Source organism: Sinohyriopsis cumingii, chromosome 4, assembly GCF_028554795.1.
Source record: "Sinohyriopsis cumingii isolate HCF-2022 chromosome 4, ASM2855479v2, whole genome shotgun sequence".
In the NCBI taxonomy this organism is placed as follows: Eukaryota; Metazoa; Mollusca; class Bivalvia; order Unionida; family Unionidae; genus Sinohyriopsis; species Sinohyriopsis cumingii.
Window position 1 is genome coordinate 24,740,226 of NC_142964.1, and position 72,089 is coordinate 24,812,314.

Here is a 72,089-nt window from a genome sequence, read left to right on the forward strand (position 1 = left end):
TCAGTACTTACCACCCAAATGGCCTTAAATGGTCACGAAAGACTCCTTTTGCTCAAAGCCTTGCGTTTTCATCTGGATACTTCTCGACCTCTACCGGAAAAAAAAGATTCGTCAACTTTTAGCTACCCAAGACGTGTATCACGATGTGTGTGTAGCTTGTGACTTACACCCCCAATGGACAGATGTCCGTGCCTGGAAAGAATGGGATCTTGAGGCTTGGACCCAAGAAGTGGCCCAGTATGCACGAGAGTTGTTCAAGGAAAAACGTTACTTTTCAACCTGTGTTAGTGACAGTACCAGAAGAACCCGTCACCCAGGACAGGACTGTCGTGGACATTCCTGAAAGACCCTTTCGGGAGGACACTTATGTGACCTTACCCCCTATAGAACTGGTGAGAACATTACCCAAAACATGTTGTACAGACACTTGTTTTTATTCCACGTTAGTGGTAATCATGTGCCTTTTATCGTTGTACTTAAGCCTTTGGCTTTTATGTATTTTGTCTTTCGTGTTCATGTTTAAAGCATTCAATAAACGTGTTCTCAAAAAAGTATATAAACTCTTGTCTTGTCTGTTTTCGTGTCACAAGTGACATTCCTAACACTCTGGCTACGTCTGCTGTCTCTGCTCACTCTTCATCCACTGTCAAAGTCATCGACGAACATTTAGATCGTGCCAACTGGCCGATCCTCGCATCGACACTCAAACCAAAAAACAAATCATTTTGAAACCTGGAGGGAGCGGTACTCTTGGAGGGGTCATCATTCGCTCTCTCTTAAGATGGGATCCTAATGCTCCCAAACTTCTCCCCAAGATAAAAGTCAAACGAAGCGCCAAGAAGAAGAAAAAGAGCCACGGTGCCAAGGCCAAGTCCCCAAGGAGACCCGTGTCTCCAAGAACTTCTCCAGTGGCGGGACCCTCCTCTTATCAGTCACCACCCCGGAAAAAGAAAAGCCCCCAGAAAAAGAAACAGAGAAAAAGTCCCCAGAAAAAGAAAAGTCCACAGAAAAAAACTAGTCGCAAGAGAGGCACTTCAGCCAGGACGCAACCTTACACTCGCAAACCACGACCTGCAAAGGCGGTGACCGCGTCTCCGGTAGCCTCCGGTTCATTCACTTCTCCGTTGATGACACCAAGAACTGAAGAGTACTTGGATACGTTGATTACACCAAGAACTTCTCCGTTGATGACCCCAAGAACTTCCCCAGTGGCAGGACCCTCCAATTTAGTGGCAGTGGCCGCTGCTCACAAAGTACCTTCTCCCAAAATCAAAGTTCAAGAAAGATCGGGCATGTTACAAAGTTTACTGGATTTGTCCAAGCAAGAACTGGCTCGATTTAGTCCATTACGTACCTCTGCACGACGTGTCATGCCTGTCCTGAAGTTGATACGCCGTAAAGACAACCAGTGGCGACACGTTCCAGTATTAAAAAGGCCTGTGACCGAGAAGGGGTATCAGTGTTTTTGGTGCTGAAGACTCAAAGATGTCACCCTCCAGAAAACATCCTTCTTCTAAACAACCCCAAGGAAAGAAAAGGAAAGGACTGCCTCCTCGTTTAGTCAAACATGGGGACATGTTATCTGTCCTGTCCAAAGCTTCTCCACCCCTGCGAAAAGAAACTCATTCAATCAGCCTCCAAAGAGGTCATCGATACCGTGTGCGAATGTTGTTTGAACGTGTTGAAAGGCACGATCCCTTTGTCCAAACACCAGAAACAATGCTTAGGCAAACATCGTCACGTTCTTCGCCAAATGGTTCAAAAGAAAATTCCCATTCGTCAAAAGAAGAAGATGTTGGTCCAACGTAGAGGCATTTTACCCCTCTTGTAGGCCCATTGCTGAAAGGAGTCTTGGGAACCATGTTGGGAGGACCGGTGGGAGCAAGATAAAAAGGCCCTCTGAAGTCCCAAGATCTCAGAATCGACCCCTAACAACCCCATGGAAGGACGAAAACTAGCTTTAGTGCCTTACAAACGATGGATGGAATACCATCGTTGGCAAGAACAACGCACCCCGCATTGACCTCCCAATCCCAATTTGAGCGAGATGTCCCTGTTACAACACGAATTGCAGTCCTTGATGGATCGCCAAGATTTGTCCGAAACAGAAAAATCCCAAAGGTACGATCAACTCTTGCAACGACTGCAACTCTTTCACCAGAAAGCTTTAGACGAAACAGCTCTACCCACTCTGAAAGATTTTAAGACCTTGATGAAAAGTCCAGCACCATCATCACTACCACCACCACCACTACTACCATCCCCAGGGGTCACCAGAGATGCTACCCCACGAAGACCTGAGGAAGAAGAGATACGAGAAGTGTTTCAAACACCGTCAGCAGCTCCCATTTCAAGTAAGATTGCTGCATCCTTGTTGACCCCGTCCCCCACACCCCAACGAGAAGAAATGAAAGCTTGGGTAAAAAAGATGATGTCCACTCCTCCTTCGACAGAATTGAAAAAGAAAGAAGGGAAACCAGAAGTGAAAAATGAAAAGAAGACCAAAGCCATTCCATTGCCACCTCCACCACCACTACGTTCGACTTCTACTCCCATAGCCCATCGGACACGTAAATCCGTTTCCAAACCACCCTTTCGACCCACCCAAAGTAGCATCCTCGAAGAGTGGGTGCCTTATTAACACACAAACCAACAAATGGAAAAAGTCTTAGCCAGCATTTACTACGATCCCTCCCATCCTGCAGGTTACGCAGGAGTTCAAAAATTGTATCGTGCTGCCAAAACGCGACTGAAAAGTCTCCGTTTACCTCAAGTGCAACGATGGTTACAAGAACAAGCTACCTACACTTTGCACAAACCCATTCGACGCAAGTTTTCCAGAAGTCGCACCCGAGTGGAAGGCATCGATCATCAATGGCAAGCCGATTTAGCCGATGTCTCTCATTTGGCCAACTACAATCGTGGCTACAAATATTTGTTTTGTGTCATCGACGTCTTTTCCAAAATTGCCTGGGTCGTACCCTTGACTTCCAAATCGAGCAGCGAGTTAGTGCGAGCCCTGCAACGAGTGTTGAAACAAAACGGACACAAGTATCGAATTTCTGAACCAAGCTTTCCAAAAAGAATTAAAGAAACGTGACATTCATTTTTTTACCACCGAGAATCCCGAAACCAAAGCCAGTATCGTGGAACGTTTCCAACGCACTTTGAAAGAACGCATGTGGAAATATTTTACGCATCACCACACTCTGAAGTACATCGACATCTTACCACACCTGGTGCAATTATACAACCAGTCTTACCATCGAAGCATCGGACGTGCCCCGCAAGAAGTGACTCCCGACAACGAAGTGTTGTTGTTTGAGCGCCTGTTTGGTACGTCCCCGACGAGGGCTGACCCCAAGAAAAGTGGAGTGTTGGCCGTAGGAGATTGGGTACGCATTGGCAAAACCAAACGCACTTTCGACAAAGATTACTTACCTACCTGGACGACCGAATTGTTTCGTGTCACTGGACGAGTGCATGGGCGTCATCCTGCCTTCTATAAACTGGAAGACATGAACGGAGAAGTGCTCAAAGGAACGTTTTACTTACCCGAGTTTCAACGTGTCACCAAAAAAGAAGACGACGTGTACGACATCGAAAGTATTCTCGAACGCAGAACCCGTAAAGTGGGCAAACGACGTGTCAAAGAAGTCAAAGTACGTTGGAAAGGATATCCACCCAGTTTCGATTCTTGGATCGACGCTTCACAAGTCATCGACTATAAAAAGAAGTGACCATCATGCCCTTTCACACAGACGCAACTACGTCGACCACTCCTTCACCCAGTTCTTCTCTGCAAGATTTACAGAAACAACCCTTGTGAGTGTGGTGTGGAGAGCGTGTGCCTAAAACGCAAATCGTCTTTTTCTGCCAAATCTTCGTGGTGTATTGTGTCATCGGAGCAGCCATTGCCAATTTGAGTTTGCAACAAGGAGACAAACAATTGCGGACCATTTTATTGAACAGTTGCATCGGGTACCTGCTTCCTAATCCCTCCCTGAAATTCACCTCGAACGGGAACAATGTGAACCTTGTGTCCAGTGTCAGTGCCAGTCACCACTCCAATAACAACAATAACCCCATTTTGGGAGGAGACACGCCTCTGACGTCCAGTAACCCCTAGGACAGCCACAGAACTTTGGAATTATGAGCAATAACAACCAATTTTACTTAACCTTACCCAGTGACACTTCCATGGAGGTGTTTCCCAAGAACACGTTGTGCTGTTACACGGCCAAATTACCTCAGGCAATCCCATTAGATCACCAAGCCCATTGGGATGTGGCTTTAGTGGAAATGATTCACCCGACCCAAGTCCTCAATGTCCTTCCCAATCAAAATTTTTTTTACGGTGGAAGTTCATGACGATCCAATGCAACAGTACTTGAATACCCATGTCAAATATGATCACAAAACCTATGATGACAAAACTCAAAAGTGGTCCTACCACTTGTTCATTCCCGCAGGCCATTATTTTAGTGGTCAACATTTGGTCAGCACCATTACCTCCAGATTTAATGTCTTGTTTCTGAAAGCTTTTGAAAGTGTCAAAAAAGTGTCACCATGGAGTACCACAAAGCAGCTCGTCGCTTCTTGATGAAATTTGACGGGGGTAAAATCGTGTCCATTTTATTTTGTCCTGAATTGTTTGACATGTTGGGCGGAGACATGGACATGAGAATGGTCATGATCCAGAAAAACGAATTACCAATCATTTACGACAACGAGTCTTTTAGCAAGTTATTTCGTTCCCCGGTAGAACTGAACCAAGGACTGAATTTGATGTTTGTGTACTCCGATGTGGTGGAGTATAACGTGGTGGGACACACCTCCGTGCCGTTACTGCGCGTCATTCCTTTCAAAGTGGATTCTGCCACGGCCACTGACGAGAAAGGTGGAAACACTTATCACGTTCACCGCGAATTTGTACATCCTCACTATTTGCCCGTCAGCAAGACTTATTTGGACACGGTCAACATTGCTATAAAAGGAGATCTGGGACAAAATATTCCATTCACCAAAGGGAAAGTCACGGTGAAACTCCATTTTCGAAATCGGTTCTCTCACGACTCGTAAGTCATGTATCCAGTGTACCGAGGGGTTACTCGACAGCGAGGACACGGTTTAGGAGATATGTTAAAATCGGCTTTTCGTTCGGTGGCTCCGGTGTTGAAACCGATGGTGACACGCGGATTGCACGCCTTGAAAGATGCGGCACTGACACAAGGCAAAGAATTTGTCCAAAATGTCATCATCGACAAAACCCCAAAGAAGCTTTCTTGAGGACAGGCAAAATTGTCTTGCTGAAAACTGGTAAAGACCTTTTGGGTCGACGAGAAACACCTATAAATGCCCTGCACGTTACCGAATCAGACATTCAGCAAGGACAAGGCAGAAAGAGACGACGAAGAAAACACCCTTTCACCAGACTTCACACTTCTAAAGCTAGAAAGACAAAGAAAAGAAGAACCGTTCGAGACTTAGACGTTTTCGATTATTGAAACACAGAGAAAAAATGATGCACCGAGAGTCTTGCGCTTGTTCCAAGTCGGAACTAGATCTGTTTGCCATGCCACCCACCATGATGACGATGCAAGAATCCCAATGGGTGGAATTTCATCCCGTCTCCTCTTTGACGGATTCTGCTCCCATCGAGTTTGACATCAAAGGTCAGCCCGAAGATTACATTGATCTGAATAGCAGTTACCTGTATTTGAAAGTCAGAGTGATCAAAACGGACAACACCAATCCTGGAGCCAATGATAATTTAGCGCCCGTCAACAATTTCATGCATTCCTTGTTCAGCGAAGTGGACTTGTACTTGAATAACAAACTGGTCAGCAGCAGCATGGATACTTACCCGTATCGTGCCTACCTGGAAAATCTCTTGACGTACGGAAAAGAAGCCAAGAATACTCATCTGGATGCTTGCGTGGTATGGAAACCTGACACAGCGGGTGATAACACGTTTAACGATACAGCCCTCACAGCAGATGACGATCCTCACAATGTGGGGTTTAATACACGTAGAAATAAAATTCTGCAAGGACGTAGTTTAGAACTGATGGATCGTTTGCATTTGGACATGTGGTTACAAGAAAAGTATTTACTGAACGGAGTGGATATTCGCCTGAGACTGAATCGTAGCAGTACCGCTTTCCATTTGTTGGCCCATGCTAACGAGTACAAAACCATTTTTCAAGAAGCCAGGCTCTACGTGCGACGCGTGAAAGTGTTACCCAAAGTGGGAAACGACATCAGTCAAACGTTGAGCAGAACGACTGCCAAGTATCCCATACGACGCGTGGAAGTAAAAACGTTCACCATTCCTGCTGGACAGCGATCCATGATCGAAGATCATCTGTTCCAAGGCCAGTTACCCAAGCGTTTGATCCTTGGTATCGTCAAGAATTCAGCCTTCAACGGAGTCCACAACGAAAATCCTTTCCTGTTTCATCATTACAACGTAGCCAAGATCGAAGTCAGTCGCGATGGCAAGACACTGTGTACCCGACCGTTTGAGCCTAAGTTTGGTGACAGGAATTACTTGACGTCGTACTTGTCCCTGTACGAAGCCACCGGTCAGTTAGAAACCAACACCAGTCACGTCATATCGTACGAGGATTATACAGGAAGCTACGGTTTGTGGGCGTTTGATTTCACTCCAGACCAAGGCATCGGCGAGGGACATTTCCACCCTATAAAAGCCGGCCAGATTCGTGTGGAACTTCAGTTTACTAATCATCTACCTGACACAGTGAACGTCCTCCTGTATGCAGAATTTGACAATAACATAGAAATCAACAGTTTAAGAGAAGTCATTCTAGATTATTAGAAGCCATGGAAGACTGTTATCCCTCTTTACCTAGTGGAGAAACTTTGAAGATGGAATGTGAGGAGACCATGGAAGAAGAAGAAGAAGAAGAAGAAGAAGAAGAAGAAGAAGAATCCCAAGACGAAGAAGTTATCATGATGAAGTCAAGATGGCCAGAACAAGAAGCCCATTTAGTCTCCTGTTTTGCTACATTCCTGACAGATGTAATGAACGAATTGATCAATGAAGAGTGCTATGGATGTCACAACGATCATCCCAGTCAAATTCAACACGACAAATGTCTGATGTTGAGCCAAGAAGAAAAATTGGACGAATATCTGGACAAAGCTTGGGGTGTCATCGAGATAGAATTCGTGTTGAACGAGTGGTATAAAGACTTGGATAAACATTCTTCTCCTCCATTAACGTCTCTGGAGCGCCGTCGCATCAAATCTCTCTTTGACCAGAATAAGAAGTCGGAGCTAAACGCCTTTTACTTGTCAGACATTTTCAAGCAAAAGGTCAGGATCGAATTGATCACTTATCATTACCTGTGAAGAAGCAGAAGAAGAAGAAAAAACCACACAAATCATGGATACCTGGGAACTTTATTACCTTTTGAACCACAGTTCGTACACTGCTTCTTGGAATCCTGTCGTCTGTGCTAAAGACGAACTCCCTCATCGCAAACCTCAAGACCATCAAGTTTATGTGATCAACACGGACGACAGTCATCTCCCAGAAACCCACTGGGTAGCCGTCTACTTTCCTCAAGAATGATGTGTGGAATATTTCGATTCCTACGGATTGCCTCCTTTGGAAGACGATATCATTGACTTTATGAGAAGAAATGCTCAGACCACCCGATTCAATAATGTGAAATTACTAGGCACAGATTCCTTGGCGTGTGGACAATATTGTGTGTATTTTCTGCATCATCGCAGCCTGGGCTATTCCTTAGAACATTTAGTAACTCATTTTGATCCTCGTTCTTCTTCTAGAAACGATGTGAAAGTAGATCGATGGTTTTGTGACCATTATGCTTATCTTTTGTCTCAAGCTAGGAAACGTAGTGTCCATCAATGGCCTAATGACTTCCAACAGTGGAAATCACAGTTTTATTCACAACGTTGTCAACCCTGTTTAAAGTAGAGTGATAATTGAAAAAATGTTTGGTATTAGAAAAAAATGTTTGATGTTATATTGTTGAATTATTATTATTAAAAATGTTATAGTTGTTTGTTAGTATTAAGTGATTTTGAATAAAAAATGTTGTGTTTAGAAAAAAATGCCTTTGTCTTTTGTTTGGCTATAAGAATTTTGATTCATGCTCTTTGACTTCTTACTATCCCTCTCATGGCACTCAATGAACGTTCCGGCTCGAAAACCGTAGAGGGATGTTTTCCTTCACGTCCGCGCTTTGACTTTAAATCCGGGGTAGCCTCCAGTCTAACCATCCATTGTCGACTCATCCTCCTACGAAGATGTGCTCCAAACTAGCTAAGCTAAACGAAGCCTATGTGAATTTGCATAGGGTCAGACACAGTCTGATACTGAAGCCAGAAGAGATAGAGAATGTGAGAATGCTAAAAGTCACTGACGACCTGATAGAAGAGCTCTTCAGAGAAGAAGTGAACAGGGAGAAAGAAGAATGGACAGAGAAGTACAGACTTCAGAAACAGCAGAGAGAGCAGCAACAGCAGCAACAGCAGCAGCAACCTGAACCTGACAGAGGCTTTGTCGATTGTCGTATCGACACCAAAGAGTTCTTCTTTTCTTTCCGAAGAAGCAGACCTATCGTCAGAAAGTCTATCGTCAGAGGACATCGCATTCTTAGAAACTTAAAGATTGCCATAGCAAACAAAAAAAAAAAAAAAAAAAAACAAAAAAAAAACCAAAAAAAAACAGCCCTTTTCAGGGCTACCCAATACTCTAGAAAAGAAATAACAATTGATTTTGCCAATGTGTGTATGTAGAGTAGTGTGAATATAAACACTGACTCTTTTTTATAGTGTGAGTGTATGTGTTTGTGTATATGATTGTGTGTTTGTAAGTGCTCACGTAAGTTTGTGTGGATAGTAGATCATGATCATGTTTTTTTTTTTTGCTGTTTGACGTGTGGGGAGAGTAGATTTGGGGTTTGACTGCTTTGCGTATGTGGATAGTATATTGAAGTGACTAATGAAAATTTTTAAATTAGTAATGGGTAGTATAAAAAAGTGAGTGAGTGTTTCTTTTAGGTCGGCGCGTTGTTTGGTCATGATCTAGGTAATATCAATTTTATTTTAGGGATGTTTTCCTTCACGTCCGCGCTTTTAGTATAAATTGAAAATCGCTGGGCAGTCTAGCTACCCTGTTCATTCGTTAACAAGACAATGAATACCAGAATTGTAAAGCTTCTAGAACTCCAGATGCACCTGGAATATGCCAGGCGCATACTAAATGAACTGGCCGCGGAGGCCATTGTCGAAGAGGGAAGGATGAAAGAGGAGGAGGAAAGAAGAAAAAAAGAAAAGGAGAGAGGAAATTTCAGAATCCCAGAGACAGAAAATTGGGATTCTGAAGCCACTTATCCCACCTCTGCTCTCCCCCAAAAAAGAGTGAAAAGAGACTGGGGAAAAAGATGTGTGTGTGGTGCCAGGCCTGGAAGGTGCCATCATTAACCAGGTGCCATGGAGTTCAAAAACAAACAGCCCTTTTCAGGGCTATCCAAGCCTTTAGAAAAGAAATAGTAATCGATTTGCCAATGTGTGTGCATGTAGAGTAGTGTGAATATAAACACTGACTCTTTTTTATCTATGTGTGTGTGTGTGTGTGTGTGTGTGTGTGTAAGCGATCACGTACGTTTGTGTGGATAGTAGATTATTGGGTTACGTAAGAGCTTAAGTTGGTTTGTGTGTTTGTAGATTAGGATTTCATTTTAATGCTTTGCGTGTGTGGATAGTAGATTTGGGGTTAGTTTATTGCTGCTTCACGTATGTGGATAGTAGATAATATGAAATGAAAAAAGTAGGGGATGTTTTCCTTCACGTCCGCGCTTTAACTATAAAACTAACAGTGTTTGACATTGGAGCCCATTCCACGGAATAAGCAAACAAGAAGATACCAGCAGCTTCAGCTTTGTATAACAACCTTATTGGAAGTTGGTATTGGATGGTGGATGGATTGAATGTAGCAGAAAGGCTTGAACAGGAATGGAGGCATGCACTGACAAAAGACTTGGTCTCAAGACAAATAACCAGCATCCACTTAGCCATAGATATTGTGAAAGAAATGATAGAGGATGAGGAGAAGAGAATCAGAGGTTTCATTAACCCACCTGATGTGAAAGTGGGAAAGTTGAAAGAAGCCATAGTTTATGTGACGAGTGTAAGGTGTTTATTAGAAGACATTGTAGAATGGACAGATTGGTCTTTTGTGAAGTGGGGCTTAGACAAGCTTAAGAAAGCGGAAGAAGTAATGAGGAAAGTGCTGACCGAAGAGGTCAAGAACATCAAAGAAAAGTGGTCTAAGAAAAGAAAAGAAGAAGAAAATAGAAAGAGAACAGAAAACTTAGACAAACTCAACCATAACTGGATACGAATACAGGAGAAATTCAGAGCGCTAGGCCATCCTGACTGGATGCCAGAGACGAAGGATAAGAAGAAAGGAATTTTAGGAAAGATAAGGGGATGGTGGAAAAAGTAGAGGAGTTAGAAGAAGAAGAAGAAACGAAGTTTCATCATCCATTATTGATACTAGCAATAAATTAGTAACACACACACACACACACACACACACACACACACACACACACACACACATCACTCTGTTTCACTGCGTATGGACCATGGGCCACATGATCCACATGGCCTAGAATCTACATGCATCACCTCAGCGTTCAGATGGTCCAGGGCTCTTATACGTTTGACCATGAATTCCAATAGTTCACATAGTCCAAGAACCTCCTACGTTGGATGTACCCCCTCACCCCCCCCCCCCCCCCCCGAGACCCAATAGTAGTTAGAATCTACATGCATCACCTCAGCGTTCAGATGGTCCAGACTCTTATACGTTTGACCTATAATTCCAATAGTTCACATAGTCCAAGAACCTCCTACGTTGGATGTACACCCCCCCCCCCCCCGAGACCCAATAGTAGTTAAAGAGGATACTTTGGAAATCCCGGTCAAAAAGATCTTGGGAACATATTGTTTTTTTAAGAACATTTGAACCACAACTTACGCCCTGTGGAACACCAACACTACGCTCTCTCTGACAGCTGTCACATATGGAAGGAAATTCCAAAAGACTTCATGTATAAAGCTGAAATATGTATGGCATGCAAATATAAATGTTTGACTAAAATTGGCCATATAAAATTGTGCCTGTTAGGAATCAGGTCACAATTAATAGTTCCAGTTCAGAACCCACAAATGTAGTCCCAGTCTATTTTTAGAGCATTTTTTCCTGTCTCCTTTTGGTGGTGATACAAGAGTTAGATTTAGGCATTACTGGTATGTATTTAAAGGCAATTATTTATTCTTTAGAATATGAGCTTATGGTGTGTTTGTCTGTGTGTTTTGGAAGTGAAAGCAGTGTTCCATTGCACGCTGGTTTGTTTACAGTCCAGCCTTTCAAAAAATGACAGTGAACCTTTGACAAGAACTTCACCGTGAAGTCATCTTTGAAGGTAGTTTAGATTAACATATGATTTGTTTTGATTGTCACATATGATTTGTATTGATTATCACACAGTGGAAAGTTCAGTGCTGAGAAAAAAAAGTAGATAATAAATAATTAAATTAATTGTATTCTATGTCCACTTTTTATTAGCCTGATTTCAGGTACATGTGTATCTGTCCACGGCGGAACATAGCTTGGCAGTTTCCCTCAAAACTGTGAAATCATTCTTGAGTGAAATTCGTCGCCATTGAGAACTATTTAGGAAATATTTTTGTTCATGTGGAATACTGTTGGAACAAAAAGGATATTAAATCGTAATCAGAACAACCTCGGCCTTCGCTATTGTAAAATATATAATGTACTCAGTCAGAGGTTAGTCATCAAACACATAAATTATTCCTATAGTGGGCTCCAACTCACACCCGGACCACAAGGGTTCGTAACAAAGAAAATTAGGAGCATCCGTCCATGAATCAAAGGGGGGGGGGGGGGGGCCGGCAGGCTAATCTATAACAACATTTTACAGGTTAGACCCCCCCCCCCATCCATTTATTCGTGGACTGATACTCCCATGTGTGGATCAACTCAAAAACGAAAGTGTCGTTTCTTGTACAAAAAAAAATATAAAATAAAAGGTATGTGCAAGGTATTTTGAAAAATGCATTTTCAAAGTGTATTTTTAACTTCTTTGGATTTATCACAGTCTCGTTATTACGTATTTATATTTTTTCCCCTAAACCCTAGCTGTCCATAAAATAAATCTAACAATAAAAAAAATCGCCAAAGTAGCAGCCCAGAGGTTTATATCTCGTAAGCCGGTGATCAGTTCTATTAAAATTGCGTATCTTGTGTTTGAAAAATTATGAATTTGTTTCAGGTGTGCCGATTTTAGTCAAAAATTTGCAGTGAGCATTTTTATTAGCCATGAGAATGACGTCACTATAAGTATCTGTACCACGTCCGTCATGCTGGCAATGCATCTTCTTGTTTGGATTACAATTCTGACCGGCTTAATTCAAACCTTAGTTTCAGGCAACGCGCATCAGCTAAAATTTTCCAAAATATCTTAATTTTTGTGTGGAATTGATGCTGTTTCTAAAAATGTATGCGTAGAACAAAAGGATAAAATGCAATTTAAATATTTCGTAGTGCCTCTAATCATCTTATAAAGCACGCTAAAATTAAAATAATGCAGGATATGCAAGATTTGGGGTTTTAATTGACATAAAAACCAATAATTTTGCGCAAGATCTTATCACTTTAACACGGGGTATGGTCACAGGCACTTGATTCCGGGGTAAACTAATGTGTACACTCACTCACCAGTTAATTGGTGAGTGTACACATTAGTTTACCCCGGAATCAAGTGCCTATGGGTATGGTGCAAAAATAGATTTGTTTGATCTACAGGCCTAATGCTAATTTTCGAAAGCATATTAGAGTTATCTTCTCCTTGCTTTTCCATAGGTAACGCTCACCAGCATCGTATTTTCATTGGGAGGGTTTAGAATTTTAAAGAAAAAGGATTTCCCCGAATGTCCTCACTGGCTATACTGGTTATTTAAAAAGGACCATGCATATCTTATGTATTATTCAAAGAACCTTTGATTCCCTTTATTTTGGTGTATGATTGATGGGTGTAATATGGGTTATAGAGTATACAGCTTGGCCTTACTCCAGATGCGTATCTTTCAAAATACTGCTAGCTCCGCTTGGTCATTTGCACTTCCTGGACTTCAGCGGTAAATTGTAATGAAAAAAAAAAAAACACAACAGAGCCGATAACTTAATTTACATTTTATATATTTGGTAATTCATTCATTGTACTTTCAGAAGCTGTTTATGTCTAGTTTGGCAAAAATCGTTTCCTTATTTTGATAACTGCTAAAGAGAGTGTACTTTAAACTAATTCAGGCTGATTTTTTAGCCAAAGGGAACAGTTATATTAGTTAGCTGTGTGCTTAGTCTTAGATCACTTACAATCTCATCAAGTACAATATCCAATGAAATTTACCCCCACAGAACATGAAAGTAACTTGTAGGTTTGCCAACATTCTCTCCACTGTGCATGTTGAAAATGTAAACAACTTCACCTTACACCGACCACTTTCACAGAAGTTCATAGCCAAAAAGGATTCAGGATCGTGCTCGATTCACAGGGGCTCGTATCGTTGCTTAAAATTGACCTGTCATATCTGTACTATATAATAGTATATAGTACATGTATGAAAGGTCAATTTTAAGCAACGATACGAGCCCCTGTGGCTCGATTTATAAAAATAAAAAAATTAGTCCAGACATCCAGACATAAAATAATCGTCACAATTTTAAAAACAAAAAAACGTAAATTTTTACAAGAAAAAAACAAAACACGGGAATACGACCGTACACTCACGATAATGAAAGAAAAAAAGGTACAATTTACGGGTAACCTGTACACAGGTTGACAGGTATGAATCAAGGTGCATGATAAAAACGCACAGGTTGGAATTTCCATTAGAAATGGGTCAAATTTAAATTCTAAGCATCAAACCCAGAGGATAAGCATTCACTGAGAACCCTACAGTTTGTAAAGTGAGTGTAGTAATAATACTAGTAGTAGTATAGTCAAATGTAATGTATGTAATGTAATAAGTGAAAAATGTTACATTATCAACATGAAAAAATGTTACATTATCAACATGAAAAAATGGTATGTGCAGGTACGATGTTTGGTGGAGAGGATTTTTAAAAATGTACAATTTTGATATTGCATTTTGCACACATTAGATGAAGGCATTGAGATAGAACTGAATGCATTGTAATTATGGGGTTGCATGAAAATGTAATAAGACCATGCCAAGTATTAGAGGCTCCTATATTGGTCTTCTTCCATGACTTGGAGTTGTATTACACACATATCTATAACCCTATGGATAATTTGTCTTCCAATCTATACAGTCCCATGACTAGGAGTCCTATTACATGTATATCTGCAATCCTATAATGGCTTCCAGTCAGTAAAGTCCCATGACTGAGTCCTATTACATGCATATCCGTAATCCTATAATGGCTTCCAGTCAGTAAACTCCCATGACTGAGTCCTATTACATGAATATCTGTAATCCTGTAATGGCTTCCAGTCAGTAAAGTCCCATGACTGAGTCCTGTTACATGAATATCTGTAATTCTATAATGGCTTCCAGTCAGTACAGTCCTATGACTGAGTCCTATTACATGCATGTCTGTAATCCTATAATGGCTTCCAGTCAGTACAGTCCTATGACTGAGTCCTATTACATGCATGTCTGTAATCCTATAATGGCTTCCAGTCAGTACAGTCCTATGACTGAGTCTTATTACATGAATATCTGTAATCCTATAATGGCTTCCAGTCAGTAAAGTCCCATGACTGAGTCCTATTACATGCATGTCTGTAATCCTATAATGGCTTCCAGTCAGTAAAGTCCCATGACTGAGTCCTATTACATGCATGTCTGTAATCCTATAATGGCTTACAGTCAGTACAGTCCTATGACTGAGTCCTATTACATGCATGTCTGTAATCCTATAATGGCTTCCAGTCAGTAAAGTCCTGTTACATGCATGTCTGTAATCTTATGGCTTCCAGTCAGTACACTCCCATGACTGAGAGTCATGTTACATGCATGTTTGTAATCCTATAATGGCTTCCAGTCAGTAAGGCCCCATGACTAAGTCCTATTACATGCATGTCTGTAATCCTATGGCTTCCAGTCAGTACAGTCCCATGACTGAGAGTCCTCTTACAAGTATGTCTGTAATCCTATGGCTTCCAGTCAGTACAGTCCCATGACTGAGAGTCCTATTACATGCATGTATGTAATCCTATAATGGCTTCCAGTCAGTACAATCCCATGACTTGGAGTCCTATTACATGCATGTCTGTAATCCTATGGCTTCCAGTCTGTCCAGTCCCATGACTTGGAGTCCTGTTACATGCATGTCTGTAATCCTATGGCTTCCAGTCAGTATAGTCCTATGACAGTGTCCTAGTACATGCATGTCTGTAATCCTATCACCTATCATGGCTTCCAGTCAGTACAGTCCCATGACGTGGAGTCCTATTACATGCATGTCTGTAATCCTATGACTTCCAGTCAGTACAGTCCCATAACTTGGAGTCCTATTACATGCATGTCTGTAATCCTATGGCTTCCAGTCAGTAGAGTCCTATGACTTGGAGTCCTATTATATACATGTCTGTAATCCTATGACTTCCAGTCAGTACAGTCCCATGACTTGGAGTCCTATTACATGCATGTCTGTAATCCTGTGGCTTCCAGTAAGTACAGTCCCGTGACTTGGAGTTCTATTACATGCATGTCTGTCATCCAATGGTTTCCAGTCATTACAGTCCCATGATTGAGAGTCCTATTACATGCATGTCTGTAATCCTATGCCTTCCAGTCAGTACAGTCCCATAACTTGGAGTCCTATTACATGCATGTCTATAATCCTATGGCTTCCAGTCAGTACAGTCCTATTACTTGGAGTCATATTACATCCATGTCTGTAATCCTATGACTTCCAGTCAGTACAGTCCTATGACTTGGAGTCATATTACATCCATGTCTGTAATCCTATAGCTTCCAGTCAGTACAGTCCTATGATTGAGAGTCCTATTACATACATGTCTGTAATCCTATGACTTCCAGTCAGTACAGTCCTATGACTTGGAGTCATATTACATCCATCTCTGTAATCCTATAGCTTCCAGTCAGTACAGTCCCATGACTGAGTCATATTTACATACATGTCTGTAATCCTATGGCTTCCAGTCAGTACAGTCCCATGACTGAGAGTCCTATTACATGCATGTCTGTAATCCTATAATGGCTTCCAGTCAGTATAGTCCTATGACTGAGTCCTATTAAATGCATTTCTGTAATGCTATGACTTCCAGTCAGTAAAGTCACATGACTTGGAGTCCTATTACATGCACATCTATAATCCTATAATGGCTTCCAGTCAGTACAGTCCCATGATTGAGAGTCCAATTACGTGCATGTCTGTAATCCTATGGCTTCCAGTCAGTACAGTCCCATGACTGAGAGTCCTATTAAATGCATTTCTGTAATCCTATAATGGCTTCCAGTCAGTAAAGTCCCATGACTGAAAGTCCTATTACATGTATGTCTATAATCCTATAATGGCTTCCAGTCAGTACACTCCCATATCTGAGTCCTATTACATGCATATCTGTAATCCTTTAATGGCTTCCAGTCAGTAAAGTCCCATGACTGAGTCCTATTACATGTATGTCTGTAATCCTATAATGGCTTCCAGTCAGTAAAGTCCCATGACTGAGTCCTATTACATGAATATCTGTAATCCTGTAATGGCTTCCAATCAGTAAAGTCCCATGACTGAGTCCTATTACATGCATGTCTGTAATCCTATAATTGTTTCCAGTCAGTAAAGTCCGATGACTGAATCCTATTACATGCATGTCTGTAATCCTATAATGGCTTCCAGTCAGTAAAATCCCATTACATGCATGTCTGTAATCCTATGGCTTCCAGTCAGTACAATCCCATGACTGAGAGTCCTATTACATGCATGTTTGTAATCCTATAATGGCTTCCAGTCAGTACAGTCCTATGACTGAGTCCTATTACATGCATGTCTGTAATCCTATAATGGCTTCCAGTCAGTAAAGTCCTATGACATTGTCCTGTCACATGCATGTCTGTAATCCTATAATGGCTTTCAGTCAGTAAAGTCCTATGACAGTGTCCTGTCACATGCATGTCTGTAATCCTATGGCTTCCAGTCAGTAGAGTTCTATGACTTGGAGTCCTATTACATGCATGTCTGTAATCCTGTGGCTTCCAGTAAGTACAGTCCCATGACTTGGAGTTCTATTACATGCATGTCTGTCATCCAATGGTTTCCAGTCATTACAGTCCCATGATTGAGAGTCCTATTACATGCATGTCTGTAATCCTATGGCTTCCAGTCAGTACAGTCCTATGACTGAGTCCTATTACATGCATGTCTGTAATCCTATAATGGCTTCCAGTCAGTAAAGTCCTATGACAGTGTCCTGTCACATGCATGTCCGTAATCCTATAATGGCTTCCAGTAAGTACAGTCCCATGACTGAGAGTCCTATTTAATGCATGCATTTCCTATGGCTTCCAGTCAGTACAGTCCCATGACTTTCAGAGAGTCATATTACACACATGCATTTCCTATGGCTATCAAACTGCTCATATGGAGAGTACAGTTGTTGTCAGTACTTTTAATACAGTAGAACCTTTCTTGAAAGACCACCCCTTCTCCCAAAACATAATGGTCTCTCAAGACATGTATTCCCTCTTGATGGGTCATAACAATATATAATCAGTGTATCTGTGCATTGAGAAACAGTTCTCTCAAGACAGGTGGTCTCATAGCAGTGGTCTTGCAAGACAGGTTTTACTCTATTGAAGAAAACTCCAAAATGTTGGTTATATGGGTCCTAGCAGTATCAAACTAATTATGTCTTTGTTTCTATTTCACTTCTTGTCTGCCCTCCTTTTACCACATGTAGTTATCTGCATATTCTGCCATTCATCTTCCTGTATCGTCAGACCTTCGTTCTGAACACTAGTGATGAGATAATGGAAAGTTCTTAACATCAGCTAAATATCTTAAATATACATTATATTTATGCACAAATGGGAGATGCATTTTATTGTTAGAATGATAACTATTATTGTAGTAGGATGTGTTTCAGTTAGTGTCTGTAGTAAGGGCCTGAAGGTAGATATTAGTTCTTAGCTAATTGTGTTACCCTCTTTAAATAAAGTCATTATTATTATTATTATTAGTGTCTGAAATGGCATTTACTGCAAGACAAGATTGTGGTTCTCTGTAAGAAAATCACAGACTTTAAAAAAACGTATGAACTGATCTGGCAAGATATTTGAGCAGCTCTATACTTTAGAAGAAGGTAGTACCTATCGGTCTGTTGGATGTTATGATTGTCATTAATCATGAATGTTAAACTAATTAATGTGAAACATGCATAGTGATGATGAATATGATACACTTACATGTATTATAGAGTATGTATCCATATGTCTTACTATAATAGATTCTACGGCATGTCGAGTCTGCAAAATGTAGAGAAAGAGATGACACTTGCATAATTTTATGCATATTAGTAGGGCCATAATGACATTCTTTTGTATTTGTTTTACATAGTTATTCATATAATTTTTTGTGGGATATTTGAACACTGGGTTAATTAGTTTTTATCATCTTACAGGGTTGTCATTTGCAGAGACCTGGGATGGTTTAGAAAGCAGGGTATAAGTGAGGTGATTTAATGTACCTGGTGGTCTACATGGGCCACCAATTGAAATATTGGCCTATTACATGGCATAGGTGATGTACATGATATAGAAACTAGCACATTATTTATATTTATATGTCACTTTATGGTAATTGCATCAAATATAAATGTGCCCAACAATAAAACTGATTTATGTCCAGACTGGCTGGGCAAGGTAATTGTCCCCCTTGGTACATATCAATAATGTTCAAAAGCAACTTTGCTGTCATAGTGTGGTTATTTCACTGGAAAGAAACTATGGCAATAACAAATTAACAGATCATGGACATGCACCACTGCACTCTCCCTCTTTCAGGAGTCTGGAATAGAAGCTGTGAGCACATATATGTAGTGTATTTTTACTATACCATTCACATCTGACAATGTTCCATATACAGTTTATTAATTTCAGAGGCTTCTGTCATTTACAAGTAAATTTAATCTGGCTTAGTACCAGAGAGTTACACTGGATGCAATTGCGAGCAATATTACTGTCTCAGCATTTTCATTTGAATGTTTAGTATATGCATAAATGTCAAGTAGTTTATGAGCAGACATTATGTCCCTGCATGCACAAAGTTTGTTGCTCATTATAAAGGGTGTAGTCATGGTACCTGATGGCTCACTACTCAGTAATCCTGAAACTTCCTGTTCCTTACATGTATTTCTTACATGATAGTAAATATGTTACACCCTTTTCACAATCCAGGCCTTTTTTTCCCCGTAAGTAATTTAGTGTCATGTAAGGTCCTGTAACATCACAATTTTCAGATTTATTCGGTGCATTTTACAGATGGTCCCCCATACTTTCAATTAAGAAACGGAATAGGAAAATATCAGACCACACATTTTGTACATTGAACCAATTACAAGGATACACAAAAAGTAGTTTGAGATTTTAAACTTGAAACAAAGTAATTAATAGAATATGGAAAACTAAACTCCTATTGTGGTCCTTAACAAAGTAATTAATAGAATATGGAGAACTAAACTCCTAGTTGTGGTCCTTAACAAAGTAATTAATAGAATATGGAAAACTAAACTCCTAGTTGTGGTCCTTAACAAAGTAATTAATAGAATATGGAAAACTAAACTCCTAGTTGTGGTCCTTAACAAAGTAATTAATAGAATATGGAAAACTAAACTCCTAGTTGTGTCCTTAACAAAGTAATTAATAGAATATGGAAAACTAAACTCCTAGTTGTGGTCCTTATCATGATAGATCAAGAAATAGATAAAGGTACAGAAAGACATATTAGCAGAGAATATGAAAATATTCCAGAGTGAGACCCATCGTTTTGAGGGTTCACTATCATGTTTGTGCCTGAAAATTGTCTCATTATTATTGCCGAAATTATTATTACCAAAATAGATGTAAAGTTTTGTCATAAAAATAGTCTGCTTTTGGCCAGTACAGGCCTTTATTCCTTTATGTACGAATTGATATCGAAGCAGTTGAGAACTGACAAAATGCATTTTATTTGCAAACAGCATGTGCATTAAAACATCTTATGTTCAATTTCTCAGTTGATTTTGTACATTTATGTAATTTTTATTCCCATCCAATCAGTTTTTTAAAATACATTTTGATAGATTTATCTGAATGTGCTTGTGACACTACCTCACATACTGCATAATATTAGTTACAATAATTGTTATAATAAGAAGAAGAACATAAGTAACAGATGATAATAATAATACATGTAATAATAATAATAATGATAATAAAAATAATACAGAGTCATGTTATGGGGAGAATTTGCTGAGGTTCATGTATACACATATTTTTTTATAGTTAATTCATAGCTAAAAATACATGGATAATGTCAATACATATTATGCAAGATTTCGACTATAGACCTGATTCTGGACAAAGAAACTGCCTGTCTGTTTTGTGACCATTATGCATTGACCCGTTCATGTTTAAATTCAAGGGATTCTATGTCCGAGTAGAGATGCCTTTGTTTGATTTATACTCAGCAATGTCACGACCGGGAATCCGTGTGCGACAGGTAAGAGAGAAATTACCCCAGTGCAGTTTTCAAAGAGACCAAGCCTTATCTAATCGGAACTGAGAGATTCAAATCTAGGGTGCAGTCTCAATAAGCGATTTGTTCAGACTAAGTCCATTGTTCTGATTAGTGCAAGTTTGGACATTAGCAAGAGTACATCATAGAGAAGTTGTGAGACACTAGGTTGTGCTCAGAGTGCTGAAATGGTGCACTCATTAGAAAGGCAATTAATGACTTAATGGAAATTCTAAGTTTAGATTGAGAATGAAGGCTTCTTGAGGAAGCTTTCCAGGTGAGAGGTGACACCTGTGAATCAGAGAGAAGAAAGACATGTTGAGAAAACGTGGGAGGTCTATTGTGAGGTAAGCAATTTGGGTGGAGGCACAGTACCGGAAGAAGCATGGAAGAGAGTTCTGGAAGTGCAAGCAAACCACAGAGTGGAGGTTACCAGATGTACCAAGGGAGATAAACGAGAGGCAGACAGATGAGTAGCAGAATCAACACTGAGGGGGAACACACTCTCTTAAGACTTTTATTTCATATAGGGATAGTAATTGGCAACTGTGGTTACGTCAATGTTTGTGTTTGTCAAAAGAAATTAGGTTGAGAAGCTGTCAATGAAATAGTTGAATAAGTTGATATTTTATTAAATTGTTATACCTTTCACCTTGAGTCTTTTATACACCTAGACCGTCGGCATTGTTGGCTGGGGGCTTGTAGCTATCTAACATTTTAATTGTCCGCCTTCTGTGGTGTTAGAAATACCAGTAATACCATATGAGGCCTGTGACATACAATAATAATAATAATAATAATAATAATAATAATACAATAATAATAATAATTATAACAATACCCCTTTTCTTCACTAGCTGAAGATAATAATATATACTAGGTGAGCTGCATGTACCATAAACTCTGTAACGGTGAAGTACAAACTGTAGTGAAATACAATTACTGACTGTACAAAGTCAAGTTTCTCATTGTTAAACCATTGGGATGTATTGTCAGGATGCAAACATTTTAAAAAACCTGTCTCAGTTGTTTTGCATAAGTGATAAGTGTATTGCATATATTTATGAATACATAGAATCATTGCAATTCTTATGGAATTTTAAAACTAAGGCTCAAAGCCAGAAGTTTTTACATCTTTCATTTCAGTGTCAGCAAACCTAAATAACATTCTGTATTCTCTGTGTAATGGTCTCCCATTTCAGTGTCATTAAGCCTAAATGACATTCTGTGTAATATTTCAGGTCTTCCATTTCAGTGTCATTAAGCCTAAATGACATTCTGTGTAATATTTCAGGTCTCCCATTTCAGTGTCATTAAGCCTAAATGACATTCTGTGTAATATTTCAGGTATTCCATTTCAGTGTCATTAAGCCTAAATGACATTCTGTGTAATATTTCAGGTCTCCCATTTCAGTGTCATTAAGCCTAAATGACATTCTGTGTAATATTTCAGGTCTTCCATTTCATTGTCAGTAAGCCTAAATAATATTCTCTATGTAATATTTCTTATCAATAACCGGTATGCCAATACTTGTTTGTTCTGAATGCATATAATTATTGTCTGACATGCTACCTGACACCATAGAAAAACTGACATGCTACCTGACACCATAGAAAAACTGACATGCTACCTGACACCATAGAAAAACTGACATGTTACCTGACATCATAGAAAAACTGACATGTTACCTGACATCATAGAAAAACTGACATACTACGTGACATCATAGAGAAACTGACATGCTACCTGACATCATAGAAAAACTTACATGCTACCTGACATCATAGAGAAACTGACATGCTACCTGACATCATAGATAAACTGGCATGCTACATGACATCATAGAGAAACTGACATGCTACCTGACATCATAGAGAAACTGGCATGCTACCTGACATATAGAAAAACTTACATCCTACCTGACATCATAGAGAAACTGACATGATACCTGACATAGATAAACTGACTTGTTACCTGACATCATAGAATAGCTGACAGGCTAATTGACATTGTTAATCCAACCTTTTCCATTCTCATTGAAATTATAGCTTTATTAAGAGTCTATTGCTAAAATTAATGTGCTTTTTGCTTTTTCAGATTTGATTAACAGGGAATTACATAATGGCTGATTTTCTGGGTATGGCTTTCATACCTTACTATAAACACCTCATGGAATTACTGGAAACAAATGAAGAGTTGAAGAAAACAAGCAAAGGTGATATGTTAATATAATGTATCATGCTCCATCTTAGTTTCTGTAATATATTTATGAATCCATTTTTTTCTGATATTGTCAGCAATCATCTCTCATTTTTTAAACATTTTCCTATATGTGTCATTCTGTTCCTATCAGACTCCATCATATTTTACTTAATGTCTGTACTTTGGACTTAAAACATTATTATTTGGGTAAAGTTCATGAGGCAAAGTATGTCATAAAAAGTGCAGATAAACGACAGACAGATGGTACTAATTCACTTCCCACAGTAAACCTGAGAAAACCATATGAGCCATGGCATTTTCAGGATGTATGTGTGTTTGAAGCATACTTTCAGTACCGCACCAAAGAGTCAGGTGCTATCAGTAATGAGTCTTTCAAATTCACTTTGTAAATGGACTGAAATTCTTCCAATAAAACAGTGTCTCGGTTTTTTTTAAATTTATACCTCAGATAACTCTTCAAAAGTTTCTTTTTACTTAAATCTTACTTTCATTAACAACTAATCCTGGCTATCCAAGCCCATATATACTCTATTTTATCTTCACCCTTTTCTAGACTGTTCCAAATCATTGTGTGTTGTGATTTGAAGTTTTTATGTAGCTTTAACAATTGTATTGTCATATCACTAAGAAATCTGCAGTGTGGCAGTTTATAATTATGTCTAGCACTGAGGCATTGTGCCACAGACATGTAGCATCATGTCCCACCCAGTCACCTTTTCCTAACACCAGGGTATAGTGTATATCCATCTTGAAGAGCTATCTCATTTAATGTATATACTTGTAGAAGAGCTATCTCCCTTTAGAGGTAAATAAAGGGAGGTGAATAACGTATTATGTAGGGGGCAACAATTGCAATTTTGACTGACTTTCCTGGCTAGGATATAGTGACAAAATGTCCTCAACAATTTTAATTTCTTTTGTTCTATGTAAAATTTGCGCAAAGAAAAAAGAAAATTAACTTGCTTTGCAATTAGTTTTATTTGTCTGGGTTAGTTGGGCTTGGGATTTTCATCCCAGGCATATGTTAGATTTATTTTCATACCCGGCATATCTTAGATTTATTTTTGAGACTGATTTAACACATATAGTTAAGAGGTAATGAGACATCAAACCTGAATTTCCGTGAAAATCTGAATGTTCTAGATGGGTTTAAGTAGCTGCCTCCTCTCTTGAGGTTTGACATGGATTGAGAAATGTTCTTTTCGGTTACTTCTAATCAAAAAGAAGAATGTGTGCCCTTAACTCATTTGGCCCCAATTCCGTCTGTAGGTGTGATCCAGTTTCTGCATTCATTGGTCGATCCCACCTGTAGTCATGGTTTGTTTACTGTATTCAGTGGCCCAGCCCATCTCTAGTCGTGATGAATGTGTGTTTGATAGTGTCTCTGATTGGTTACAAATGGTTTTTTTAAAAGAACTAAACAACTATTAAACCAATCAGAAATGATTTTAATTTCATTTGTGGAAATTTTAATTGTTTAAAAGCCAAGGTTTACTGTTCGAGAGCAGTTTCACTAAACGTGTTCTGTTCATGAAAAATCGTAAATGATGGTGGACGTAAGAGTGATTTTTGATGAGAGCAAAAATGAGGAGTTTGTCTGGTTTGATCCTGAAATATTGAGCAAGCTGAGGAAAGATATGTTTGGCAGTTGGATATTTTGCAAGATTTAGATTCGGACATAGAAATTTCTGAGATTGAATTGTCAGAAGATGAAGATACTGACAGCGATGATGATAAAGTTCTTGTGGATAAATGTTGCACATACTTTTGAAGATAGTATATAAATAAGTTGTAAAAGACTTGGACAAATAGGAAAAAAAATACATCACTGTGTAGACAAATTCATTCGGAATAATTGGTGAAACATTCGTGGATTTTAATTGGATATGAGAAGAGAAATTTAGGTAAGAGTGAATGCATGTGCACAATGTTTTCAAAAATTTTCAAACAGGTAAAAACTGGGCACAAGCAGTTAGACACAGCTTAGTGCTTCTGGCGCATTGCAGCAGAGATACTGATAACAGTGCTGGGGCTGAATGAGTTAAGGACATGTATGGGCATTACATTGAATACTGTATTCACAGGAAACAACAATTTCATAGCCCCTCTAGCCCAGACAAGTTAAAATCATTGTTGAGCTAGTGAAATTTCACATACATAGCCTAATTTTTATGTGCACAAAGAACAACTACAATTCAATTTGGAGACCATTTTTTCGTATCCTTGCAGGGCTTGAAGGTCCATATCTGAATAGGGCAAGTTACTAATTCATCTAGTTGAGATAAATATAATTGGTGTCATATACCCACTTGACCTTGTGTACACCATGTTATCGTTTTCAGACAAACAGAACAGTATTGTATTGTATTATATTGTATTGTACAAACTGTGATGCTGACGCTATCAATGTGTACAAAGAATACACAATGATAAGAAAAAAACCAGATTTAGTAGATTAAATAAATTAAAAGATGTTTTATTTTCATTATGTCCTCTAATTATTGGAGATTGGCAGTTTTTGGCTAAGCAGAAAATTGTTTTACTACTCTGCTTAATAAAAACAATATAAAAAAAACATTCAAAAGTAACTAACCTCTGTTCATTCTTGTAATTTACACCTTGCATTTCCTTTCCTGGTTTTAATAAAATTAGAATCTCCACTCATGAAATGTTAAGGTAATTTATTATCGTCTTGTTTATTCTCATTCATCTTTTAATTTGCATATTTTGTAATTTTTCTACTTCTCACTATTACATTTTTTTTATTATTCATTCCTTTGTTCAGTCATTTTATTCTTACATCTACTCTTTTATTTACTCACTTATCTATCATTTCTCTGTTTCATTGTGCATTCCATTTAAGTTTAAGATTGATGGTGAAATTAGAACTAAACAAATTAGGCATTTTCAATAATAATTATTTTGTATAGAAAGAACAAATCATAGAAAAATCTTAAAGTAACATGGTTATAATTAATTTGGTACAGCTGTTGTGGAGGAATTGTTGAAGATTGTTTGAATTGTTTCCAAATGAAAAAGTATATGCAATTTAAAACAAAACTTCTCATGCAATAATTTTTTGTCAGGAATAAAATCATTTTATGTATAAAAATTGACATCAAACAGCGAATTTGTCAACAAAATCAGTACAGTATTTTAAAAGAATACAAGTCATTACTGTTTGCTAAGAAAAATTAATGCATACAATTTCAATTTTACATTCTTGTGTTTTTCAGTATTTCAATATTCAAGTCACACACTTAATATAGAGAGAGGTAGATATGAAGTTGACAGTTTAAAAAGTATCTAAAGATAACTTACCATCTGTTGATAAAAAATATTATGCATATTTTTGTTTGTAAAATTTACCAAGATATTTAAGAAAAAAATATTGAGAAAAATGTTGGGGTGCATGTGCAGCTAAAAAAATATACAGATTGACACCATCTCCATGTCCACATTTTGTGTACTGTTTATTAGCTGGACAAGAAACTGTTCTTAATGTCTGACAGTTATACTATAAGTGTATTATACTCCAATATATTAACCTTTTTTGTATGTATTATAGGCAGTGGCCTAAATATTGAAATAAACATTTAAAATTTGATTTCCTTTTGTAGGGAAGTGACATTGTAGCTACCCTTTCAATTGTATAACAGAACGACATTCTATCAGACTTTCACAGATTGTCAATAGGGGTCAAGACATTCTCCATGCAGGCTATTTTTAGGTATTAGGTTATTATACATTGCATCACATCCTTCTAAAATCTAACTACCCCTATAGTTGTCCCCTGTATTTATCCTTTTGAATGCTTTTCTTTCTTGTGCTTTGATACTTCAATCCCATTATTCTTTCCATCCATTCTACCTGTTAGCTAGTGATTTAGGAGAAATTTTGTTATTAAAATATCTTCCAAAATGTATGCATTGTAGAAACATGTCCCGCAAAATGAAACAAATTTACTGCACCAGTGAATCATTGTGACCAGCTTGTGAACAAGATTAAAAGCCACAACTATATATCCAAAGCATTATTTTAAGCTATCTTTGTTATGTTGCTGTCAGAATGAATTCATCTTCTCAAAGAAGTGCTTTCATAGAATATTTATTTTGTAAAATCTTCCAGGTATTTTCAAGCAGATGGCATGGGCAGCTGGCGGGGCTGCAGTTGGGGGCATTGTAGGGGGGCCACCAGGTGCCCTTTTTGGTAGTATTGCTGGTATGTAATTTAGAATCTTTGAGACACAGATATGCTTTTAGTAACCTTCATGTGTTGACTTTAATTAGATTAGATATGATGGTCATGTCACTTTAATTAGATGTCATGGTCACGTCACTTTAATTGGATACCATCGTCGTGTCACTTTAATTAGATGTCATGGTCATGTCACTTTAATTAGATTTCATGGTCACGTCACTTTAATTAGATATCATGGTCCTGGCACTTTAATTAGATGTCATGGTCATGTCACTTTAATTAGATGTCATGGTCACGTCACTTTAATTGGATACCATCGTCATGTCACTTTAATTAGATGTCATGGTCATGTCACTTTAATTAGATTTCATGGTCACGTCACTTTAATTAGATATCATGGTCCAGGCACTTTAATTAGATGTCATGGTCATGTCACTTTAAAAAGATATGGTCATGTTACTTTAATTAGATGTAATGGTCATGTTGCTTTAATTATATGTCATGGTCATGTCACTTTAATTAGATGTCATGGTCATGTCACTTTAATTAGATATGGTCATGTCACTTAAAGTAGATGTCATGGTCATCTTGCCTGCGTGGGTTTGAGTCTAAGATTCGGCCAATGTGGGTATGTGAGAAAGCTTGCCAGTAGCTTCTCGTGGGTCAGTGGTTCTTCCTGTGGTTATCCTGGGTTCTTCCTCCACCATTAATACTGGCCGCCATGCATAACCTATCATGTGATGAAAAATGACGTTAAACCCCACAACAAGAACAACAACATGGTCATGTTGCTTTAATTAGATATCATGGTCATGTCACTTTAATTAGATGTCATGGTCATGTCACTTTAATTAGATATCATGGTCATGTTACTTTAATTAGATGTAATGGTCATGTTGCTTTAATTATATGTCATGGTCATGTCACTTTAATTAGATGTCATGGTCATGTCACTTTAATTAGATATCATGGTCATGTTACTTTAGTTATATGTCATGGTCATGTCACTTTAATTAGATGTCATGGTCATGTCACTTTAATTAGATGTCATGGTCATGTCACTTTAATTAGATATCATGGTCATGTCACTTTAATTAGATGTCATGGTCATGTCACTTTAATTAGATATCATGGTCATGTTACTTTAATTAGATGTCATGGTCATGTCACTTTAATTAGATGTCATGGTCATGTTGCTTTAGTTATATGTCATGGTCATGTCACTTTAATTAGATGTCATGGTCATGTCACTTTAATTAGATGTCATCGTTGTGACACTTTTATTAGATATGGTCATGTCACTTTAATTAGATATCATGGTCATGTTGCTTTAATTAGATGTCATGGTCATGTCACTTTAATTAGATACGGTCATGTCACTTTAATTAGATGTCATGGTCATGTCACTTTAATTAGATGTCATCGTCATGTGTGTACATACATGTAATGTGTATGCACGCATATAAAGTATACATATATTTAAAGTGTGTACATACAAATAAAGTGTACATATATGTAAAATGTAAACATCCATGTAAAGTGTATGCACATGAAAAGTTTGTACATATGTGTACGTTGTTGTTGTTGGGTTTAACTCCATTTTTCAGCACAAGATAGGCTATATGTGGTGGTCAGTATAAATGGTGGACGAAGAACCTGGGAAAACCCTGGAAAGAACCACCAACCCACGAGAAGCTACTGGCAAGTTTTATTACATACTCACATTTGCCAAGCCCAAGACTCAAACCCATGCACACAGGTGAGATGCAGTGATCTGTAACAATGAGTGCTTTAGACCACTCGGGGCCCCAGTGTAAAGTGTATATAGTTACATGTGAAGTGTTTGCATGTTAGTGTATACATATATGTAAAGTGTATGTACATGTAATGTGTGTATGTACATGTAATGTGTGTATGTACATGTAATGTGTGTATGTACATGTATAGTGTGTACATATATATAAGGTGTTTACATACATGTAAAGCATATGTACATGTAAAGTGTATGTACATATAAAGTGTGTACATATGTGTAAAGTGTGTACATACATGTAATATATACATATGTAGTGTGTGCATGCATGTAAAGTGTGTACATGTAAAGTGTCTACATGCATGTAAAGTGTGTACATACATATCATGTGACTATTGTGACTGTACAGTGATAAAGGCCATTGGTTGCAAATACAAATTATTACAGCATACCCTTATGTTAAGGACCTTCATTACAACACTTTATGTTTAAAGGTATGGTAATGTATTCATTTTATTAGGTGGTAGCAAAGTTAATTAATGTACTTTGTTATAAGATAGAATAGTTATAAAGTGGTATACTCGGTCGTAATGAGGGAATACTGAATAACGGCTGTTTTTAGTGGTGAATATGTTTGTGTGTGAGAGAAACAGAGAATGGAGGTTAGTTGCAAATGTTTCTTAAATTAGTAGCTGATAATTGCCATTGAGAGCAATATGTAGAATACAGTTTACATTTAAGTTAAATCCGGGAGAAGGGGGAATACAATTTACATTTAAGTAAAATCCGGGAGAAGGGGGAATACAATTTACATTTAAGTAAAATCCGGGAGAAGGGGAATACAGTTTACATTTAATTAAATTGAGGGAGAATGGATAATAGTTTACATTTAAGTTAAATCAGGGAGAAGGGGGAATACAATTTACATTTAAGTAAAATCCGGGAGAAGGGGGAATACAGTTTACATTTAATTAAATTGAGGGAGAAGGGATAATACAGTTTACATTTAAGTAAATTAAGGTTGAAGGGGGAATACAGTTTACATTTAAATAAAATCAGGGAGAAGGGGGAATACAATTTACATTTAAGTAAATTGAGGGAGAAGGGAGAATGCATTTTACATTTAATTAAATTGAGGGAGAAGGGATAATACAGTTTACATTTAAGTAAATTAAGGTTGAAGGGGGAATACAGTTTACATTTAAATAAAATCAGGGAGAAGGGGGAATACAGTTCACATTTAAGTAAAATCCGGGAGAAGGGGGAATACAGTTTACATTTAATTAAATTGAGAGAGAAGGGATAATACAGTTTACATTTAAGTAAATTAAGGTTGAAGGGGGGATACAGTTTACATTTAAATAAAATCAGGGAGAAGGGGAAATGCAATTTACATTTAAGTAAAATGAGGGAGAAGGGGGAATACAGTTTACATTTAATTAAATTGAGAGAGAAGGGATAATACAGTTTACATTTAAGTAAATTAAGGTTGAAGGGGGAATACAGTTTACATTTAAATAAAATCAGGGAGAAGGGGGAATACAGTTCACATTTAAGTAAAATCCGGGAGAAGGGGGAATACAGTTTACATTTAATTAAATTGAGAGAGAAGGGATAATACAGTTTACATTTAAGTAAATTAAGGTTGAAGGGGGAATACAGTTTACATTTAAATAAAATCAGGGAGAAAAGGGAATACAGTTTACATTTAAGTAAATTGAGGGAGAAGGGGGAATGCATTTTACATTTAAGTAAAATGAGGGAGAAGGGGGAATACATTTTGCATTTAAGTAAATTGAGGGAGAAGGGGGAATACATTTTACATTTAAGTAAATTGAGGGAGAAGGGGGAATGCATTTTACATTTATGTAAAATGAGGGAGAAGGGGGAATACATTTTACATTTAAGTAAAATGAGGGAGAAGGGGGAATACAGTTTACATTTAAGTAAATTGAGGGAGAAGGGGGAATGCATTTTACATTTAAGAAAAATGAGGGAGAAGGGGGAATACATTTTACATTTAAGTAAAATGAGGGAGAAGGGGGAATACAGAGAGGAAGATGATGGAGTCTTGGTTAAAGGAGTGAGATGTATCATCAGGGAATGACAATGTGAACGTGAAGGTTATGCAGGAACACGTCTGTATTTAAGGAAACCTTTACGCATTTTGAGAGAGAGTTAACCACAAAGTAAACATTGAGGAACGTCATTTTTAAGTTGTGTTATGTATATCGATATTTTTGTTAATCCTGGTACATGATTTTATTTAATTTTTATAATTTTTATTCATCATTGTAAACTGTATAAAATATTTTTGAATTAAATTTGTGTATGTTTCGGATTATTGAACGTTAAGAACACAAATTGCTATAGATGTTAATGTATATGTTAACAATTATTTAATAATAATCATTAATAATAAGACCTAAAATGGTGCCTATGGCTTAATTTCTCAGTGATTGATGGGATTTCGATGTTTCAAGAATAATTCTGTAACTAACAATTGGTTGCACTAGGTCACATCAATAGGCCCAGTTGGATGCAAAATAAGTAGTGTATGCTGTCACGTGGAGTCTGTTGTGAGATACAGTTATATGGTGTATATAAGGAGAAAATTAAGCATTCAGATTCATTCAGATTTTTGGAATCATTCATACTTACTGTGTTCCTGTTGTAAGTCTGATGACATGTGTTATGTTTTACATAGTTATTATTGGAGAAGATAAACACTTGTTTGGACTGTTCACTGGAAATAGAAAGTGCCCATTATTTGGACTATGATATATTATTCTGGAACTGTTATAAATTATTTGAAGGAATTCTGGACAACACCATCTTGATAATGTCATGGTTCTTGGAGGATAAGTACATTCATGGTATTGAAATTTATAAGGAACTTTTCATTCATAGACCTTTATAAAGACTAATTTTGATTCACTTCATTATACTGTAAGTTCCTCTCACATTTTTCATTTATAACTTTGATAATTAAATTGTTTGTTAAGTTTTATCAAACTTGTCGGTTTCACTTCTTTTCTGTTACTTAAGTTTGTGACAGTAGATTCTTGACAGGTTGTCATGTTGTATTTTACAATTATAAATATTTGCAATTTTAGTCACAGATTTTATTTTGAAAGGAAATGCTATGTTATTTCACTTTAGAAAAATAAATCCGCTATTCTGGATCTAGATTTATATCCCTGCAGTAATGATGAAATAACATACCTGCAGCCAGCATGGAAATAAAATTGTATTGCATTCATGATTTTATGATGTGTCAGATGAAGTACAACAATGAAATTTCAGCTCCTTACAAGAGAAAAAGAGGGAGAGAAGGGTGAGCTAAATGCAATCTTTGTGTTTTATTGCCAAATACTGGATACTTATTTAGACACAATTTTCTGACAACTACATTTAACAACACTGTAGTTTTGAAACACTTGTTTGGTGTATAGTTGCTCACAAAAATGTAACAAACATTAAATGCATATATAATATAATCCATTAAAAAAAAACAGAATACATTTGATATAATTCATTAAAATTAAAACAGAATACATTTGATATAATCCATTAAAAAAAACCAGAATACATTTCATATAATTCATTAAAATTAAAATATAGAATACATTTGATATAATCCATTAAAATAAAAACATATAATACATTTGATAAAATCCATTAAAATAAAAACATAGATTACATTGATATAATCCATTAAAATGAAAACATAGAATACATTTGATATAATCCATTAAAATAAAAAATAAAATACATTTGATAAAATCCATTAAAATTAAAACATAGAATACATTTGATATAATCCATTAAAATAAAAACATAAAATACATTTGATAAAATCCATTAAAATAAAAACATATAATACATTTGATAAAATCCATTAAAATAAAAACATAGATTACATTGATATAATCCATTAAAATAAAAACATAGAATACATTGATATAATCCATTAAAATAAAAACATAGAATAAATTTGATAAAATCCATTAAAATTAAAACATAGAATACATTTGATATAATTCATTAAAATTAAAACATAGAATACATTTGATATAATCCATTAAAATAAAAACATAGAATACATTGATATAATCCATTAAAATAAAAAATAAAATACATTTGATAAAATCCATTAAAATTAAAACATAGAATAAATTTGATATAATCCATTAAAATAAAAATATAGAATACATTTGATATAATCCATTAAAATTAAAACATAGAATACATTGATATAATCCATTAAAATAAAAATATAGAATACATTTGATATAATCCATTAAAATTAAAACATAGAATACATTGATATAATTCATTAAAATAAAAACATAGAATACATTGATATAATCCATTAAAATAAAAACATAGAATACATTGATATAATCCATTAAAATGAAAACATAGAATACATTTTATATAATCCATTAAAATAAAAACAGATAATACATTTGATAAAATCCATTAAAAGAAAAACATAGAATACATTTGATATATTCCATTAAAATAAAAACATAGAACACATTTGATATAATCCATTAAAATAAAAACATAGAATACATTTGATATAATCCATTAAAATTAAAACATAGAATACATTTGATATAATCCATTAAAATTAAAACATAGAATACATTTTATATAATCCATTAAAATAAAAACAGAATACATTTGAATTAATCCATTAAAATAAAAAAATTGAATACATTTGATGTAATTCATTAAAATAAAAACATCGAATACATTTAATATAATCCATGAAAATAAAAGCATAGAATACGTTCTCTCATTTCCCACACAAACTTAAAACAAATGCATTCAATAGTCTCTCTTTTCCCACACTCAGTTGAACCAAAAACATGATGTCATAGAACACATTCACTGTGAATAAATACGTACATATAAAGTATGTGTATATACTGTTTCACCTGATACAGTTTAAATCAGTTTAAACACAGAATACAAAATTGCAAATTTAAACAATCATCAGTCAGGTTTATTAACCATGTTTCTCTTGCAGTCATTGTAGCTGGTTGGTATGTTGGTTTTTATTAAGCCTTTCGATACTTTATTGGCTGTATCTTCCTTGGGAAATGAATATTCCTCCAGCATTGTTCCCTCTAATCTTCTAGATAAATTTTAGATGCATTTGAAATGCATTTATTGAAAACTGTAGATGATAAAAATTAATACTTTTAAAAAGATACATGCATGTATAAAATGCCAAGACAGTACATAACTATATATTATTTAAAAAACAAAAGGTAAATGATAAAATATTTAACAATCAATAATATACATTGAGATACAAAAGAAATGTATAAATTGTAAATGTAATTGATAATGGGTAAATTATGAGAATTGAGATTAAATACAGACATGAAAGTTATGCATGAATTGTACACATGGAGTTCATAAGGGATGTACAGTGAGAATTGAGATTAAATACAGACATGAAAGAAATGCATGAATTGTACACATGGGGTTCATAAGGGATGTACTGTGAGAATTGAGATGAAATACAGACATGAAAGAAATGCATGAATTGTACACATGGAGTTCATAATGGATGTACAGTGAGAATTGAACTTAAATACAGACTTGAAAGAAATGCATGAATTGTACACACTGAGTTCATAAGGGATGTACAGTGAGAATTGAACTTAAATACAGACATGAAAGAAATGCATGAATTGTACACATGAAGTTCATAAGGGATGTACAGTGAGAATTGAACTTAAATACAGACATGAAAGAAATGCATGAATTGTACACATGGATTTCATAAGGGATGTACAGTGAGAATTGAGATTAAATACAGACTTGAAAGAAATGCTTGAATTGTACACATGGAGTTCATAAGGGATGTACACTGAGAATTGAGATTAAAAACAGACATGAAAGAAATGCATGAATTGTACACACTGAGTTCATAAGGGATGTACAGTGAGAATTGAGATTAAATACAGACATGAAAGAAATGCATGAATTGTACACATGGGGTTCATAAGGGATGTACAGTGAGAATTGAGATGAAATACAGACATGAAAGAAATGCATGAATTGTACACATGGAGTTCATAATGGATGTACAGTGAGAATTGAACTTAAATACAGACTTGAAAGAAATGCATGAATTGTACACATGGAGTTCATAAGGGATGTACAGTGAGAATTGAACTTAAATACAGACATGAAAGAATGCATGAATTGTACACATGGAGTTCATAAGGGATGTACAGTGAGAATTGAACTTAAATACAGACATGAAAGAAATGCATGAATTGTACACATGGATTTCATAAGGTATGTACAGTGAGAATTGAGATTAAATACAGACTTGAAAGAAATGCTTGAATTGTACACATGGAGTTCATAAGGGATGTACAGTGAGAATTGAGATTAAATACAGACATGAAAGAAATGCATGAATTGTACACACTGAGTTCATAAGGGATGTACAGTGAGAATTGAACTTAAATACAGACATGAAAGAAATGCATGAATTGTACACATGAAGTTCATAAGGGATGTACAGTGAGAATTGAGATTAAATACAGACATGAAAGAAATGCATGAATTGTACACATGAAGTTCATAAGGGATGTACAGTGAGAATTGATATTAAATACAGAAATGAAAGAAATGCTTGAATTGTACACATAGAGTTCATAAAGGATATAAAGTGAGAATTGAGATTAAATACAGACATGAAAGTTATGCATGAATTGTAAACATGGAGTTCATAAAGGATGTGCAAAGCGAATGAAGCTTAAATAAAAAACCAGAGAAATGCATGGAGGTTTAATTCTAAGACGATTAATGATGAGATTTAAATATGAACAGAAATGTAAACAAAAAATAAGTATTTTGAAATGCATTTTAGCAGGAATACATAAATATTTCATGGTCTATGGTTCAAATCAGACAATATTTACAGTTGTCATGGTTTCTGTTTCTTGGTCTGCAGTTCATGCTTTCTGATATCCCTTTGTTTACAGTTTCCGTGGATATGTTGCAAGATATTACAGAAAAGTTTACCATGAGACATAGAATATCTGTAGTTATTTGGAGATAAAAAGGTCAAAGGTTATAGTTGCAGGATGTTAAGTCAATTAGTTGAAGACCAGAGGAGCATATACAGGGGTCACAGACCAGGTGAAGTGGGCAACTAAGTCACCTAACAAATTTAAACTGCGCCTTATTCTGTTATAAAAGTGAAAATGACTTCACCCGGTGAATTTTTAGAGGAAAGTTCAGTTAATGTCCTTTTTGAGATGCTCCCTCACCTTGACTGGGTTAGTTACAGTGTTGTTTTGGTTGGGTTAGTTACAGTGTTGTTATAGCTGGGTTAGTTACAGTGTTGTTATAGCTGGGTTAGTTACAGTGTTGTTATGGATGGGTTAGTTACAGCGTTGTTATAGCTGGGTTAGTTACAGTGTTGTTATGGATCAGTTTGAAATGTAGGCTTCAAGCCACACATAGATGGTGTTGATATCAATTGCACTGACAAACTCTTGCACATTCACAGGCATGTGTTTTGATAGCTGATTGACGATTAACCATTATCCAAGTAAGTAAGCAACTAGGCATTTTACTGCCCATTTTCCACCATTTATCCTTTGATAATAAAAACATACAAGCTTGTGTTTTGAAACTTAAACTTATGTAAATAGCAATTTGTGTTTTAAGAATAGAATTTGTAACAAGAATATTTTAACTGCCATGTGTACATTAATTTGCTCATTAAAATCAGTTTGGCACTGTAAGTGAACCTGTAAAAAATAATGGAGGGCATCGACAAATCTAGGAAGTATTGCTTTATTAGATTTTTTTCTTTTGATAAACCAATGGACAAATATATTCAAGAAAATACATAATTCATAGAAAGCAGAGTCTATATATTACATTATTGAAGATTTAGGTTTAAATGCTACTATGTAGGTCAGAAACAATGTGGAACAATGCTAGGTCATGGAATTCTCAAGATGCTGTAAGGTCAAGGTCGTATTCCGAGTTCACTCATTTTTGTGAAAATACGAAGAAAAAAAACAAACGGCAAAGCAAATACTATTTAACCAATGCCTAACCTTACAACAAGCACATATAAAACCTTATATTTACAATCCTATCAATGGACTGTTGTAATGAAACTATTAGGTGAGTGGTTACATTAAGAAAATCCCTCTTTAAAAGCAGATGCACTTGCATGTTGGCTGTCGATTTGGTTGAAAAAAGTGTTTTAGTTCATTCATGTACTGACTTTAATTCTTCACTGTCTTGTCTATGAACAGATACAGGAAAGTTTTATTGGCAACAAAGAAATTAGGACAAACAGTACGATCTGAAAGATGTGTGCATTTGCTTTCATGTACGTGGTACAGGGGTTGTTTCAAATAAGCTTAGAAATCTTTTCAACTGCCATTTTATTGTGAACTTTTAGAAAGTAAAAAGAACAATTCTTGATTATGGGTAGTTGGTTAAGCATTTGTGCTAACTTGCAATTACAATATTGTAATCTAGTTACTCAGTTAAAATTCATTACAATGTATAGCTTCTGTTGTTCTCTTTTTAAGTCATATTGCCAAAACACACTGCATATGAATATGATAGTTATTAAACGTGTACAAAATGTTTTTATAATATAAATAAAACTCTACTTAAAAATAAATTATTGTTTAAAACCAATGTTAAATACAAATATGCATACTGGGAGACAGAAGGCATAATTCAAAAAAGAGAAAAAAAAACAACACACAGACACACACACACACACACACACACATATATATATATATATATATATATATATATATATATATATATATATATATATATATATATATATTATTTTTTTGCATGTCTTGCTTTGCTCAAATTCTCCCTGTTCAGCCATGTCCAAATAGAGAATTCACTTTCTCTAAAATTCAAGTCCAGCTTGACGCCTGCATATACAAGGGAAAAGTCCTGAAAATTGGCAGTTTTCTTCTTGAGTTCTATTTGATCGTAAATAAAATTATTGCACCAGAGAGATCTTGTTGTTGTTGTAGGGTTTAACGCCATTTTTCAGCACATGATAGGCTATACATGGCCGCCAATATTAATGGTGGAGGAAGAACCCGGGAAAACCCCTGAAAGAACCACTGACCCACGAGAAGCTACTGACAAGCTTTCTCGCATACCCACATTAGCCAAATCCAAGACTCGAATCCATGCAGACAGAGGTGAGATGGCAGTGATCCATAATGGAGAGCGCTTTAGACCACTTGGCCACTCGGGGCCCCACCAAAGAGATCTAATATGACTGCCACAGTGACCATCTTAAAAGTTGTATCACCATTCCTTCTGAACTGATTGTTCATTTCAGTTTTGTAATCCTCCTAAATGAAAATTTTGCTGATTTGACTTCCTACATGATCACTTCCATAGCTGCCATCTTGAAACTCTTTGCCATATCAACATGTTTCTTTTTGCCCCTTCTGTGCAGTTGGTCCTATATAAAACTAATGCTGATCTGACTTCCAGTATTGCCATCATACTGTGGCCATTTTAAAAGCCTTGTTATAGTAAATCCTTTCAAATAGATAGTCATATTGTAAAATCACTTCTTATTAAAGATATAGTTGGTCCTATTCGAAGAAAAATAATGATATGGTGTCCATTTTGAAAGTTTTGTAATGGCTACTTTGCTGGTTGTATCAGTGTGGGGTTTTCACTTTTTGCAATATGTGGCTGGGTCCTATATTAAAATATTGCTGATGCAAAGAACAGGGTGTTGATCTGACCTTACAATATGGTTGTAATGGTAGCCATCTTGAAATCTTATTTCTTCTCCTTGACAAATGGTTGTAAGGAAAATCATTTGCACACATTTATGGTTTTATCACATGGTTGTAGGATATGTGTATGCTCCCGAAATAACCATGATAGACAGTGAATAAAATGGGATGCCTTGCAGTCTGTTGGTGTGATACCTTTAGATATGATAATGGACTGTCTAGGCAGCCTACAGGTATGCAAGCAGGCTATCTAGAGGCATTTTAGATGTTATAATAAAATAGGCTGCCTGGAGGTCTTTGCTGTTGTTCATGATAAAGGGTTGCCTAGAAGTCTGTTAGCTGTTACTAATGCCAATGGTCAACCTAAATATCTGTTGCCTGTTATTTATAATAAAAATGGGTACTTAGAGGTGTTTTAGCTGTTATTAATACCAATGGACAACCTATCTGTTGCCTGTTATTTATAATAAAAATGGGTGCCTAGAGGTCTTTTAGCTGTTATTAATGTGTCTAGAGGTCTATTAGCTGTTACTAATGTCAATAGGCAACCTAAATATCATTTGCCTGTTATTTATAATAAAAATGGGTGCATAGAGGTCTTTTAGTTGTTACTAATGCCAATGGGCAACCTGAATATCTGTTGCCTGTTATTTATAATAAAAATGGGTGCATAGAGGTCTTTAAGTAGTTACTAATGCCAGTGGGCAACCTGAATATCTGTTGCCCATTATTAATAATAAAAATGGGTGCCTAGAGGTCTATTACCTATTATTCATAATAAAATGTACGCCTAGATTTTATTCCATTTAATACAGGATTGCTGTTGTTTTCCTAGAGTGTGGAAAGAAATTATTTCATCATTATTTGCAAACATCGCTGACAACTGTTTGTTGTATTTTGGGAGGGGTGTTATGTAAGAGATCAGAGGTAGCAAATGTGGTTTTCTGTTGAGCATATCATTTTGTTGGAAGCATGTTATGGAATTTTTAATTGGTCAAGCAGATGTTTTTGTTGAGTAGCCAGATTTTTCAGTCTGCTTTTTCTGGTGTGCAACCATGCTTTTTCGAAAACTATTCCACCCCTGCGCTGGTGAACAGGCTCATTGATATGGTACACATGTGATACTGTGTCATCTAACATTGCATATGTAATTGTGTAGATTTTGTTCTTACTGGTACACATATGGAATGCAGACCAATATATGCATATATAATTGTGTAGATTTTGTTCTTGTACACATATGGAATGCAGACCAATATAGGCATATATAACAGTGTAGATTTTGTTCTTGTACACATATGGAATGCAGACCAATATAGGCATATATAACAGTGTAGATTTTGTTCTTGTACACATATGGAATGCAGACCAATGTAGGCACATGTAATTGTGTAGATTTTGTTCTAACTTGTACACATTTGGAATGCAGACCATTATAGGCATATGTAATTGTGTAGATTTTGTTCTTGTACACATTTGGAATGCAGATCATTATAGGCATATGTAATTGTGTAGATTTTGTTCTAACTTGTACACATTTGGAATGCAGACCATTATAGGCACATGTAATTGTGTAGATTTTGTTCTAACTTGTACACATTTGGAATGCAGATCATTATAGGCATATGTAATTGTGTAGATTTTGTTCTTGTACACATTTGGAATGCAGATCATTATAGGCATATGTAATTGTGTAGATTTTGTTCTTGTACACATTTGGAATGCAGATCATTATAGGCATATGTAATTGTGTAGATTTTGTTCTAACTTGTACACATTTGGAATGCAGACCATTATAGGCACATGTAATTGTGTAGATTTTGTTCTAACTTGTACACATATGGAATGCAGACCATTATAGGCACATGTAATTGTGTAGATTTTGTTCTAACTTGTACACATTTGGAATGCAGACCATTATAGGCACATGTAATTGTGTAGATTTCGTTAGGGCACATGTATGGAATGCACACCTGTATAGTCATTTGTAAATCTTAGCAAGTAATTGCAATATTGCCAACATTCATTAAATTTTAAATTATTTTATTTCCATTTTCGTTAGTAATAAAACTTGATGTTCATTTGTTGACTGATTGACTTTTAATGTCCTTTCAACATATTGACCATATCATATCCATTCAACACATTATTTACTATATCATGGCCATTCAACACATTATTAACTATATCATGGCCATTCAACACATTATTAACTATATCATATCCATTCAACACATTATTTACTATATCATGGTCATTGTGATGTTTTCCCCAACCCCTTGTATTATACATGTATTTATAAGTCTGTAAGTGGAGCCAGGTAAGCTTTGTTTTTCCAAGTACCTAAGTTGGCTAATCCTCTTACGTAACCCAGTCTTTGTTTGAGCTCTTGAGTGGAAATCTGGCGGGAATCTTTGTACATGGGAACACGTGACGTAGGCAACTTCAAAGAGCCGGAAGCCGACACTGGTAGGCTGGACAGTACATGGGGACACACAGACTGACATTTTTATGATTGACAGTTCGATCAAATGACCAGAGTCCGTCGCCATCCAATCGGGATGCGTTGTAGGTGGGACTTGATTCGAGAAACTGGCATAAGACTTGTACAAGCCTGAAATTCGTCAGTTGGTGTTTAAGAGTCGCAGTGACACACACTCCGTTAGCCATTCGTAAAAATTGGCGGAATTTAGGAAATTCATGAAATAGCTTCGATCAGGTAAGTTTGATGTTACGTTGATTCTGCTTGATACGACTGCTGTTAATTGAAGAGAATTTGTCGTATGTATACATTTTACTTGTATTGAAGTATGAATAGTTAATTATGACCTTAATATTTTGCATTTTTTCATGACTTTAGCTAGTACCTTTGTTTACGATTGATTACGATGTTGATTCGTTGCATCATTATTCATAATGTTACTATGTACACCTTATTTGTGAGGCGAAAATGTTCTCTTCTTTCGCTAGTAATATGTGTGCATATTATTTCGTGGATTATCACGTTTACGCCCTTTTGAAAGGACGATTTGTATTTGTGAAGAATTGTATTGCTCGCTAGCCGCTATAAGAATTAATATTGTAATTCTTTGCGTAGTTATATTTTGGTAGACAAGAAATTTGTTTACGTAATGATAGATTTTGCCATTGAGTAACGGATTGCCGTTTATCACCATTTGAATGTGAATATTGTGGATTTGGTACGCTTGTGTAGGAAATATATAGAAATATATATAAATATATAGATAGTCATATTACTAATCGTAGTAATATTTTAGTACAATCATATTTGAAATATTTTGTATGTATATACTGATAGGGCTCAGTATGTAGATATTTGAATCCTTTGTGTGATTGTGTTATGGCGCCATTTTGTAAGCGGCGGAAGTGTATGGGAATTTCGATGTGTGCGCATGCGCGACCCAAATGTCCCGCCTTAAACTGATGGTTCAGTTCAGTGACGTAGTGTGAGGGAAGATTTTTATAACCCTATGCTAATGCATTATACCTTTCAACAGGAAGCTTTCGGGGGACGAAAGAATTTCAGAGAATTTCGGGGGACGAGAGAAGTTCAGAGAATTTCGGGTGACGGTGAGAGATACCGAGTGAATTTCGGGTGACCTCAAGGGATACCGTCAAGGGTTCCGGATACTAGAAGAGGAACCGGAAGTCAAGATAACGGCAAGGAACAAGGATTATAGAAGAGGAAGCGGAAGGGGAGATCACGAAAGGAGAGAAAGACAAGGGAACGAAGAGATTTAGATGAGTAGCACTCAAGAAGGGAAAAATCTCCTCACACTGTGAACTCAAATGATGATCAAAGGGATCATTGGGTGAAAGAGAGACATTGATTACTTTAAATTCTTTTAAATTTCATTTATTAAATTGTTATTGTTAAATTTCATCTTTGTATTTCTTTTAATTTAACTGTCGGCATTGCTGACTGGGGGCTCGTAGCCAAAAATGTATTTAGTCAATAAATAATATAGTGTCCAGAATTAACCTTCTGAATAAGGACCAGGGGAACTTCTCATAATTCGTTAAAGTCTATAAGAAGAACCCCACCCCTAAACAACCACTACACCCCCACAGTGGGCGCTTCGTCCGGGATATGAATTAGACATATATATTATTTTGGGACTTAAAGTTATTGGTAGAAGTATTAGTGAACAGTGTGAGATATTTTCCATTCTTTGTATTTGAAAATTTGTGATTTTCTCATCTTGTATTTTTATTGTCATATGTGCAGGCTTTGTAGATCTTCCATTCATAGCAGTACGTGTGAAGCAGATATCGAACAAATATCTTACCTGAACGAAACTAGTTGTTGTCGAAAGGTAAGTATTTAAACTGGTATTACAAATATCTGTATATTGTTTGAATTTTGAGACAAGGTATCACTTTACATTAGTATAATGGCTACCGAACGACAAATGATAAAGGAATACCGCGCCATGGGGTCGGAAGATCTTGGATACGAGGGAGATCGCCTGGCAACCTTTATAGAAGAAAGGATCAAGGAATGGAAGGCCGAAAAAGCAGCGGAAAGAGAAGCCCAGAGAGAACTAGCCAAGATAGCAGCGGACCAAGAGCTAGCCAGACTCGCTCACACTCTGGAGATGGAAAAGGTCAGAGTTGAAGCTAGGACCAACGGACGGGACGACGCCAGTACAAGCTCTGGAAAACCGGCCGACCTTTCGTCGACCACCGGATAGTCCAGATCAACATGTCACGCTTCAATGATAGGGAGGAGGCTATTGACGATTTTCTCGTCCAGTTTGAGAAACTCGCACGCGCTCATCAGGTCCCTGAACAGCACTGGGCCATTAATGTCTCAGCCTTTTTGCAAGGTGCAGCTCGGGAAGTCTACCACGGCTTAACTGCAGAAGAGGCTGATGACTACACTGCCCTCAAGAAGGCGCTTCTCTGCCATTACCGGCTGACCGCCGAGACTTACCGGAAACTTTTCCGGGACTCGGTGAAAAAGGTAAGAGACCCACTCTCAATTCCACAACCGTGTTCGAGGTTTATTTGAGAAGTGGATGAAAATGGCCGAAGTCGAACGCACGTACAAAGGGCTACGCGAGGTAATACTCAAGGAACATGTCCTGGGTACTTACCGTCGCGAGTTGACAGTTTTCTTAGCAGAAAGAGAACACCGGACGCTCGAAGAGATCGCTAACATGGCGGAGCGATACGAGCAGGCGCACTCGAAGAGTGGAGGTTCCGGGGTTGCTGACCGACCCCGACCCTCTGAGTCGCGTCGTATGGGGGAGGTTGAGCCGGCTGTCCGTAACCGTCAGGGCGACGGGAAGGTCGGAGGGGCACCTACAGGTAGGGCTGCCGCCTATCGACCTGGACAGGCCTCACCCACGAAACCAGGACTTGCAAGTCGGCGAGGGCCGCCGACATGTTTTAATTGCAAGCGCCTGGGGCATTTTGCCAGGGACTGTCCCAAGGGCAGGCAGACCCAGGTGAATGTCGTAGCTAAGAAGGAATGTTTGCCGGAAGCGAGTCGCAACCCAGCCAACCTTGCGGCCGCAACTGTCAATGGTGAAGGCGCCACCATCTTGTATGACACTGGGTGCAGCGTCCCCGCGCTTGTCGACAAGAAATATGTCAAGCCGGAGGACTATACAGGGGAGGTAATAGAAGTTCAGTACGCGAACTGCGCGCGTGACTCATTACCAGTAGCTGTCATTGACCTTGATTCACCATACGTGAAGGGGAAAATTGAAGCTGCTTGCTTGGAGGGGCTATCACATGACGTCATATTGGGTTATGCCGTTATGTGTTACCCCAGCCGAACCCCGAAACCTGCACACCTATGCCAGTGAGTGCTGTTGAAACCAGGGCCATGAGTCGACAGCCGAAACAAAAGCCAATCCAAGTTACATCGACACCGGTTAGTAATGTTATTCCAGCGGAGTTAAGGAAGCTGCAACAGGAGGACGCAACTCTGGCGCAGTTGCACAAACACGCAGAAGCGGGAACAGAAAGGGAAACTCCGAACGGCGCGGTGAAGTTTGTCTACAAGAAGGGAATCTTGTATCGCCACGCCAGGAAACACAACGAACACTTCAAACAAGTCGTCGTGCCAAAGGAAAAGCGTTGCGAAGTACTGAAACTTGCACACGAGAGTCTCATGGGTGGACACATGGGAATTGCTAAGGCGCGTGACCGTCTTGTAAAAGAGTTTTACTGGCCAGGGGTCCAGGGAGACGTAAAACGGTTCTGTCTCTCCTGTGACAAATGCCAGAGAATGGCACCGAAAACGGATCAGCGACCCATCCCTTTGGGGAGTACGCCCCTTATCGATGAACCATTTAGACGTGTTGCCATGGATTTAATCGGACCGATAAAACCCGCGTCTGCGCACGGAAATCGATATATTTTAACGGTTGTCGATTATGCTACACGCTATCCGGAGGCCGTTGCGTTGCGTAACATTGACACGGAAACCGTCGCGGAAGCTCTGTTTGCGATCTGGTCAAGAGTCGGAGTGCCCGACGAGATCTTGACCGATCAAGGAACACAATTTATGAGTCGTGTGATGGCGGAGGTGAATCGTCTCATGTCGATTAAACACCTCACGACTACACCGTATCACCCCCAATGTAACGGATTGGTCGAACGGTTTAATGGGACCTTGAAAAACACGCTCAAGAAATTGTGCGAAGGCCGCCCCAAGGATTGGGACCGGTATATTCCGGCCATGCTTTTTGCATACCGGGAAGTACCGCAAGCGAGTTTGGGGTTCTCTCCCTTTGAACTCTTGTACGGGAGAACCGTACGCGGCCCAATCGCCGTACTGAGACAGCTGTGGACAGACGACCACGCTGTAGAGGAAGTACGCACTACCTACCCCCGTCGCGGACTTGCGCAACAAACTGGAAGAGGTTTGTTCTCTCGCGCAAGAAAATCTCAAACGAGCTAAGGCGCAACAGGCGAAAAATTACAATAAGCGCGCAAAACCACGTCAGTTTGAGGTAGGGGACAAAGTGTTGTTGTTGTTGCCCCAGGAACACAACAAGTTGCAAGTTTCCTGGAGGGGTCCATACGTCGTCACCAAGAAGGTCGGAGGTCAAACCTACCGGATACAGCTACCGACGAAAGAGAAATTGTACCATGCCAATTTGCTCAAGAGGTACCGGGAAAGGGAGACCGCCAGCGATTTTGTTGTCGCAGCGATAGTCACCGAGGATATCGAAGGCGATACGGAAGGTGCTAACACTGTCCCGAGCTGTCCATTAACGAGGGCCGAGACTCCGTCGGACGTGGAGTGTGACCCCATGTTAACTGAAGGGCAGCGGAACGAGATAGAGACCTTGCTGGCCGGATATTCCGACGTGCTAACAGAAAAACCCGGGAGGACGACGCTTGTCGAGTTCGGGTTAAAGATGGTGGACGACCGACCAGTTCAGCGTAAACCCTACCCCTTGCCCCACGCGAAACGACAAGTTGTAAGGGAAGAAATCGAGCAGATGATTGCTCTGGGAGTAATCGAACCTGCCGACTCTCCGTACAGCTCACCAGTAGTCTTAGTGCAGAAGAAGGACGGCACCCATCGGTTCTGCGTCGACTACCGGAAGCTGAATCAGGTGACAGAATTTCAAGTTGAAATGCTACCTGACCCCGAACATATCTTCGCTTCGGTCTCGAAAGCGAAATATTTTTCCAAACTGGATTTGTCCAAGGGGTATTGGCAAATTCCGGTAAGGAAAGAAGACCGACCGAAGCTTGCTTTTGCTACTCCCGACGGGACATACCAATGGTTGGTGATGCCGTTCGGGGTACAAAACGCGCCCAGCGTCTTTACCAGAATGATGCGGAAGTTGTTGGAGCCCTTGCGCGATAGGGGTGTCCACAACTTCATGGATGACCTCTTGTTAGCTACAGAGACATGGGGTGAACACCTCGCTCTGTTAGCTGACGTTTTGGAGCGGCTACGTCAGGAGGGCTTGACAACCCGCCCTTCCAAATGTCACCTTGGTTTCAGGACATTAGACTATTTAGGACATACCCTGAGCCAAGGCACGCTGTCTCCAGAGAAGTCGAAGGTGGAGCAGTTGAGAAACGCCGCACGCCCCACCACGAAAACGGAAGTGAGGTCATTCCTGGGACTGGCCGGATATTACCGAAGGTATGTCGCTAATTTCGGCGCGATTGCGGGCCCGTTGTCTGACCTAACCAAGAAACGGACCCCGAGTAAGTTCGTTTGGACAGATGCGTGTGAGCACGCATTCCAAACGCTAAAGGATAGACTTACATCCGACGCAGTTGTTCGTCTACCGGACTTGGATAAAGAATTCGTTCTGCGCACCGATGCATGCGACACGGGACTGGGAGCAGTACTGCTCCAGGAGCATGACAAGACGCTTTTTCCTGTCGCATACGGCAGCCGGAAGTTGTCTGCTGCCGAGAAGAATTACTCGGTATCGGAGAGGGAATGTCTCGGAATCGTGTTCGGCATATCACGGTTCGAGCGATACCTATATGGACGTAAGTTCATATTGGAGACCGACCACCAACCACTCGCCTATCTGGCGCAGGCAAAGTTGTCCAATGGTCGATTGATGCGATGGTCGCTGTTTTTCCAGCAGTACCAGATGCAGATCAGATACGTGAAAGGATCTGAAAACGTAGGCGCAGATTTCATGAGTAGAAGCGCCGAAATGATATAGATCATTTGTTATATTTTCGTGTTCATACTCAGTTTAGCATTTAGTTCATTTTGCTGATTTTGTTCTTTATATCGTGTAACACTTTTGCTTTTTTAGTTTGAGTGAATAAAATCCTGATTTTATTCTCAAGCGTGGGGGGGATGTGATGTTTTCCCCAACCCCTTGTATTATACATGTATTTATAAGTCTGTAAGTGGAGCCAGGTAAGCTTTGTTTTTCCAAGTACCTAAGTTGGCTAATCCTCTTACGTAACCCAGTCTTTGTTTGAGCTCTTGAGTGGAAATCTGGCGGGAATCTTTGTACATGGGAACACGTGACGTAGGCAACTTCAAAGAGCCGGAAGCCGACACTGGTAGGCTGGACAGTACATGGGGACACACAGACTGACATTTTTATGATTGACAGTTCGATCAAATGACCAGAGTCCGTCGCCATCCAATCGGGATGCGTTGTAGGTGGGACTTGATTCGAGAAACTGGCATAAGACTTGTACAAGCCTGAAATTCGTCAGTTGGTGTTTAAGAGTCGCAGTGACACACACTCCGTTAGCCATTCGTAAAAATTGGCAGAATTTAGGAAATTCATGAAATAGCTTCGATCAGGTAAGTTTGATGTTACGTTGATTCTGCTTGATACGACTGCTGTTAATTGAAGAGAATTTGTCGTATGTATACATTTTACTTGTATTGAAGTATGAATAGTTAATTATGACCTTAATATTTTGCATTTTTTCATAACTTTAGCTAGTACCTTTGTTTACGATTGATTACGATGTTGATTCGTTGCATCATTATTCATAATGTTACTATGTACACCTTATTTGTGAGGCGAAAATGTTCTCTTCTTTCGCTAGTAATATGTGTGCATATTATTTCGTGGATTATCACGTTTACGCCCTTTTGAAAGGACGATTTGTATTTGTGAAGAATTGTATTGCTCACTAGCCGCTATAAGAATTAATATTGTAATTCTTTGCGTAGTTATATTTTGGTAGACAAGAAATTTGTTTACGTAATGATAGATTTTGCCATTGAGTAACGGATTGCCGTTTATCACCATTTGAATGTGAATATTGTGGATTTGGTACGCTTGTGTAGGAAATATATAGAAATATATATAAATATATAGATAGTCATATTACTAATCGTAGTAATATTTTAGTACAATCATATTTGAAATATTTTGTATGTATATACTGATAGGGCTCAGTATGTAGATATTTGAATCCTTTGTGTGATTGTGTTATGGCGCCATTTTGTAAGCGGCGGAAGTGTATGGGAATTTCGATGTGTGCGCATGCGCGACCCAAATGTCCCGCCTTAAACTGATGGTTCAGTTCAGTGACGTAGTGTGAGGGAAGATTTTTATAACCCTATGCTAATGCATTATACCTTTCAACAGGAAGCTTTCGGGGGACGAAAGAATTTCAGAGAATTTCGGGGGACGAGAGAAGTTCAGAGAATTTCGGGTGACGGTGAGAGATACCGAGTGAATTTCGGGTGACCTCAAGGGATACCGTCAAGGGTTCCGGATACTAGAAGAGGAACCGGAAGTCAAGATAACGGCAAGGAACAAGGATTATAGAAGAGGAAGCGGAAGGGGAGATCACGAAAGGAGAGAAAGACAAGGGAACGAAGAGATTTAGATGAGTAGCACTCAAGAAGGGAAAAATCTCCTCACACTGTGAACTCAAATGATGATCAAAGGGATCATTGGGTGAAAGAGAGACATTGATTACTTTAAATTCTTTTAAATTTCATTTATTAAATTGTTATTGTTAAATTTCATCTTTGTATTTCTTTTAATTTAACTGTCAGCATTGCTGACTGGGGGCTCGTAGCCAAAAATGTATTTAGTCAATAAATAATATAGTGTCCAGAATTAACCTTCTGAATAAGGACCAGGGGAACTTCTCATAATTCGTTAAAGTCTATAAGAAGAACCCCACCCCTAAACAACCACTACACCCCCCACAGCCATTCAACACATTATTTACTATATCATGGCCATTCAACACATTATTTACTATATCATGGCCATTCAACACATTATTTACTATATCATGGCCATTCAACACATTATTTACTATATCATGGCCATTCAACACATTATTTACTATATCATGGCCATTCAACACATTATTAACTATATCATGTCCATTCAACACATTATTAACTATATCATATCCATTCAACACATTATTTGGTATATCATGGCCATTCAACACATTATTTACTATATCATGGCCATTCAACACATTATTTACTATATCATGGCCATTCAACACATTATTTACTATATCATGGCCATTCAACACATTATTTACTATATCATGGCCATTCAACACATTATTTACTATATCATGGCCATTCAACACATTATTTACTATATCATATCCATTCAACACATTATTAACTATATCATGGCCATTCAACACATTATTGACCTTATCCTGGCCATTCAACACATTATTAACTATATCATGTCCATTCAACACATTATTAACTATATCATATCCATTCAACACATTATTTATTATATCATGGCCATTCAACACATTATTTACTATATCATGGCCATTCAACACATTATTTACTATATCATATCCATTCAACACATTATTAACTATATCATGGCCATTCAACACATTATTGACCTTATCCTGGCCATTCAACACATTATTAACTATATCATGTCCATTCAACACATTATTAACTATATCATATCCATTCAACACATTATTTACTATATCATGGCCATTCAACACATTATTTACTATATCATGGCCATTCAACACATTATTTACTATATCATGGCCATTCAACACATTATTTACTATATCATGGCCATTCAACACATTATTTACTATATCATATCCATTCAACACATTATTAACTATATCATGGCCATTCAACACATTATTGACCTTATCCTGGCCATTCAACACATTATTAACTATATCATGTCCATTCAACACATTATTAACTATATCATATCCATTCAACACATTATTTATTATATCATGGCCATTCAACACATTATTTACTATATCATGGCCATTCAACACATTATTTACTATATCATATCCATTCAACACATTATTAACTATATCATGGCCATTCAACACATTATTGACCTTATCCTGGCCATTCAACACATTATTAACTATATCATGTCCATTCAACACATTATTAACTATATCATATCCATTCAACACATTATTTACTATATCATGGCCATTCAACACATTATTTACTATATCATGGCCATTCAACACATTATTTACTATATCATGGCCATTCAACACATTATTTACTATATCATGGCCATTCAACACATTATTTACTATATCATATCCATTCAACACATTATTAACTATATCATGGCCATTCAACACATTATTGACCTTATCCTGGCCATTCAACACATTATTAACTATATCATGTCCATTCAACACATTATTAACTATATCATATCCATTCAACACATTATTTACTATATCATGGCCATTCAACACATTATTTACTATATCATGGCCATTCAACACATTATTTACTATATCATGGCCATTCAACACATTATTGACCTTATCCTGGCCATTCAACACATTATTAACTATATCATGGTCATTCAACATATTATTGGATATATCATGGCTAAATACCCTACACAAGACACACACTGACAACTGACACAGGCTGGCCTGAGAAGTTATCAAACCTGTGACCCATAGATTGCAAATCTGATTCAGTACTATCTGAGCTATTGCGACTCCCAAACAAAATTTGAAGTAATATTTCATTTTGAAATTTATATGTCCTAAAATAATTTCCTATTGCTTTCAATAAAATGCTCTATCAGTGATAGTTCCCAGCAAACTGCATTGACCCTGATCAAACTATGACAGATGACCTTGGTCCATGATGTTTGTGATTGAATATATATATGGTACATACTAGGTAAATATAGCAATCACGTTCTTACATTCTACATATTAGGTAAATGTAGTAATCAGGTTCATATATGCATTATACATACTAGGTAAATGTAATATCAAGTTCTTATATACATCATATAGACTAGGTAAATGTAGTATCACATTCTTACATTATACATGCTAGGTAAGTGTAGTAATCAAGTTCTTATATACATTATACATACTAGGTAACTGCAATATCAAGTTCTTATATACATTGTAGATACTACGTAAATGTAGTATCACATTCTTACATTATACATACTAGGTAAATAGAATATCAAGTTCATAAATACATTATATATACTAGGTACATGTAGTAATCTGGTTCTTGTATACATTGTAGATACTAGGTAAATGTAGTAATCAAGTTCTTATATACATTATACATACTAGGTAAATTTTGTAATCAAGTTCTTATATACATTGTATATACTAGGTAAATGTAGTAATCAAGTTCTTATATACATTGTATATACTAGGTAAATGTAGTAATCAAGTTCTTATATACATTATACATACTAGGTAAATGTTGTAATCAAGTTCTTATATACATTGTATATACTAGGTAAATGTAGTAATCAAGTTCTTATATACATTATACATACTAGGTAAATTTTGTAATCAAGTTCTTATATACATTGTATATACTAGGTAAATGTAGTAATCAAGTTCTTATATACATTGTATATACTAGGTAAATGTAGTAATCAAGTTCTTATATACATTATACATACTAGGTAAATGTTGTAATCAAGTTCTTATATACATTGTATATACTAGGTAAATGTAGTAATCAAGTTCTTATATACATTATACATACTAGGTAAATTTTGTAATCAAGTTCTTATATACATTGTATATACTAGGTAAATGTAGTAATCAAGTTCTTATATACATTGTATATACTAGGTAAATGTAGTAATCAAGTTCTTATATGCATTATACATACTAGGTAAATGTTGTAATCAAGTTCTTATATACATTGTATATACTAGGTAAATGTAGTAATCAAGTTCTTATATACATTGTAGATACTAGGTAAATGTAGTAATCAAGTTCTTATATGCATTATACATACTAGATAAATGTAGTGTCACAGTTTTACATTATACATACTAGGTAAATAGAATATCAAGTTCTTATATACATTATATATATTAGGTACATGTAGTAATCAAGTTCTTATATACATTATACATACTAGATAAATGTAGTATCACAGTTTTACATTATGCATACTAGGTAAATAGAATATCAAGTTCTTATATACCTTATATATACTAGGTAGATGTAGTAATCAAGTTCTTATGTACATTGTAGATACTAGGTAAATGTAGTAATCGAGTTCTTATATATATTGTAGATACTAGGTAAATATAGCAACCAAGTTCTTACATCCTACATACTAGGTAAATGTAGTAATCAAGTTCTTATATACATTCTACATACTAGGTAAATATAGCAATCATGTTCTTACATTCTACATACTAGGTAAATGTAGCAATCATGTTCTTACATTATACATACTAGGTAAATGTAGTAATCAAGTTCTTATATATATTATACATACTAAGTAAATATAGCAACCATGTTCTTACATTCTACATACATATCGCTCCAGCGGCCTAGTGGTTAAAGCATCCACCTTGGATGCATTAGGTCGTGGGTTCGATCCCTGGCCGAGTCATACCGAAGACTTACAAAAATGGTACTAACATCTGCCTCGTTTGATGCTCATCATTAAGAGGTTAGTGTTAGGACTGGTCAACCTGGTGTCAGGATAATGTGACTGGGTGGGACATTGTGCTACATGTCTGTTGCATGATGCCCCAGTGCTTGACATCACTATAAACTGTCACACTGCAGACATCATAGTGATATGACTGAAAAAGCTGTGTTAAAAATCCAAATCACACACATACACGCACATACATTATACATACTAGGTAAATATAATAATGAAGTTCTTACATACATTATGTATACTAAGTAAATATTGTAATCAAGTTGTTGCATACATCATACATTCTCTGTAAATATAATAATCAAGCTCTTTGTACTTTATATTTATCTAGGTTCAGTTGTGGGGTACTTAAAATCAGATGACTATAAGTCAATGGTGGCTGTACTTAAAAACCTGTCCGATGCAGATAAAAAGAAATTGGTGGAGAAAATTCAGGAGCTGGTTGGAAGCAGCGCTATAGAGGCACTTACCAAATTCATTGGCAGCCAAGTACAGAGGGAGCTTCTGCTTGGACTGATAAGGGACTTTGCAAATGATGTTAAAGGGGGATAACCCATGTGGATCATGGGGTCACTAATTCATTTTTCATAGAATTTAATATTAATAAGTTAAAAAATATAATGTATGCACCTAATAACCTAGCATCACAAAAAGAGTTCATATGTTATTTTGTTAGTAGGGGATTAAATACAGGACATGAAAATCAAAGAAAATAAATATTTTGTTGTCAGGTTTAGTAAATAAATTGAAGATTATGAAATTACCCTGCTTGACTTTATTCAGGTGTATCTGAGGCTTGTAAAACCCACAAGGAATTAAAATAGGCCTTGCTTTATTCATGTTATTACATAATTTAAGATTTGGTTTTTAAATTCACCAAACATATTGTTTTAACCAACAACAAAATCTGTTTTCTACAAAATGGGTACTTTACCTGTTGTCAGTTTGGTTGTTGAGGTATCTGTATCTGGCTTTCTTAGTAGAGATCTTTTTTTGAGAGAATGAGAGGAAAATAACTTTCCATTTATTGAAAGCCTTTTTTTTTTTCTTTTATGTTTAATAAAGATTGTTACTGTTGAGTAACAAATTTGCCATAAAAGTAACAAATGTGTGTTTGTGTGTTTTGGATTTTTAATGTAGTTTTAAATTTTTTAGTCATATCACTATGATGTCTGCTGTTTGGCAGTTTATAATGATGTCTAGCACTGGGGAATCATGCCATAGACATGTAGCATCTTCACACCAGGCCAACCAGTCCTTACACTAACCTCTTAATGCCGAGCACAAAACAAGACAGCTGTTTGTACTAATTTTATAAGACATGGCATGACTCAGCTGGGCATTTGAACCCATGACCTCTCGCATCTCAGACTGACACTTCAGTCACTTAGGCCACCGGAGTGGTCAAAAGTACCAAATAAATTCTTACTGTATAAGTGTTATGAGGTAGTCTAAAAGAAACTGGAATGATTATCTTTATGACTTCTTCAATATCATTTTTGGTGGATAATTTACAAGCCTTGGTAACTCACAAACTGCATGATGATACGATTAAAGCTTACTGCTAGTAAATTCTGTTAATGACATCTTTAGTTTCAGCCGACATTTTATTAAATATGTACCAAGAACAGTTCAAGAATGTCTTGTAGTGGATAATATGTACCAAGAATAGTTTAAGCATGTCTTGTAGTGGATGATATGTACCAAGAACAGTTCAAGCATATCTTGTAGTAAATAATATGTAAATAAAATCATGTTCATTAAATTGTTGAGTATAATTAAAAATAATATTATGTAAGTTATCAATTATGACAGTGTACATTTCACCATCAAACAATGATTTCAAAATGTTAGCATTTCAGGCATTTAATGTGTTCATATTTCTTATTGAAATATTCTTGTCTATAATTTCCAAATACTTTTCATTCTGCTGGTCAACTCTATATATTCCACTGGCAATAACTTTTTATTTCCCAACTGTTATCTTTGAATTCCAGAGAAATGGAAATATATGTCTTTTTATCCTTAATAAAGCAAAATATTTTTTTTCCACTTTGAATTGATCTATTGTTAGCTATTTAAATTTTCAAAACATAGTGTGAACCAGTGGTGCATCCTTGTGGTACATCTGTGCTGGGACCATTGAACAAATTTTGCCTGGCAACAATATCATTGTCCTGAAAGGACCGACCATTTTGTCTTGAAGTGACAAACTTTTATATCCTAAAGGAATGACCTTTTTGGGAAGGCAGCAATATTATTGCCCTGAAGGGACTGATCATTTTATTCTGAAGGGACATGTTTTGGTAAGGTAGCAATGTCATGATCCTGAATGGACAGACTTTTTGGGAAAGGCAACAATGTCATTGTCCTGAAGGAACAGGTCTATTCTGGGAAGACAAGAATGTCATTATCCTGAAGGAACAGGCCTATTTTGGGAAGACAAGAAATGTCGTTATCCTGAAAGAAGAGGCCTATTTTGGGAAGACAAGAATGTTATTATCTTGAAGGAACAGGCCTATTTTGCAAAGACAAGAATGTCATTATCCTGAAGGAACATGCCTATTATGGGAAGACAATGTCATTATTCTGAAGGAACAGGCCTATTATGGGAAAAAATGTCATTATCCTGAAGGAACAGGCCTACTTTGGGAAGAAAATGTCATTATCCTGAATGAACAGTCCTATTTTGGGAAGACAAGAATGTAATTATCCTAAAGGAACAGGCCTATTTTGGGAAGACAAGAATGTCATTATCCTGAAGGAACAGGCCTATTTTGGGAAGACAAGAATGTCATTATCCTGAAGGAACAGGCCTATTTTGGGAAGTCAAGAATGTCATTATCCTGAAGGAACAGGCCTATTTTGGGCAGACAAGAATGTCATTATCCTGAAGGAACAGGCCTATTTTGGGAAGACAAGAATGTCATTATCTTGAAGGAACAGGCCTATTTTGGGAAGACAAGAATGTCATTATCCTGTAGGAAAAGGCCTATTATGGGAAGACAGTGTCATTATTCTGAAGGAACAGGCCTATTATGGGAAGACAATGTCATTATCTTGAAGGAACAGGCCTATTTTGGGAAGAAAATGTCATTATCCTGAAGGAACAGGCCTATTTTGGGGAGACAAGAATATCATTATCCTTACAGAACAGGTCTATTATGGGAAGACAGTGTCATTATTCTGAAGGAACAGGCCTATCATGGGAAGACAATGTCATTATCCTGAAGGAACAGGCCTATTTTGGGAAGAAAATGTCATTATCCTGAAGGAACAGGCCTATTTTGGGGAGACAAGAATATCATTATCCTGAAGGGACAGGCCTATTTTGGGAAGACAAGAATGTCATTATCCTGAAAGAACAGGCCTATTTTGGGAAGACAAGAATGTCATTATCCTGAAGGAACAGGCCTATTTTGGGAAGACAAGAATATCATTACCCTGAAGGAACAGTTCTATTATGGGAAGACAATGTCATTATTCTGAAGGAACAGGCCTATTTTGGGAAGTCAAGAATGTCATTATCCTGAAGGAACATGCCTATTTTGGGAAGAAAATGTCATTATCCTGAAGGAACAGGCCTATTTTGGGAAGAAAATGTCATTATCCTGAAGGAACAGGCCTATTTTGGGGAGACAAGAATATCATTATCCTGAAGGGACAGGCCTATTTTGGGAAGACAAGAATATCATTATCCTGAAGGGACAGGCCTATTTTGGGAAGACAAGAATGTCATTATCCTGAAAGAACAGGCCTATTTTGGGAAGACAAGAATGTCATTATCCTGAAGGAACAGGCCTATTTTGGGAAGACAAGAATATCATTACCCTGAAGGAACAGTTCTATTATGGGAAGACAATGTCATTATTCTGAAGGAACAGGCCTATTTTGGGAAGTCAAGAATGTCATTATCCTGAAGGAACATGCCTATTTTGGGAAGAAAATGTCATTATCCTGAAGGAACAGGCCTATTTTGGGAAGACAATGTCATTATTCTGAAGGAACACGACTATTTTGGGAAGACAAGAATGTCATTATCCTGAAGGAACAGGCCTATTTTGGGAAGAGAAGAATATCATTATCCTGAAGGAACAGGCCTGTTTTGGGAAGACAAGAATGTCATTATCCTGAAGGAACAGGCCTATCTTGGGAAGACAATGGCATTATCCTGAAGGAACAGGTCTATTTTGGGAAGACAATGGCATTATCCTGAAGGAACAGGCCTACTTTGGGAAGAAAATGTCATTATCCTGAGAGAACAGGCCTATTTTGGGAAGACAAGAAATGTCATTATCCTGAAGGGACAGGCCTATTTTGGGAAGACAAGAATGTCATTATCCTGAAGGAAACAGGCCTATTTTGGGAAGACATAATGTCATTATCCTGAAGGAACAGATCTATTATGGGTAGACAATGTCATTATTCTGAAGGAACAGGCCTATTTTGGGAAGTCAAGAATGTCAGTATCCTGAAGGAACGGTCCTATTTTGGGAAGAAAATGTCATTATCCTGATGGAACAGGCCTATTTTGGGAAGACAGTCATTATCCTGAAGTAACGCGCCTATTTTGGGAAGACAAGAATGTCATTATCCTAAAGGAACAGACCTATTTTGGGAAGACAAGAATGTCATTATCCTGAAGGAACAGGCCTATTTTGGGAAGACGAGAATGTCATTATCCTGAAGGAACAGGCCTATTTTGGGAAGAAAATGTCATTATCCTGAAGGAACAGGCCTATTTTGGGAAGACAAGAATATCATTATCCTGAAGGAACAGGCCTATTATGGGAAGACAAAAATATCATTATCCTGAAGGAACAGGTCTATTATGGGAAGACAATGTCATTATTCTGAAGGAACAGACCTATTTTGGGAAGTCAAGAATGTCATTATCCTGAAGGAACAGGCCTATTTTGGGAAGACAATGTCATTATCCTGAAGGTACAGGCCTATTTTGGGAAGAAAATGTCATTATCCTGAAGGGACAGGTCTATTTTGGGAAGTCAAGAATGCCATTATCCTGAAGGAGCAGGCCTATTCTTGGAAGACAAGAATGTCATTATCCTGAAGGGACAGACCACTTTGGGATGGTAACACAGTCATTGTCCTGAAGGGACAGACCTTTTAAACCCTGAAGAGACAGACAATTTTGGGAAGTAGCATTATATGCAACATTGTGCCTTAAGTGCGTGGACAGCAGAGTTGCATGCAATAAATGCATAGAAATGATTGTGTAAAGTACGGCAGATGCTTGTTGTCCCTTTGACACAATTTTAAGGATAATCAGTGGCCAAGGACAGTGTTCACTATGAACATATCACAGGTGCCCAAGATCCAATGTAAGTTGTTGATACTGTAAATATCTTAAATTTGCATAAATTAGAGTTCTCTGCCTGTTCATGGAAGACAGAAATATAGGGCTTGGAATGAATACATTTCAATGCAGCTATGGAGAAAAACATGCTTAAAACACAAATCAAAACACTAGAAGCTGGGACCATAATTACCAATTACCCAGGTTGCATTCAAAGGGTATAGCTTCCAGCTGCAGTGAAAAGACTGTTCATTGACTGAAAGGAGAAAGCATTAAGCAGTTATGCAAATAATGTAAGAATGTTCATTTTGAAAGTTCAGCAAATGACTGTTGTTCTAATATATAGGACAATCCTGTTGAGTATATAAAATACGACATCAGCAGGCATGCAGTCAGAAAGGTTAAATTGCGTGATGTGTTGGATGGTGTTGAAAGTAATGTGGTTACGGGCCATCCACTTAGTAAGTACACAAAACTCTGGCAAAGCTTGACCCCCTCTCCCATGTACACATGCATACCTGTTAGCACACACCCATCTGTGTTTGTACACTTGACATCCCCCTCAGTGATAATACAAAACTCCAATGTCCTAATGATTTCTGCTCTAAAAGCTTTGAGAAAATTAAAATTCCATACTTTTTAGAAATGCCAGTGGTTGATAAGCTAAAGAGGTTTTTCTTCACAAGAGGGCTTTTCTGAATCCCTTAAACATAGGTTTGAAGGACATTCTGTGAGTGGTAAAATTGGAGATATCTATGATGGAATCTGTACAAAAAATATGTTGAAAATTCTGAACCGTTAAGTAAACAAGAAAATGTATCCTTCACACTCAACACTGATGGTGCACCTGTGTTCAGAAGTAGTAAGATGTCAATCTGGCCAATATTCCTTGTTATAAATGAACTACCATTTAAAATTAGGGTGAAAAAAGAAAACATGATCTTAGTAATTTTATTTGCAGAGCTTTTCTGCTATGTACAACAGCTGATCTTCCTGCTAGATCCCTTTTGTGTAACAGTATACAATAGAATGGAGCTTATGGATGATGGAAATGTTTTCAAACGGGAAACTGCAAAAATTGGTAAACGTCACATGCATTCAATGAAATTTCACCCATACGACATGAGAGAACATCAGATTTGGTTCTGAATGATGCAAAAAAAGTTGTTTATAATCAGAGTATTGGGTCCAAAAATATTATAAATGGTATGGAAGGTCCAACATGGCTTAGCTTTTTTCATATGTTTAATATTGTGAAAGGAATCGCTATTGATTACATGCATGGTGTATTATTAGGAGTTCAGAAACTCCTTCTTCACTTGTGGCTTTCAAATGAATTTTCAGGTAAAAAGTTGAACTTCCATATCAAAGTAAGTGAGGTTGATAAGAGATTACTGAGTGTTTTGACAACACTAGAAATCTCAAAATTATCAAGATCTATTTGCACAGACTGGAAAGCTGCAGAATATAGGTCCTTTTTACTTTATTATGGATCTCCCGTCTTGAGTGGCGTATTAGATGATGCAAGGTTTAATCACTATATATTGTTAGTCAATGCACTTCATATACTGCTTTCAAATGGCTGTTCATTGCAAGATATACAAGAAGCAAAGATTATGCTGCTTCAGTTTTGTAAACATTTTGAAAATCTGTATGATAAATATTCATCAACTGGTTCATTTAGCAGAGAGTGTCAGAAAACTTGGACCTTGATACACACACAGTTGTTTTCACTTTGAAGACAAGATTGGATTTCTTTTGAAAATGATTAGAGGAACTCATACCATCGATAATCAGATCGTAACAGGTTTTTTTTTTGTTCAAAAGCTTCCTGAATTAAAACCAGAGTGTATTATTAAAGGGTCAGAAGATGAGAGGTTATACAATTTGATTGAATCCCCTTCCATTTTAAAAAGATGTGAACAGCTGGAGGAAGGTGTGTATGTTCTTGGAAGTTTTCACTTTCAGATTTTGAAGGAAGATGAATTAAATTCCCTAACAATATTTTAGGTTCATGCCCACAGAGTAATGAAGTTAATGCATTTAATAGACTGTAGTTGAGAGATTGTTTAGTGTATGGAAATAATTAAAAAATGAATGACAAAATGCAATAACTCTTACTATTAAGTATACAGTGAACAGAAAGATTTGTTTTGGCCATGTTAGTGTTTTTATTACATGCACTTCAACAGATGCTGAAAACCAGAAGGGAGTCTTTGCCTTTGTAGAGATTTTACAGTGTCCAAATTACAATGAAAAACTAAATATTCTTGCTGTGGAAAAAGACAGTTGATGTTGAAGTAGTTCCAGTGAGTTGTATGTTGACAGGTTGTATGCTTGTAGAATTCCCTGCTGCAAAATGTGCTTACATCTGTCTATATCCAAACAGTCTCGAGTCAGATTAAGTTGCATGGTTTTATGTTTCTGACACATAAACTGAGACTTATTGTCTCATCTGCAAAAGCACTGTGAAATATAACTATTTGTTTCAGCAGAAGTAACAACAATAAAGGCATTTTTGAGAAAAATGTTTCACTTTAGTGTCATTTAAAAAAAATCTGTTGGACAATTGCTTTTGTGTCTTTAGTTGCCTAGGAGTATGGTAAGACATTCAGTGTTCACATGTTCTCAGGCTCTTTAAGATTTGTGACTTGCTTGACCAGTATGGTATGTATAGGCAGTTACATAATAGATGTTTTGTTGACCTAATTATACCTATTTCTGTCCCATTTCCATGCATGCATAACCAACAAGCAAGTACAACCAGAAAGAATAATATATATCTCCAGTTAAATTTTAAAGTGTTTGAAATAAAAATATGTACAATTTATATAATAATAAAGGAGTAATAATAACGTGTTTAATAAAACATAGTCTACCAATGTTGAATGTCTGGATGCATCGAAGAAATAAGCTGAATAACTTTAAACAGATTGTCTATTGTCCACTAAATGTTATGTGTTAGACAAATTATTATCAAGGTCCCCCCCCCCATTTCATATGCATTTGTACATTATCAGTAGACACACACCCCATTCACAAGCGTATGCATTTGGGTTATCCACCCCCTTCCATGCATACATACTAAATTGACGGCCCCTTAGTTGGACATTCAACAGATGCATAGTTTCCTGAGAACAGATTAAGGCAAAGACATAGAAATATCATGAAGTGAAACCTTGAAGCAACTGTTTAAAGGTTGCTGATCTACAGTTGTAGAAATTATTATATTAACACTAGGTAAGTCAATAGCAAGGTTGGTAAAATTGATGTTTTGTCCCTTTCTCCTCTAGTTTAACCTCAAACTCTTATTGCACCAACATCTCCTGTTCCGTCTTCTATTCAAGGCTAATCATTACCTGACAATATCATGAAAGGTTTGAATTGCTTAGACAACTATTTTGTTATTTACCAGCTAGAAGAAGTCTTTGTAAAGCTCTGATGTCACCTTGGTTTTTAAATCTGTATTGAGCCTCGTATATGGAATTATGCTTTGATCAAACTGTAATGTCCTTTAGACTGTAATAACAAATTCCTCGGATTTCAGGTTCACATAATGTAACTAGTCAAGTACAATCAGTGAATTTTCTCTCCAGCTGATCCATCAAATCATGCTGATATTTACTCAACCAGCTTTCTTAAATTCGTAGTGCCAATTTAGTTACTAGTCACTGTGTGCTTCATGAAACTTCTTTGAGGGGGGATTCTAGTTTTTTTTTTGTGAATATATCACTTTGGCAAGCTATCAGTGACCTCTGCCCTTTGGGTGAAATCTGGTAGAATGATCCACTTCAAACCAACAGTTGGCCTACTGTGCTTTGTGGTCATATTGAATTGGTTCACAATTAATACTTCCAGTTCAGTACCCACGAATGTAGTTCTAGTCTATTTTTAGAACATTTTTTCCTCTCTCATTTTGGTGGTGATAGAAGAGTTTTATTTATGCATTTTTGGTAGGGATTTAAAGGTAACTGTTTATTCTTGATAATATGAGCTCAGGGTGTTGTTGTATGTGTGTATTTCGGCAACAGTGCACAGTGAGTAATAAGGCCTTGGTGGTGCTCCGGAAGTGAAATCTGTGTTCTGTTTACATGGTGATGTGTTGACAGTTCAGCATCTAAAAGAAGAGCAGGTCAACCTTTGACGAGAACTTCACCGTGAAGTCATCTTTGAAGGTATTTTAGATTAGCATATGATTTGTATTGATTGTCACACAGTGGAAAGGTCAGTACTGAGAAACCAATGTAGATAACATATAGTAAAATTAATTGTGTCCTATGTCCATATAGGTAGTTGACGTAAAGATAGGTTATCAAGTTGTTTGGCCTTTCTCTGTTAGCACGGTTCCCACGCTACCGGGAAATCGGGAATAAGTCGAGAGAAATGATAAAATTGTTCCCGACCGTGAAAAGTCCTGGAATTTCGCAAATATTGATGGAAGTCGGGGAAAACCCCGGGAATTTTCCGCCACCACTTGACGCACGAAACAATCACGTAACTGAGTCGTAACTAAACTGATCGTGAGTTAAATTTATTGAGTTCTAACCAGAATATTCAGTTGGTGCAGTATGTATCATTTGGGTACTTGAAAAAAAACATATATGCTGAGTCAATCCAAACGCAATGATGGATTAGATTCGTCTAGTAGACTTTTATTTTCAAAGTCAGCTTGACATCCGTATCTTTCCTCACGTGGAAGCTATGAAAACATCGTGTTGGCAAAGCGTAGCCGCTTACCGGCTGGCCTAGCAAACTTTAAACGCTGTTAGATCGAGTGATACATGCATGAAATGGATATGAAAATTATTTATTGTCTCAGAAATTGTGAGTATTAAAATCGGAGTTGATGAAATGTGACCTTGTACTCGCGATTTGCATTGCTAGTCGCATGAGTACACAAAATCTAGCAACCCACATTTTCAAATGTTGTAGAGAAACATAAAAAAAAATATTAGATGAAAGTCGTATACTGATTGTAATCAAAATACAAAAACGAAAGAACACAAAGTTCTTCATATTTATATATTCCGAGAACAACTTCTGGAGTTTTGTTGCATCACGGACTATCAAGTTGACACGTGCTCTCTGCTTGATAAATCAGACTGGCCAGATTGCTGGTTTTTACAAAATGTATCTGACTTTAATTTAATATAATTGAATTTCTCTACAACAACATTAAAATGGAGTTTGTTTTTTATATGACGTGACTAATGGACTTCCGATGTCGTCGTTTGAGATTCCTGAGGTGACTAGTAATGCAAATGGCGAGTACCGGGTCAGGTTTCATCAATTTTGTAGTTGGTCTAGGCTGTCAGCGAAATAAAGACATAACGAGAAAATAAATGATTTTTCTATCGATTTCATGCAGGTATAAGTCGATATAACATAAGTTTAAATTTTCTAGGTCCGCTGGTAAGCGACTACCATATGTCGCTACCGCACCGCAGCGGAAAATTCCACATTTTCGATATACACTTGCAACGACCCCACACCCCAACCTAAATGTCCCAATATGAAAAATGGGGTGGGAATATTCGGAGGAAACCCGGATTATAAAACGGAATGCTATTCGTTTTAATCTAAATTTGTAGTCCAAATTGTTGAATCTGAGAGCTGAAATGAGAAATTGTCGTCCCTTGTATTATATATTAAAAAACTATTCGAGCCCCTGTATCAATACAGGTTTGGGGACTGGTTTAACAAATTACAAGAAGACAAGTTGATTTTACAGAACATTCAGTCCTTGTATATACAATAGTATATAATTTAAATCAATCCTTTGAAAATGTTTTCTAAATAAAATGATGGATTTTTAACCAGATCTTCTTAAGAAGATTAGGGTGTTTGATAAAACTTGCTTGGGATTTTATTGGCACAGATAAATTCAGGCTTAAACTCTCTTCGTTGCAAGACAAAATTCTAATTATTTGCGTTTATTGTTTTTTATACTGTAATAGGAAATGTTTACTTTCTGTAAGATGCACACACACACACACACACACACACATATATATATATATATATATATATATATATATATATATATATATATATATATATATATATATATATATATATATATATATATATATATATATATATGTGTGTGTGTGTGTGTGTGTGTTGCTATAGAATTCTTTAGAATTAAAGGTTTGAAAGGAAACAAAACTAATGTATTTTCCTTATGTTGTACCCACGTAGCAACATAATGCAGATCAGCAAAATAAAGTTAGAATTTGTATTTTGTACATTGAAATGACTTTACATGCCAATATAAAGGAATGTAATCAAACTTGTTTAGTGTGATACATCTTGTGGTTTTGTACATGATCATCTTTTCATGCTTAGATGTTTCGGAGAGTCTTGAAAGATAAACATCTTTAGAGTTAGAAAATGCATGTTTTATAATCTAAAATGTTCTTTAATTCCATTCAGTAATGGTCATATGTGAACCTTTAAAAAAATAATTTCATCCTGGAAATGTCCTAAAAATTTATCTTTAGAAAAGGGTGGGAACCATGTGTTAGAGATTTTGCACATGGGTGTCCTTCTCAATATTGACTAGATGCATGTAGATTTCTGAGAGATGCTCAAGCTGGTGTCTTTTTCAAGAATGTGTACCATTTCCATTTTTTCAGACAAATTTCGCTCAAGTCTCGAACACAACCACCAGGAGAAGCAGTATCTGTCTCAAGTAGTGGGTGTGGTGGTGTCTTAGGTTTTTGGCAGTCGAATATTATCCACATTTAGTTGGTGTGCCTGTAGTCTCTGTGAGAAATGACAGATCAACTAAACTGTAGAAGGCCTCATTTGGGAGAGTGCGAAATTGCTCCCCACTGCTCTAGTATTCATACAGGTTTTTTTCATGAGGAGATCAGTATCATGCCAGTTGCACCATGATGTGACTTCAAATTAGAGATACGCTTGACACCACAAATTCAATTGTCTCGTCGTCACCATGCAGTTGGGATACTGAATTTCAGTGGCAACCATTAGCAGCATTTGAACCTGTCTCTATGGATTTCGTTCGTACAATCCTGATGAAGAGTGCACCAAAGTCATGTGAACTTGATCCAATTCCAACATCAATGATGCTTGAGTGCTTAGATTCAGTATTGCCTTTACTAACTGATGTTATTAATACCTTTCTCTCATCCGGGGAATTCCCATCATTTTTCAAAACTGCCATTGTAACGCCTCTGCTGAAGAAACCAACACTATACCATAACACCATAACGATTTAAAGAACTACCGCCCAGTTTCTAATCTCCCATTGATATAAAAAATCTTAGACAAGGTTGTTCTATCCCAGCTTGTATCTCATCTGAATTCAAACAGTCTTTACAGCAATGTACAGCAATGTACAAACTGCATATCGCCCTTGCCACAGTACTGAAACTACTCGTCTAAAAGTAGTTAATGACATTCTCTCTGCTTTGGATAGCGGAAAGATTACAGTCCTCACCCTCCTTGATTTGTCTGCAGCATTTGACATAATAGACCATGATATATTACTTCACCGTCTCCAGCATGTATTTGGCATTCATGATACAGCCTTACTGTGGTTCAAGTCCTACTTGGTCAACAGGACACAAATTGTGTCTGCAAATGGAATACACTCCAGCCCAGTTAATCTTTATTGTGGTGTTCCACAAGGGTCTGTTCTTGGACCTGTTCTCTTCATTCTATACACTCAGCCACTCTCAAGTGTCATAGATCATCATCCAGTGTCTGACCAATTGTACGCTGATGACGCCCAAATATACAAACCTAGCCACCCAACTGAAGTTGATGCTGCCATCCAAGGTGTAGTGAGGTGCATTTCTGATGTGAAATCATGGATGACATGTAACAAGCTGCAGATGAATGATGATAAAACTGATGCTATTCTGATCACAACACAAATACTTTCTCATTCACATTCTTTGCCTCAAACAATAAATATCAGCAACACCAACATTAAATTCACACAGTCAGTACGAAACCTAGGTGTTACTCTGGACAGTACTCTCACATTGCACCAACATGTCATGAACATATGCAAGGCTGCATATCTTGAGTTTGGACGCATCAGCTCCATTCGCAAATATCTTTCAGTTGATACCACTACAACACTTGTGTGTTCATTAGTACTTTCAAGGCTGGACTATTGTAACTCAGTTATGTCTGGTTCATCTCAATATCTACTTCACAAACTTCAGAAAGTTCAAAACACAGCTGCGCGGATCATACGTAGAGTACCACGATCACAGCACACCTCCCCGCTGCTCTGTACCCTACACTGGCTATCCATTCGATCCAGAATCAAACACAAAATTTGTTCTCTGTGCTACGTTTCACTGACGGACTCCAGTCCAGCATACCTATCTGTCCTCACCCATGTGTACACACCAGCAAGATACTTATGCTCCTCTTCTGACAATCATATACTCATTATTCCCACTATGAAAACGAAGTCATATGGACAACGTTCTTTTGCATACCAGGGCCCAGCAACGTGGAATGAATTGCCTATTAAACTTAGACACAAAGACACAGTGATCTCATTCAATAGTGCTCTTAAAACTCACTTATTTCGACTGCAAGAACAAACTTAAAGACATAATGCTGTTTCCTACCTTAAATATTTTAGCATGTTTTTTATGTTTTCTAATTTACTGGGGTTTGTTTTTGGTAATCATATCATTATATATGTTTTTATGTTATAGGTGTTGTTTAATGTTGTAAAGCACTTAAAGCTTCTAACGATTAGGTGCTATACAAAGTCCTCATTATTAGTATTATCATTATTAAATGTCTCTTTGGTTAGTTTGGTAGCCATCTTGTTGAGGCTGCTGTTAAACTAGAGGCTATCCACAGATGGCCACTGTCCCAGTGAAAGCCCTATACGCTTTTCTATATCGTTTCGAATGGCACTGATCCTTTCCACACATTTGTTTTGGTTGACTCTCCACATTGTAGTAACTGTCATTGTGAATGACAATTGTTACTTTCATTTTCCCTGGGTAGATGCATAGCTTTAGGCCTCCTGTGTAATTGGCAGCAACTCAGCACTTGCCTTTAATGTGACAGTGGCTTTTTATCCTGTTGTTGCAAATGGCCTCATTAACGTTCTTCCAAGCCTTCTTAATCCATGTGCTCGTTTATAGCTGTCTGAAAGATCTTGCTGATCACTTGTAGCTCCCAGGTACCTAATAATGGTTCCCATGGTATTCCTCTTCTGGTACAACACTTGCATTTTGCAGACTTCATCTAAGTATATAACCGCATAGTAGAAGCTGTGTGAATCCATGTCAGCAATTTTCTGATTGCTGCTTTCCACCAACTTGTTGTCAGTCCCTTTTGCTCAGTCCCTTCTGCTGGCACCTAAAGTGCTTCTGCATCTGTATAAATAATGTATGGTACACACATTTGGCAGCAATGGTCCAGAAATGACAGGATGTTTTCTCTTGGCCCTGGTAAGGACACACGTGGTGGCTTTTTCCCTATGCCATTGTATTCTTTAGTATCGGATTACAGTAGGTCAGCCTGGCCCGGCTGAAGTTGTAAAGGCACAAGTGTATGCTTTTCCTTTGACCTTCATACTTGTTTTACCTAACCCAACATACTGAATCAGCTTCATAGAATAATATTAGCTCCAGAAAGTGTCCTTACTTTGTTGCCAATGCAAATCGGATATTAGTCTTTTATCCAGCCAAAGACAATAACTGACAATTCTGGTTGAAGCCCTCAAACTTGCTTTTGCAGGAAACTCGCTGCCCTCACTTTCAGCTTTCCGATGTGCTGGCGATGCTTGCCTGGCCTGCCATCATTATCATTTTCTACACACATGGCATACAAAATAAACCACTCAAAACAGAGGTTGTCAATGTTGTAACATTGATGACTGATCAAGGTAGAATGCACTTATGTGCCAAAAGGTATCTCTGACATCAGAATGTACTTTTCAGTGCTTTATTTACCTTTTATATTGGCTTCGTGAACGAGGTGCTCAACTTCATCAAGTCGCAGTACTCTGCTGGCATTGATTATACAAAACTGTCATAATAGCAACTCTTTCTTCAGGCTGAGCTGGTGCTATTTTATCCAGCCATACCATCAGCACTATCATAAACTTTAAACCACGAAGTCTTGTAAGTTCGGTGTCAATAAAGTTCTTTGAGCTAGTTTCCATTGCATTTAGAAACACCAGGGTATTTTTCTCGAGAGCATGTCCATGAGGCAAAATTGCATTCAAGTCTTTAATGTTCACATTAGCTCAACCCCTATCCCTGATCAACCTTGGTAATTGTTGGGGTACCATTCAACTTTTAGACAGTGTTCAGGGGCCAGTGCCAGTTGCATATATTTGTTTTCATTGTGAGAATATTCATGGTCATTATTGAGATTTATCTTTTAATAAAAAGAATTTATTCAAGTATTCTGTGGCAGTAATTGCACTATTTAACCGTTGAGTCTTTCACCTAATCGTGAATATTCATATAACATTTTAAAAGACTTTAGTGTGTCATACGGACTGATGAAGGTGTTCCCTGTTGCTCTATAGAAAGATGCATTGAAAGAAAGCTACCTACAAAAGATCAAAACCTTTAAACTGCCCAGATGATGGCATAATGTGATCCTTGAAGTGAAACATTTTAGATAACTATATAGATAGACCTTTACATACCTTAACATGTACCAACTGGGGATTGAATCTGGATAAACCTTCATACCTTTACATATCCTAACATGTACCAACTGGGGATTGAATTAGGATAGACCTTTCCATACCTTAATACGTACCGACTGGGGAATGAATCTGGACAGACCTTCACATACCCTTTCATGTACCAACTGGGGATTGAATCTGTATTAACCTTACATATCCTTACACGTACCAAGTGGGGACTAAATTTGCATAGATCTTTACATACCCTAACACATACCAACTGGGGATTGAATCTGGATAGACCTTTACATAACCTAACACGGACCAACTGGGGATTGAATCTGGATAGATCTTTACATACCTTAACATGTACCAACTGGGGATTAAATCTGGATAGATCTTTACACACCCTAGCAGGTACCAAGTGGGATTGAATTTGGATAGATCTTTACATACCCTAACATGTAGCAACTGGGGATTGAATCTGGATAGACCTTTACACATACATACTGGGGATTTAATCTGGATATATCTTTACACACCCTAGCATGTACCAACTGGGGATTGAATTTGGATAAACCTTCACAACTTTACATATCCTAACACGTACCAACTGGGGACTGAATGTGGATAGACCTTTACATACCCTAACACGTGCCAACTGGGGTTTGAATCTGGATAGACCTTTACTTACCCTAAAACGTACCAATTGGCAATTGAATCTGGATAGACCTGTACATATCCTATCAAATACCAACTGGGGATTGAATCTTAATAAACCTTCACACCTTTATATACCCTAAAATGTACCAGCTAGGGATTGAATCTGGATAGACTTTTACATACCCTAACATGTACCAACTGGGGATTGAATCTGGATAGACGTTTACATACCCTGACAGCTACCAAGTGGGGATTGAATCTGGATAGACCTTTAAATATCCTAACACATAACAGCTGGGGATTGAATCTGGATAGACCTTTGCATACCCTAACATGTACCAACTGGTGATTGATTCTGGAGTCAGAACTTGTTTGTTGAGTCACAGATTGCTATGAACATAAATATTGCAAAATGATATGAACATATTAGTATGCACAAGACAATGTATTCCGGTAAAATGTCCTGACAGGCGGTATAACGTATCTATCTAATTGTCTTAGGTCAATAAGAACAGCTAGTGAAATTGTAAATTTTGTGTAATCATTAGAATAAATCATGGCTGTTGACAGGACCAGGTAGTACGCTAATTTGCTGCGTTTCTGGTACACAAAAATATGACACCCACTATAATCACATTCAAGATGTGCATGTCGCTTACAAATGACCACTACTATTGTGACGTCAATAAAGAAAAAATGATGGTTAACATTAGATTCACGAGTACTGTATCGTCGATGAAGAAAAGATTCGTAGATTCGTAAACAATTAAAATTCTGTTCACTGTATCTTTGATACAGAAAAATGTATGAGTAATTTAGATTTGAAAGCTGTATAATGAATCATCAATAAAGAGAAGTCTTATGAAAAATTAAATTTTGATAGCAATTTAATGCCTCACTAATAAAGAAAAGATTCTTAAATAATTAAGATCCACTAGCTATTTACTGTATTGTGGATAAAGAAAAGATTTATGAACTATTCAGATTCGACAGCAGTTTACTGTTTGGTCGATACTGTATGTGTATTTAATTTTCATTGTGTGTTGGTTTTGTCCATGGCTATATATTATGTATATTTAATTTTCAATGTGTGTTAGTTTTGTCCATGGCTATATATTATGTACATTTAATTTGCATTGTGTGTTGGTCTTGTCCATGGCTATATATTATGTACATTTAATTTTCATTGTGTGATGGTTTTGTACATGGCTATATATTATGTACATTTAATTTCTATTGTCTCATTGACCTTTGTCCATAAATGAGGGTACGGATTTCGGCTACCTGACTAATTTTGTCTTAAGAAAACAACATATTACAATGGTAATACTTCTCTCTGATTGTATATTATGTATTAAGATCACTATTACATGGTAGTAATTGAATTTGGATTGATCTTTACATACCCTAGCATGTACCAACTGGGGGTTGAATTTGGGTACATATAATATGATCTTTCTGAAGCAAGAAATAAAAAAATATTTTGGTCCAATGTTTACTAGAAAAGAATAATAAATATGTTTTAAGTTTGATTAGTAAGACTATATGTGGCTATGAAATGAAATTAAAAGAGTCGAAAATAAAAAAGGATGGAAGTTGAGATAACAAAGTCAAGTTCAAAAAAGGAAAAAAGATGGAAATCCAAGATCAGAAGGAGGCTAGAGAAAAACAATTACAGAAAGAGGAAAAGGAAAGAGAAGGAGAGGAGAGGCAAATGCAAGTGCTATTATAAATGCAAAGAGAAAAGGAAAAATTGGAAATAAAGAGTTAGAGAGATGAAAGAGAAATGCATTTCAAATTAAAAACATCCCCACCCGACCCCCCATCATCCTGACTTTACACAAGTTCAGGCATTGATATTACCAGAAAGATTAGGCTAGCAAGAAAATGAAATGGATCCATATTTACCTCATTATTAGACAAGTATGGAAAATTTGCAACGGCCAAGAGAGCACTAGACTTTATTATTGCAATATGTACTTATTGACAAAGCTCGTAAAGTCTACACTTTACTGTCAGTAAAACAATGTGCTGATTATGATGTGGTTAAAGAATATATCTTGAAGGGACATGAGTTGGTACCTGAGGCATATCGATAAATGTTTAGGAGCTGTAAAAAGGAGCAAAGACAACCCATCACGATTTTGCAAGGGAAATGGAACAACTGTTTGATAGGTGGTGCTCAGCCAAGAAGATTGATCAAGATGATAATAATCTATG

At 37.0% G+C, this 72,089-nt stretch overlaps 1 protein-coding gene across 5 annotated transcripts; it reads left to right on the top strand.

Moving 5' to 3' along the window:
- The first annotated feature begins 13,265 nt into the window (after positions 1 to 13,265).
- On the top strand, positions 13,266 to 55,297 carry LOC149800821 (uncharacterized). Of its 5 annotated transcripts, none has more exons than XM_089954821.1 (4): positions 13,266 to 13,294; positions 22,953 to 23,070; positions 27,207 to 27,299; positions 53,570 to 55,297. In XM_089954821.1, the coding sequence occupies exons 2-4, from the start codon at positions 22,977 to 22,979 to the stop codon at positions 53,788 to 53,790; spliced, it is 408 nt and encodes a 135-aa protein (XP_089810947.1). In that variant the 5' UTR covers positions 13,266 to 13,294; positions 22,953 to 22,976; the 3' UTR covers positions 53,791 to 55,297. The 5 variants fall into 5 exon arrangements, with proteins under 5 accessions (XP_089810947.1, XP_089810944.1, XP_089810943.1 ...); XM_089954818.1 differs by lacking the exon at positions 13,266 to 13,294 and adding an exon at positions 13,388 to 13,523; XM_089954817.1 differs by lacking the exon at positions 13,266 to 13,294 and adding an exon at positions 13,430 to 13,527.
- The last annotated feature ends 16,792 nt before the right edge of the window (positions 55,298 to 72,089 follow it).

Excerpts from the sequence above, each read along its gene's own strand:
- LOC149800821 (XM_089954821.1), top strand. The coding sequence starts at position 22,977 with ATGGCTGATTTTCTGGGTATGGCTTTCATACCTTACTATAAACACCTC. Across the intron at positions 23,071-27,206 it reads GTTGAAGAAAACAAGCAAAG|GTATTTTCAAGCAGATGGCA; the intron begins GTGATATGTTAA and ends AAAATCTTCCAG. Across the intron at positions 27,300-53,569 it reads CCTTTTTGGTAGTATTGCTG|GTTCAGTTGTGGGGTACTTA; the intron begins GTATGTAATTTA and ends ATATTTATCTAG.